The sequence below is a fragment of the Hermetia illucens genome, chromosome 2 (assembly GCF_905115235.1).
Source record: "Hermetia illucens chromosome 2, iHerIll2.2.curated.20191125, whole genome shotgun sequence".
In the NCBI taxonomy this organism is placed as follows: Eukaryota; Metazoa; Arthropoda; class Insecta; order Diptera; family Stratiomyidae; genus Hermetia; species Hermetia illucens.
Genome location: NC_051850.1, coordinates 64,285,804 through 64,357,892, shown reverse-complemented (window position 1 = coordinate 64,357,892; position 72,089 = coordinate 64,285,804). Strand labels below are relative to the sequence as shown.

General features: G+C 42.6%; 4 protein-coding genes across 4 annotated transcripts; all 4 read right to left on the bottom strand.

Annotated features, from left to right (window-relative positions):
- Window positions 1-1,576: 1,576 nt before the first annotated feature.
- Window positions 1,577-2,076, bottom strand: LOC119649536 (pupal cuticle protein G1A-like). Its single transcript, XM_038051723.1, has one exon. The coding sequence runs from the start codon at window positions 2,006-2,008 to the stop codon at window positions 1,640-1,642; it is 369 nt and encodes a 122-aa protein (XP_037907651.1). The 5' UTR covers window positions 2,009-2,076; the 3' UTR covers window positions 1,577-1,639.
- Window positions 2,077-13,119: 11,043 nt separating this feature from the next.
- Window positions 13,120-13,422, bottom strand: LOC119648442 (cuticle protein 12.5-like). The gene has a single exon (XM_038050196.1). It carries the CDS (start codon window positions 13,420-13,422, stop codon window positions 13,120-13,122), a length of 303 nt encoding a protein of 100 aa, XP_037906124.1.
- Window positions 13,423-23,623: 10,201 nt separating this feature from the next.
- On the bottom strand, window positions 23,624-23,917 carry LOC119648441 (cuticle protein 16.5-like). The gene has a single exon (XM_038050195.1). It carries the CDS (start codon window positions 23,915-23,917, stop codon window positions 23,624-23,626), a length of 294 nt encoding a protein of 97 aa, XP_037906123.1.
- An 11,401-nt stretch (window positions 23,918-35,318) lies between these two features.
- On the bottom strand, window positions 35,319-71,122 carry LOC119648366. The gene is made up of 7 exons (XM_038050092.1): window positions 70,464-71,122; window positions 36,800-37,132; window positions 36,613-36,741; window positions 36,208-36,548; window positions 35,831-36,154; window positions 35,622-35,757; window positions 35,319-35,558 (listed from the first exon to the last, which is right to left on the bottom strand). The coding sequence occupies exons 1-7, from the start codon at window positions 70,603-70,605 to the stop codon at window positions 35,398-35,400; spliced, it is 1,566 nt and encodes a 521-aa protein (XP_037906020.1). The 5' UTR covers window positions 70,606-71,122; the 3' UTR covers window positions 35,319-35,397.
- Between the last annotated feature and the right edge of the window lie 967 nt (window positions 71,123-72,089).

Here is a 72,089-nt window from a genome sequence, read left to right as displayed (position 1 = left end):
AGGGCCGGAAAGACGAATTGATCGGTTCATAAAGGATATATACATATATATGAAGCCGCTGCACTTCAGGCACCGTACCTAGCCATGTTGGTAGACATTGAAGGTCCTTTGAAGCGATTTGTAATGAAGAGAGAAGAAAATTGATCCACTATTAGTCAGCTACGGTAAGATCGATAGATGGCTTAGGGACTACTATAGTTTCTGGTAATGGTAATGATAGCAGAGCCCATTTTGAACTTTGCTAACAACCGGAAGCTACTAGGCTCTCTTGACTCAGCATTATAGGAACGATGAGAGCTACGCCGTGCTCGCACTCGAAACTATCCTGAATCAACCTCCATTCATTTGGAGATGAAACGGAAAGCAACTAACGTCATATATAATTTGCTATCATTGGTACTGGGAAAGGCGCCTACGATCAAGAATACATCTGGAAATCCCTAAGAAGTCATCAAATGGCTTCTGTGTCTATTGAACACACGGTTTTCATCTTTGTCTTTGAAAAGACATACTCTTAACAATTTCCAAACATAAAAAATGGTTCAGAAATGGCTGCAAAATAATCTGCACCAACGAGTTAATCATGGAAACCAGATAGAGATCAGAGGTGTTTTCGTAGGGCCTGAAAAATGACGACTATATTCTAAGCAAAGATAAAAGCCATTTTATTGACATCAAAAGAATGTTCACAACAAAAATGGCGAGTTCGCAACTTCTAAATCAATTCCGACAGTCAGTTAATGTTAATACCAACAGCAAATGAAATTATTATAATTGTGGAAAGTTGCCATCAATTACAACCGGATGACTCGAAAAAACATTCCTTATGTGGATGCCAGGGCACTTGAAAATCGCTAATAACAAGGACGTTGACTGAGTGACTCGCCGGGGGTATTGCTCCACATTGGTGGGATCAGAACCAGCATTTGGTATTCGGCCATCCATTGTCAATTTTAATCTAGAAAGTAAAGTCGCAAGGTTCAGCAGCCGAATGGAGAAATCTGAATTCCCACCCCTAGCCGAAAATCTATATAAAATAGTCTATAGCCTCCAAAGCAACATTTTGTTGATAGGGGACATGAAAATCTGATCATTAAAACAATGGTCGAGGCTATATATAGTCAATATAAGGAAACTGAGGGGAGTGCCTTGCGGCTCTATAAACTTTTCATTCATTACTAATTGAAATTCAGTTCACTGTTCATGTCGATACCAACCCCACCATTTCAAGAATTCCAAAAAAGATATTCACTAAATCGATCCCTGCTTTCCCCCTTCATACATCCAAAATACTATAAACTTTGAAATATATTGTATTCCAATATCCAAAAAGAGAAAGGACCAACCAGAAAACAAAGATAGAATGAAAAAATGCCAAATTTTAAATAAAAAAGAAACTTCAGAAAGCAAAAAGCGCAAAAAATACACATAAAAGTTCCCTGAATTATCCATGCGAAATCTTAATTTTCATTTCCTCTTATCAACACACCCGGGAATAGAGAATGAGATCATTAATAGTTGTTTACCTTTGAAGTACTTAAGAAGGGTACCCTATTTTGACAAGAAAACATTCAAATTCGATCGATCGTTTATTAAGCCAATATATCCATCCAGAAAAGTAATTGAAAAGAAATTAAATTTAAGCGGCGGCCTTCTTCTTCCAGGCTTCGACAGCAACGGCAGCTGGGGCTACGGCGGAGTAAGCGCTGACAGCGGGAACAACAGGAGCTGATACAACTGGAGCAGCATAGGCGGACCTGACGAAAGCTGGGGCAGCAACGGCTGGAGCAGAGTAGGCAACTGATCGGACCAAAGGAGCACCTACATATGGGGAGCTGTAGGCCGAAACGACTGGAGCACCAGCAGCATAGGTGCTAACAACGGGAGCAGCGGAGTAGGCGCTAACAACTGGAGCGTGGTAGGCGCTGACTACTGGACCAACAGCTGGGGCGATGTATCCAGCTGAAGCAGCACCGATGAGAGCAAGAGCCAAAACTACGAATTTCATCTTGATTGGTTGAAGTTTGAACTATCTTTCGGATGAATAGATCCTGAATGATGCCTTCTGCAAAAACCGCGACTGTATTTATACTCGAAATTGTGCCCAGAACCAGAGCAAGTATCTAACCACTACCTCCATATTTGGAACTAGCTCCGGTATGTTACTTATCTTATGCCATATTAAAATATTACTGTAGCAGATTTATGTAATTAATGATTTGCAAAAAAATCAATCGGCTCCAAGCTTCAATGCATAGGCCCCGCAATCTGTTCAATAATTCATCGCTCAATATTCGCCCGGACCATCGAAGCCTAATCTCAACCAGGTTCAAGTGCTTTGTCTTCTGGTTCCGTGATTTAAATCCATTCTTATCTTAGCTTGGTAAATCCAGTGCTGGACCAGCACTTCTTACACGCTGCCGGATGATCTTAAGACTCATAGACAAGCCCCTTCTCGATAACATCTTATTGTTGACAACTTGAATAATTGGTTCATAGCCAAGAGTCTCGAGTACAATAGTTATAGGATGTGAGCACTTGAGGAAACAAGTTTTTCGGCACTATGGTACCAGTTCATACCAGCATCAAGTACACAGTTAAACAAGTACCTCAAGTTCACGCAGCCGCTGTAATTTGTAGTTGAGTCACTCCGCTGATTCGAAGTTTTAAGATATTCCAAATTGTGGGTGTTTGACTCGCAGCTTACAGTGCATCCAGCTGGAATTCAAGTTCGTTCCTCATTTGCATAATTGACCATTATAGCTTGGCATTCTTGTGTCTATTTTGATTGCCTCCAGACATTGTTTTACCTTCAGAAATTCTAGACCAGAAACCAGTAACCTCTCAGTGAAAGCTTCAAAAGTGATTAATCTTTCGGTAATGGAAAAGAATACAATATGTGGAAGAAAATGAAAGTCCAATAACTGCCAACTCATCAATAAGCTAGAAAACTAATCATTATCAAATAATTGTAAAAACAATGATTCCACCCACAAGAAGCATGCCGTACAAAGGATGAAACTCCTTTGCTTCCTAGTCCCAGCTAAAATTCACTCCCTTTGCCCGCGTGCATAAATAGACAAGGATAATTGACTCCTCAACTTTTTTACTTTTTTGGGTAAACGTTTTGTACTTTAATGTAATGAAATATGCGATTTTAGTTTTCTTCAGCTCGACAGCTACAAACTGATCTTTTCGACGAGAGTCCCCTAGTTTCTCCCAAATCGCCCTCTTTAGATTAGTTTCGTGTCTTGCTCATCTTACCCTACGGAGAATTCCAGACTCAATTCCTCGCGATTTAGATAATTGTTTTAAAAGGAGGTTAGTACTCGTTCAAGGTAGTTTGTACTCTGACTCACAAAACATTTCTTATCACCCGCACTAATGAAACGTGATATGCATCACATCTGGGAAGATTTCAGAAGCGCGAACTGAAAATGAATTACTTTGGGAAGAATTAAAATAAACACGATGGCTTAATTAGCAAATTTTGTAAATAAATTGAGGAACAAAATTTAAAAAAACACACAGTTTGTCCAACCAGATCAGTGTTGAAATTATTTTGTGGAGTAAAGTGTTAGCTGCTCCCTTTAGTTTAATCTGAAGTTGTGCTTATTTTCTGCTCCGACTTCATCATCCCCTTGTTCTAGTGGAATAAAACATTGGCTAGTACTTTTTTGAACAAGAGTTAAGTTTTATAGCTACTCCGACTTGCTTTAAAATCCAGCAAGATGACGCAAGAGGTGTCCACTTGTTATTCGTTAGCATATTGCACTATTTTCTATCAAAAAATTGAACCTCATACTTAACCCTTCCTCACACACACCCAACTCTCCTTCGTTTCGCTCACAACTCCTCAGTTTCTGTTGCTACTAGTCCCATTTTAAATATGATACTATCGTTTTAGCAATTCGCTACTTTAAATTAGTGCTGAACCACCATTTGAAAGGAGAGTTCCCAAGAGCAAAAAAATCAAATTAAAATTGAAACGGCGCCGGCTTGATGCTCTGGAGGACGCCGTTTCGAGCACAGAGGGATGAATCGTGGTTGGCGGTGATTTTAATGCCAGGGCTCTTGAATGGAACATGCCTCAGTCAGACTCCAGAGGGAAACGGATTCTGGAAATGGCGGCGCGAACCGGGCTCGTAGTTTTAAACACCTGATCCACGCCAACGTTTCGGCGCCCAGGTTGTGAAGGAAGCATTCCTGACATCACTTTTGCGTCAGAATCTCTGGCAGCATCGGTGGACAAGTGGCGAGTCCTAAAAGACTTCTCGGCAAGTGATCATCAGTATATTTCGAAGTGGTTGACGCTACTTGCCGGCGAGCACCAACACGACGTTCCCCCTGCATGTCAAATGTCGCGAGGGTGAACATCGAGAAGTTCGTCGAAGCTCTTGGAGCAGGTAGGGCCGCGCTGGGGGGGGCACTACGGGAGGTGGTAGTGTCGCAGCTGACACCGTCGTAAATTCAGTGATGAACCTGATAACGACGGCGTGTGAGGCTTCCATGCCCCGGAGAGGCCCCAGGCGCGACAAGCCTTCTATATACTAGTGGACAGCAGAAATTACCGACCTAGGGAAGGAATGTCATAAGCTCCGCCGTTTGGCAGAACGTTTGTACGCCAACGAGGAGCCATGAATCTTGTTAATGATGTGAATGAGGACCCGTGCGGACATAGCTATAAGCTTGTTACTCGGAAAATCGGGGCTCTGCGGAAGCCCTGCATACTGAGCACCGACCAGATAGATCGCATTGTGCGGAGATTGTTCCCCATACACCCTGTACGGGTTGATGTAAATAACGCGGAAAGCGTCGTGGATTGCCCCCTTTTCACAATGAGAGAGCTCAAAGAAGCGGTTCTCACTATGAAAAACAGGAAGGCGCCAGGTCCTGATGGCATCCCGGGGGAAGATTACAAACTGGTCTTCTGCCAACGGCCAGAATTGCTGCTTCAAGTGTTCAACACGTGCTTGAAGGAGAGCATTTTTCCTTGTCGCTGGAAAGTAGCCAGACTCGCGTTGATCAGTAAGGGTAAAGGAGGTGTGGCGCGGCGGGATTCGCAGCATTGCGAATGCGAACAAATAGATGGCGCGGAACTCTCCACTTTTTAGAGCTCGCCACGGGAGTGGAGGACTAGCGATGAAAGTGTGCCATGAGTTGGGGGCAGAAAGAACCACATGGAGACGGATCGTTCTCTTCTGCCTCTAACCTTGCGATAGACGGTTGTCTTGCGGTGTAGCATTTATAAATATCCTTAAACTCTTTCGTTCCCATTAGTGGATTTTGATTTATAAATCATTCTGATCAAGCATTTACGGTCGTTTTTTATTCATTGTTTTAACAATTCTGTGCTCGATGCAAAATGTGGAATTGTTGCAGTGAGGACTAGTTCCGGAGTAAAAATAAATAACTAAACTTACATTGCCAATACAAAGTTAGCTAAAGAGACCCGGAGCCCCCGTCTGCATACCGACCGCTGTGTATGCTTCACACGGCCGGAAAAGTTGTCGAGAAGCTCATCAGGGGTAGACTCGCTGAAGCGATCCGTGCTGCCGGAGAGTTATCCGCAAGGCAGTTCGGGTTTAGAACAGGGAAATCTGCAGTGGATGCTGTCATGGAGGTCGTTGATGCATTTAATCCAGCCGTGGCACACAGCCGCCGATATCGACGGATAGTGCTCCTCAAAACGGTTGATGTCAGAAATGCCTTCAATTCCGTAAGATGGACAGATATGCTAGGCACACTAGAAAACTCCTTTCACGTGCCAAGCTATCTCTTGCGAATATTGAGGGATTATCTGAAAGACCGCTCCCTGCTTTATGAGACGCTAAAAGATCAGAGGAGGGTGGAAATCACGTCAGGAGTAGCACAGGGATCCATCTTAGGGCCGGACCTCTGGAACGCTCCCTACAATAGTCTGCTGAGACTCGATATGCCCGAGTCGCGCCTGGTCGGTTATGCAGACGACGTTGCGGCACATGTTGCCGGGCGCACTGTTGAACAGGCGCGAAGCAGACTTGGCATATTGATGCGACGGGAGGGCGGATGGATGACTGCTCACGGTTTCAACCTTGCGCTGGAAAAAACCGAAGTAGTCATCCTGACCACAAGGAGAATCCCGACCCTGCGTCCCATATTGATCGGCGAGTTGACTATAGAGTCAAAACCAACGGTTAAATACCTTGGTTTAATGCTCGACTCGAAGATGAGCTTCTTCGAGCAAATCAAAGCAGCCGCGGACAGGGCTGCAGCAGGAGTCGCGGCCTTGAGTCGGCTAATGGCGAATGTCGAGGGCCCTATATCAACTAGAAGACGTCTCCTCATGGGAGCAACCCAGTCGGTTCTTCTCTATGGTGCGGAGGTATGGGTTGATGCCCTTGACAAGGAGGTGCATCGTAAACGCCTCGCTCAAGTGGAGAGGCGGGGAGCTTTGCGAGTGGCGTCTGCTTATCGCACGGTCTCCGAACCGGCTATGATGGTGATTGCGAGAGGTGATCCCCGTTGCCCTCCTTGCCAAGGAGCGCAAAGCTATCTATCCCCGTAAGGGTAAAAACTTAAGAGAAGCGGTTGCCCGTGAAGAACGTCACGGCAAAATGAACCAAGGGGCAAGTAGACTGAACGGCTCATCGACAAATTAGACCCATGGTTGAACAGAACGTACGGTGGAATTGATTACTTCCATACCCAACTTCTAAGTGGTCATGGAGGTTTTCAGTCTTACCTGAACAGGATTGGGAAGGCGCGATCTCCTGACTGTGTGTTTTGCAATGGAGTGGTGGACGACGCTGAACACACATTTTTCTCTTGCGAGAGGTGGGACTGCCCCCGCGTGGCGGCTTTATGCAGACGCAGGGGAGCTCTCTCCAGACGACATTGTGCTGAAGGGCGCTGGCAGCTGGAATAGTATTGCGCATTATGTTCGGGCTCTTCTTATTACAAAGAAGATTGAACTCGACCGGCGGAGGGATCAAAAGGTAGGGGGTTCCCTGAACTAACAACAACTCCCTTCCTCCCCTCCCCTTCCGTTGGTGAAAGGAATTCCCTGATTTGAAGGCTCCCAAAACCGGGAGAGCGGGAGGATTAGCCCGAAGTAATGTGTCAAACGGTTCCAGGCTAGTTCTCTGATGACAGGGAGGTGTTTAGTTGGTAGTCCGCCAGCGTGCATTCACCTACCCTCCTAAAAAAAAAAACTATTTTGTATCAAAAAATTGAACCTCATACTTAACCCTTCCCCACACACACCCACCCCTCCGTTTCGCTCATAACTCCTCAGTTTCTGTTGCTACTACTTCCATTTTAAATATGATACTATCGTTTTAGCAATTCGCTACTTTAAATTAGTGCTTTCAACCACCATTTTAAAGGAGGAGACCATTCTCTCCGGGAGTCATACAAGATCGCACTGTTCCCAAGAACAAAAAAATCAAATTCAAATTGAAACAATTAAACCGAAAAATAACATGAACCAAATGTTCTTGTCACACCTGATTACGTTATCTCACCCAAGTTCGTCAGAAATCATCATCATCAACGGCGCAACAACCGGTATCCGGTCTAGGCCTGTCTTAATAAGGAACTTCAAACATCCCGGTTTTACACCGAGGTCCACCAATTCGATATCTCTGAAAGCTGTCTGGCGTCCTGACCTACGCCATCGCTCAATCTCAGTCAGGGTCTGCCTCGTCTTGTTTTTCTACCATAGATTTTGCCCTTAGAGACGTTCCCGGTGGGAAAATCCTCATCCATACGGATTAAGTGACCCGCCCACCGTAACCTATTCAGCCGGATTTTATCCACAACCGGACCGTCATGGTATCGCTCATAGATTTCGTCGTTATTTAGGCTACGGAATCGTCCATTCTCATGTAGGGGGTCAAAAATTCTTCTTGCTAAGAACCCAAGTCTCCGAGGAATACATGAGAACTGGCAAGATCATTGTCTTGTACAGTAAGAGCATTGACGCTATGGTGAACGTTTCGAGCGGAACTGTATTTGTACGCTGAAATAGGCTCTATTGGCTAACAACAACCGTGCGCGGATTTCATCATCGTAGCTGTAATCGGTGGTGATTTTCGACCCTAGATAGGAGAAATTATCAACGGTCTCAAAGTTGTAGTCCCCTATCTTTATTCTTCCTGTTTGACCAGTGCGATTTGATGTTGTTGGTTGGTCGGTTTTCGATGCTAACGTTGCCACCATATATTTTGTTTTGCCTTCATTGATGTGCAGCCTAAGATCTCGCGCCGCCTGCTCGATCTGGATGAAGGCAGTTACATGTCTCGGGTTGTTCTTCCCATGATGTCGATATCATCAGCATAGGCCAGTAGTTGGGTTATAAATGGTGCCCCCGAATTCGGCAAGCTCACGAAAAGGGCAATTCTGGAAAATTCACCGCAAGGTTGTCAGCCCAGCCGCCCTTCTTCAATGGTATGGTCATGTAATTCGTACTAATAAGAGTTCACTTGCCTAGATTGGTTTGAACATCGAAACTGATATGAAACGACCAAAAGGCCGGCTGAAGCAATGGTGGTTTGGTACGCTGGATAGCGATTTGGAAGCCTCGCGACTTCATCCAAATCACGCTTTTGACAGCACAAAATGGCACAACAAGCTGAACGGGACAACTGCTGAAGAAGAAAAAGTAAGGGCAATTCTTTGAAATAACTCATTATGATCCCGTGTATCATTATATCAGTATCACTTTCCTTTATAGAGTAAAAGCTCGGGTCATGTAATTGGCTTCACACCTAAGTTTCTTTATAAAACCAGTCAGCTAGCATACCATCAAAAATTGTCATTTTTGTACTTGCCTTGAAACTGTAGAGGTCTTTCTTTTAATTGGATGATTCTTGCAATATGGAATAAAAAGGACATAAGCAGGCGAAAGGTTCCGATGAAAAATTATATCAGACACCCCAAAGTCAGTCAGCACTGGACCGAAGCATCAACACTCGAAAACAGCTCGCAAGAATGCTAAATCCACGAAAAATGTCTATTATGGCTTCTGAGAAGGTCCTCCTCATCACACTTTCGATTTTCCAACTCAAGGCTCACTTGATATAAAAGCTAAGTTAGCGTGTTCTCAGCCTACTATGTCCCCGTACTACCTCTTCCAACATGACTATACCAGCGTGCACGCCTACTCCTAGTTCATTCCTTTTTTACTTGCTCCTTTTCAGAAGGGGAACCCTGACATGTTCCACATTTCAAGGCAGCTTCAACTTCGTGTGTAAATAGTCCCACAGGTCAGCTACAGACAGCACTTCAGCGACACCTATGAAAATAAATCCGTAGTCAAACACAAAGAACTTGGAAATACTTCAATACTTCAAAACATTCGAAACATAATAGGACTTACAATCCATAGTACAAGAATTCTGGTTACCTTTATCTTTTAATGGGTATAGGTATCAGTGACTGCTCCGGGGAGCCCAATTAACGCTATGGTTACCGCCTTGATTCTAAGAGCTCCTAAGACCATGACTGCTGTTATCAAAGCACAGAGACAGAGCTTTAGAGCCAGCTCGTAGCATTCATGAAGGAAAGAAGTTTCTACAATTAGAGATCCCCAAAGAATAGTTTACATGGTTTACTTAGTGTCCATAGCCTGGTTCTATTTAGAGCATTCGCATAGGAAGATCCTGAGGATTTCGCCATCTTCACCGCAGCTCCGGCAATGCAAATTGTAGGGTATGCCGAGTTTGGCGGCTAAGTCCCCTATAGCCCAGTGCCGGTGCAGGCTGCCGTAATCTTGAATTTGCACGCGTCTGGTACAAGAGCTCTCGCGATCGGGTTTTGTTATAAGCGAGCCAAAGGCTCCCTCACTTAGCGCAGGTGGTGTGCCTTCGCCATCTAAGGCTGCTAAGTAATGCGAGTTGATTCGGCGGTTGACAGGCGTCCAGTATCCCCAGTACTTCCGCTTCGAATGCACTGGCGTAACCTGGGAGATTACCAATTACCTCATGGAGAGCGGTTTCTGTGGATTCGCCTTTGAGTTAGGCCTGCTGAGACTAAGAAAAAGGCGATGTCCAGGACGCACTCTAGAGTCTTAAGTGCAAAAAACTTGAAGCCGATTGGTCGAAAGTCCTTCGTGGACTCATGGCGGCACTCACCCGCTTTCGGTAAATCTCGACAAACCACGGGACAACCCCTTCTTCCGCTTCTTCTGTAGTATGACTGGTATTATGCCATCTGAACCCGAAGATTTATAAGTGGAGAAGCTATTTATAGCCCAGTCCATCTTATCCTAGGTAATTACCGACGGCTGCATATCCTCCAAGCAAGGCTCTGAACTACAGTTCTTCTCGCTGGCGGGGAAGTGCGTCTGAACCAGCAGCTCGAAGCTTTCACCAGAAGTTTCCATCTAGGAGCCTTACGACAATTTAAGAAAGGATGGGCTCTCCTTGGATAGAATCTTACTGAGCCTCGCGGATTCGCTAGTGTTGTCGATGTTCCAACAATAGTCCAACTAAGGCCGAATCTTCGCAGTCTTGATGGCCGACTTGCACTTCTTCAGTCAGCCTTGCATAGTTGAAAATATTTTATGCCTGTAGCAGATATCAAAGATCTCTCTGCCCAGCTTCCTGAGGCTAAACAAATCTTCATTCCACCACGCTGGCAGTGTTTTCTTGCTGTATTTAGCAAGGCACGAGACTTTAAAGGCGCTTTCGGATGCCTTTTCTGGAGCGTCGACCTTTGATTCCAGTTCGTTTGCCTTGCCAACCTTACCAATTTACGCACTGGAGAGCTTGTTGTTGATAACTTGACCAAACTCCCTCCAGTCGATTCTCCTGAGGTCTTTGAAAGGTCTGGAGACCTCTGCGGCGAGATCTAGACTGAAAAGTATCCAACTATGATCTAAGAAGGATCTCTGATCAGACATTCTCCAGTTCTCCACCCTAAAACCTCCATTGAAAGACCTCCTCCCAACCACCAAGGTTTTCCGAGCTAGGAAAGTGAAAGGTTAGTGTAATGTCCCTGTTGTAGATTTGTATTTATAATAAAATCAAAAAATGGTTTACCTCTTTCGTTGATTTCCGAGCTGCCTGAAAGTAAATGCTTTGCATTGGCGTCCCAGTCTATCAACAGGTTGGCCTTCTTCGCTGTTATGGTGGTCGTCAAATGTTGCAGTTCTTCTGGGGGAGCTGGACGGCCGTGAAACATGTAAACCCAGAAAATATACACGTTCTCTGCCTCCGCCTGCTCCAGTTTAACCACGAGTAGATCGCTGGAACTCAGGTCGTGCAGGCTCTTTCACGCGATGATTGATGATCTAGATCTTCTCCGATCAGCATCTCTTGTGCTATGAATGAAGACAAGCAGATTACCCAGGGCGGGTGCTGCACATTTGTCAGTCCACGTAGGATCGTCCATCCTCACCCCGTCCAACAGCTCGTTGGCAGCGTCGACTGAATCCAGGTCGTCATCCGGTTTTGTGAAGCGGAACACTTTCACCTTTGCGTTCTTGACTCCAAACCGCATTTTGTAGTCTAGTCTAGTTTGTAGTTTCCCAGTGCTATTCCCAGTCTGCTGTTCGCCTGTGGTTCCTTTTCCTTGATAACTACCCATTAGTCCTTGGGAATCCTGGGGTTTTGAAGGTGCAGGGATTGCGCGAGCTTCTACTTATCCACGCAGGTCTTGGGCAACCAGATACAAACGACCAATCTCCTAGGAATCTCGTCGTAGGGGATGACTTTGAACTTTACGCCATGAATCCAATGTGCTCTCTTTTGGCATCCAGTAGACGCTCAATGGCCATCTCCAACAGTCTGGCCTCAACGCTTGTCCACACCACCGGCGTTAGTTTGCCGCTAACGGAATTGCCATACACCAGCCCCACACGTAAGCAACTCCTAGGCATGTCACTGAAGGATTCCAAAGTTCGTAGCTCGTCTGCTGAATGTTGCTGCTTACCTGCAGAGGTTGCTTAGTCTCCGAGTCCTTGCACACTCTGCTCCGCTTGTGTTTTTGTTTGACCTCGTCTTGGGATCAATTGCATTTGAGGACAGTGGGCTTCGCCTTCTGCTCATCTGCCAAACACTTTCTGTTACATTCTTCAATATTCGCCTGATATTTAACAAGGTCCTTTTCATCACACTCATCGACAGTTCCTGTAACTTTATTCTTCGCGTTCTTCCAGAGAATGGGCATGGCTTTCTGCACTGGCTCTTAAGCAAAACTCCAGTCTATCTTCGCTTCTTAATCGGTTTCCGGTGACCAACATTTTTATTATTTTTTGTTTTTGAGAGGTCCCCCGTCGTCGTCGGTTTCGGATTATGAGTACAATGACTGGTACTCGCTACACCCGACTCGATTGCCGTGGATTCTAAGCTGGAAACCACTAGTCCCTCTGCCATCTCGCTTCGTGAGATCGTGAGCCCTCGGCGTACGCTGTTCCACTTTGGCTTAGGGTCGTATTAGCACTTTCTCCAGTGCAGGGGAAGTAATGCCTGCTCATCCCGCGTGCCGGATCCATTTGCCCCTAACACATGACCAGCAGGGAAACATATCATCGTCAGTTGGATGAGCCTCCTCCCAAACCGGCCCTACACACTCTTGGCCTTACGAAGACGGTTTCCCGCTGCCGTCGTGAGGAGGTCGTGTACTTGCGAATTATATATTATAAGCAACTACATACCTAATTTTCTTGAATACCAGAATCCATCCCACTTGTCGCAAAAATATAATGAAACTCAACCCCCCAAAGTTCACAAATAGGTAAATTTGAATCCCTAAACATTAACACATTTCGATCCGACTCAAGCTAGAAGTGAGAACTGCACTAGTAGTTTGATTAAATACAAACAAGCAAGCCTGTTAGTTCCAAAATTAGCAGTGGATTAATCACATTTCTAGTAAAATGGGTAACCGGAATATGTGCCACCCCAAAACGATATATGAGCACATTGCTGAGCTGAAAAGGAAGATCTCTTTGCATCCTTAAAAACCTAACCACTACGACATTATGTGATAGGAGAACCTTTTTCTGATTGTTTCAATATTTTCAAAATTTCAATTTTGGAAGAGGATATTCATAGTAATGTGATAGTATCCAAACAAAGTTATTTTTTCCATGCCATAATCTTTATTTCAAAACATTTTCAACCAAACCTTAAACTAAGCAGCAGCCCTCTTTTTCAAGACATCGATAACTGGAGCAGCATAGCTTCCATGGAAGGTAGTAGCAATTGGAGCGGAGTAAGCCAGTGGAGCACCGGCAACGGCTGGAGCAGCGTAAACAGCTGATCTAAAAACTGGAGCAGCAGCAAATCCTGGAGCAGAGTAAGCAAGTGGAGCACCTACAACTGGAGCACCCACGACGGGAGCGCCTACAACGGGAGTCGAATAGGCTGTGTATGGGGTGATGTATCCAGCTGAAGCAGCGCCAATGAGGGCAAGAGCCAAAATAACGAATTTCATTTTGAATGTGAATGGAAGTGTGTTTCTCTGGATAAACGAATCCTGTATGATGTTAAAAGCATCGTTCGTGGGTATTTATATTATTCAAGTAACCGCTCAAAAGTTCAATTAGAACCAGTTTTCATGACCACTCGCCCAAACCCCTTTATTGTTGGTTGAAATTTTGAATTCATGAATTTTAATGTAAGAATTTCAAGTGCCCGGTAATCCGCAAGCATACGTACACATATTGATTGACTTGAACCAATTTCGTATACTTGATTCCAACCAAACTAATAATCATTGACACAGAAGGAAATGCTAATTTGCGATATCTCCTTTTCTTCTTTACTTGCCATATGGCATGGTATGTTACCAAAGTGTTTTTAGATGCGCCCTGCGCTCATACCTTCACAAAACAGGAACACAAAATCTAAACAATTAGATAGATGACTTCATTTTTAAATTCTTTAAATATACTACATATGTACATACATATATAGTATCTCAGATAATGTTTTCAATCTGCTTTCTCGTAATATTTTAGCCAATTATGAAAATCCTAAATAAACAAAATCTGCTAAGGGGGAAAAGCTTAATGAACCGGATGACCGAAGAATTAACTTAACACATCTTCTACATCACTGAGGTAGGGCTCTCCCTATACAGTTTATTTAATTGAGTCAATTACATGTCTGTGGTCAAAAAACGGTTCTAAGGTAAAAGCGAGGATTGTAATCTTCTCATACCACCTCTTACGTTGATCCTAACGCCCATAATCCTGCTTTCGAGTTCATATCAACCGACTCCACTCCCTGTCGTACGCAAGTCAAGTTTAATTTTCGTAAGGCAAATTTAAAAAGTTAACTCAGCCCTTGCGACATTAAAATGGGACCAAGTAATCAGTACCTTCTATACAACTCTACCAGATCTTCTGGCTGTTAACTCCTGTCCTCTCCTAAGTTCCTGCGCTCTTACCCTAACTGATTCACCACTGAAGTCCACGAAAAGCTTCGTCAAAAACTTAGTGGAAGGAAGAAGTTCCTGTCTTCTGGAAAGAACTTTTTTTTTTTTAAAAAAAGGTCCTCCGTCAAATTTACAATTCTTAAGTCCAACAAGGAATATCTGGCCAATGTTGAAGATTCACTCTAATCCAAAAACTTCAAACCATTCTGGTTCCACATTCGAAACTTCCACAGTTCCATCCAGCCATCTCGACCTTTCATCAAATCCTGTGGCTCTCCTGCTTAGGAAGATATGTCAGCGACTGGTTGTCCGTCCACTTTGGGCAACTCGTAGTGGAAAAGCAAGACAGCCTGCTGCGTATAACCTGCTTGACTTCACCAACTTAGTGGCCAAATGTCGGCAGGAAGTGTATGCTATCTACAGTGACTTTGCTTCAGTCTTCGACAAGGTAAATCCCATATCACTTGTATCATGGCTCCTCCTCTTTCTAATTGATCCTGCCGCGGCCCTTTTGATATCTGCAAATCCCTTTCCTTCTTTTCCTCCTCTAATGTGTCACAGGAGTCTATTCGAGGCCGTTTGTCCTTTTTATTCATTATCAACCCCTTCACCTTCCTTACTTAATGTTGTTTAGTCTACAATCTTAAGCTGTTTTCGCTATATCGCTTCTGGGCTGGGTCTCCCTTCAATCAAACCTATTACACTTTTCGGGAGATTCATTTTGAGCCCTCAACCCCCTATGTTTCGTTCAATATAAGAAATAAGATCAATTTCGGAAAGCACTAATCAAGTCCCTTCATTTGATAACGCACATAGCTACATTCTGTGAAAAAAAATTACACCGCCTTTTTGCATGTGTGGGGAGCCCCCTTAAACTCAACAGAAAATGTTTCCACTTCCTATCTGCAAAGGGATTCACAGACCACATCTTCTTACTAAATTTCCTGATAATAGTCTCAGGCGTTTCCGAATAAATCGGATGTAACAAACAGATAGGTGGACAGGCAGACATTGAATCAATTTTAATAAGATTTTGTTTCACACAAAACTTAAAAAGGGGATATCACAATAATAAAACAGAATTTTTAACGATCGATCCTAATGAAACGTGCACAGAACTGACCAATTTAAATATCTCAATGGTGAACTAGGTTATATAATTGCTTCACACACCCTTTGTGATCGACGTATTAACCGTTGCTTAGTGCAAAGTTCACCGCAGTGTTGTTCATCTTCTCTACGGTTCTGAGTGTTACCGACTATAAAAGACAATGAACGGCGTCTCCCGCTACTGAAGATTAGGATGCTATGTTGGACCAGCGGTATAACACGCCTTGATCACATCCAAAATGAGAATATTCACAATCGATATGAGGTTTCCCTGATCATGGAATAATAACGAGAAAGGCGTCTTCGAAGGTATGGTCCATAATTCACAGTAACGAGAATTCAGTTGCCAAGATCGGTCTGAACATCTCATTCGAATGGAAACTACTAAAAAGCTCATCGAAACAATAATGACTTAATATCCTGGATGGGGATTTGAAAGCCTCACAACTGCAGCCAGATCAGGTTTTTAGGAAAACAAAATGGTACAACCGGTCAGATGAGCCAACCCCGCTTTTAAACGAGACAAAAGCTAAAGAAAAAATACCATGTATACGATATTCTTCGCTATCTTGCTAGGTCGGATCTCCGTTGGTCCATACCAAAGAAGTTTTACTCCATAGGACCAAAGTTCATACTGTACAAGACAACAATGTTGCCAGTCCTTATGTATTTCTCGAAGACTTGGGTTCTAGCGAAAAAATTGGGAACTCTTAGTCGCGTTCGAGAGAAGAATCCTTCGACAAGTTTCTGGTCCCCTATAAGAGGATGGACGATTCCATTAGACGAAACGACGAAATTGAGCGATATCATAACCATCAGGTTATAGATAAAATCCGACTCAATAGGTTGCGGTAGGCGGGTCACTTAATGCGATTGGGTGAGAATGACCCCGCCCGGAAAATCCATAAGGGCAATATCTATGATAGAAAAAGGAGGCGTAACAAACCTGGTTTCAGGTGGAGTGATGGCGTAGGACAGGATGCCAGACAGCGTTCAGGGTTATCGGATTGGAGAACCTCGGCACAAAAGAGAAGTTCTTTACTAAAACAGGGCTAAACCGGATACCGATTTTCATAGCGTTGGTGATGATGAAGCCACTCAAAACTTGTATTTCGGAAACTAGCTCAGTGAGCTTCATTAATATCAAGCTATGAAAAAAAGGCATGGAGATGAGTTTCAGTACAGTTTCATAAAAGAATAATAGGGCAGTCCAACATAAAAGAAATGTATTTATTACATAAGGTGAATTGAAAATCTAAGGGAGATGTTTGGGATGAGGAGCCCAAATTATCATCGTATGGAATAGGAGACAATCCACAAAACAATAACTACGACAAGCGACGATTGGAAGTGTTTCGGAAGAATAATCTCTATTTTAAAGAGTCATACGGACACCCTTGGGAAGAAAAGATTTTTCCCTCGTGAAAAGGGTAATCTAGAAAGGATTAATCACCACCACCAGTTGAATAAGAAAAAGCGTAGCACCCTTTCAGTAGCGAAAGAATGTAGCTTCCAAGGAACTCGGACTATAATGGTCTATTATCCAACCAACCCATTATTTGCTAAAGAGGGAAGCAAACATAAAACCGTAACCTATGCTTACGACAAGAACTCTGTCTCGTTATTTACATAACATATTCGTCCCAAACTCAGATAAAAGAGAAGGGTTTGAGGCAACGTACTTTGTACTATCCTCAGTAAAAAAAAATGAAGTGCAGAATTAGGGAAAAAATAAATTAAGTATAGTTGGAGTTACTCCATTGTACGAAATCGCCCCTGATTCCCTTGGTGACAGGTCCACCGCAGACCAATCAAGAAAATGCTTTTAATCTCATCGAAAATAATCAAATTGAGTAAAAAACCTCAGGCACGACGCAGCAGGACAAGCCTCGGTCCTGTCGAGAAATTATCAAGTGTTATTGACAACTATCAGCATCAAAACATAAATAAATAAGCACTGGAAAGATGGAGGAACTCGCACTTCGAAAGGGATGCATTGATATTTGAGCAACATAACAGCGAAATGGCACTAAAAATGGCTTTAACTTCTCTATTTTGGCAGCCCATGCACTCAACATGGTGTTGGTATTACCATCTCTTAGGGTTTCCGTAACACCATTAAAGAAGTCCGGCCGACCCGATGCCGAGAAAGATAGTTTCTTGCGACTACTTGACACAAGCACTTGTAACGTTCCTACTGATGACTATATCATCATTGCGAACAATTTTAATAATCATGTGGGTGAAAAGACAGACGGCAACAGGTGATACGCGTAGAGTTGATTCTGTACACACTTACGACATTAAGTTAGAACATTATACAACTTATCAATTATATCTTTAAAAGACGCCGGCACCGTCACTGAAGCTGTTCTCTATAAGACCATCACAACTCAATATTACCGTTAATTGCTGTTTTGCAAATCAAGACACCGATAAAAAAGCATAAGGGATGCACCGGCCCACCGCGAAATAAATGATTCCGAATTCTCGAAAAAAAGAGAGGAAATGATCTCACCTACGTGATTGCCGACTATTACAAATGTTGCAATGACATCCACTGATAATAGTTTGAATTTGAAGCCGACTCAACCGCGGCTGTTCAGTAGCCTTGAACGGATTTACATCCAATCTGCCCAGGATGAGTTCATTGAGCAGTGGGTGAGTCTGAGAAGTCCAACTTCCCCCACCCAGTGAAACATCCGGAAAGGAAAGCGGAGGACAACCTGCAAAACGGCACTTGCAAACTGGGATCGGTAGGTACAATTTAGTGACGAAAACAAATGGAGCCCCCAAACAAGAGATGACAAAAAAGTGCCTAAAACAGCCAAACCAAATGAAGGCACCAGCAGGGGAAATGGGTTTTCTTTGCTCAGCAACGATGATGGATTCGGGAAAGAAACTATCATAATTCTTCACCAAAGTACAAGCTGCCACCTATATATCTTCGAGAAAAAACTCCAAAAAATCTTGTTACAGAAGGGGTAACATACATGAAACCAAAATTCAAACTTACGACGAAAACAATTTTAGAAAGGTGGTGGCCAAATTCGACGAGGTAAGAAAACTATTTTGTACCTACCCAAGGAAAAGTGCTAAACGTCTTTTGGTTGTACTGAATGGTATTCAATCAGGGGTAGAAGCGCGTGACATGCAAAAAGCATTGAAAGTTAAACGATTCAAGGTTAATTTGGTATACAATATACTTAACCGGGATGAAGTCCGACTACCCCTATACCGTGTTGTACTAGAATCAGACTAGAAAAGGCTAAAAAAGAGCGAGACACGAAGAACCTACAATTCCCTTCCTTCATCGCAAAATTCTGGTTGAAGAACCAGGAATGGCCCCGTTCAATGCCAGAACTGCCAGAAATTTAGCCATTCAAAAGCATATTGCAAATTACTGAGTGTTTGTGTAACCTGAGAGATTTGAAATTTACATAATACTGCCTGCCCGCCGTTAGTTATGCAACTGTTGTCACTGGTATTCTAATCAAATCCCCACCTTCTCGCTACATCTATCCGCTTAGCCGAATCTAGCGACGAAATATCCTTTTCAGCCGTATATTTCCCCCTCTAAGGTTTAAATTTACGGCACGGCCGGGGACTAAAATGCTAAGCACACCCACTGGAGATCAAGAATAAGATTTGACGACGGATTCGGACACAATGACTCAAAATAGGACTAAAATAAAATGTAAAAATTTTCGATATCTCCCTCCGTTTTTGAAATGTTGAAGGTTGAAGTTTTCGAATTGGCCCCTTGCCAAAACATGTATAGTACTTCGTCACCGTTGCGGTAACCACTGGTTTTGATGATGGATTTTCTTAAAATAAAACAAAATGAAACGAAAATAAAATGTTTCGACATCTCGGAATATTGATAACTTCTCAATATCTCGCTTAGTTTCTCGTCAAATTGAATTCAGTTCGTTCATTGCCATTTTATTGTACTTTGTTATTCCATTTTAATTAAACAAACAACTTAATAAATTCTTTTGTTAAAAATATAGCTCAAATTCTTGAAGGCAGCTTTGATTTTATTCAAAATCCTACTCATTCCTATTCATTTTCGTAGAAATTTACTGTACTCCCACGATATCATAGTATATAATCCCGTTGTAACACAACCCAAGAAAAATCTCAAAACTTTTAATACCGGAAGAACCCAGCTTCTGGTTTCCTCGCAATTTTTAGACAAATTTGGCTTTAAAAGAACATTTATTGCTCCTTTATATTCGAAATGCACCAAGTCGCTTCAAGGGAGGCAAATACCGATTTTCCTCTTCCGCAGAGAATGATGAAAGATCTATCTCATTCAATTTTACCGCCAGAATTTGCTCCTGCAAATTTCCGTCTACCACCCCTCAATAAACTTGCTTTATATCCAGCAGGAACTGCATAATCTCAGAACAAGATCACCTCTATATTTATCTAGGTACACCTTTCTGTAAAAGAACAGAGCCATATATTGGTGTAATAATGTACTTCTGAATGTACGGCCACAGTTCCCGCTTGCTTTTCGAGTTCACTCTCAAAAATAAACCAAGTTTATCTTCCTTACAATATAAGCCGAGCACGGTTATACTCATTTGCTCGGTAATAGTGCCTCTATTATGTATGTTTTCTTTTAGTCAGGAAGGTCTCATCAATCTGGACCGTTTTACCTTCGCCACCTAGTACCATGTTACTGTGCGAAGCGATTACTTCAGCTATTCCTCGACAATTGCTGTAGTAATCAACTATTGTATTTCGACTAAGCTCGGAGTCACCTCGATGATGACGCCAAGAGAGCAGATAGGCATCAGTATCCTGCATTTTGGTGACGAAACAAATTATTATTGCAACCACGTCGCGTACTTCAATGCGACAAGGAGTGCCTTCAAAGAATGTGCCAATGGCTGGGTTCCTATTTTAGGACCTTATGCCAGAATCCATCATCAAATCGCGGGTCCACGGAAACCGTAATCCCTCCAAACTAACAAATACGAGCACAAACTGGTTAAACTACAAGAAATACATCAACGCTCATCTCCACGTCATAGTTCCACTGAAAACTTGGCACGACATCGATAATGCTGCCGAGCAATTCCACCAATGCATCGTCGCATCAGTTCGACACTCTTTTCTACAGTTGAACATTAGTGGTGGGTTCAGGAAAATATCGTCGACAGAAATCCAACAACTGATAAGGAGTAAAGGAAATCTGAGGGGGAAATGGCAGGGACATCGATCCCCGGCACTGAAGCAAGAGCTCGCAAAAGCCACCAAGAAACTAAGAAATGTTCTGAAGACAGAAACAGGGAGTGACTTCCTGAAACCAAAAAGCTGAAGCGACTTGTACAGACTGAGCCACCATTAAGCCTTCCTAATGGAAACTGGGCAACAGCGATGCTGATCAAAAAGCAATGTTTGCGATTTATCCGCAGGGGGTTTTTCAACCAAATTCAGCAAGAAGTGATCTACTTTTGCCCTGATTACCGCTTGCTAGGCCAGTAAGCGGGTATTGTATAAGAACGAAAGACATCCTTAATTTGTTACTACAAAAAGTTAATTCGAAAAAGGCTTCTGGGCTGGACAACGTTACCGGTAAAATGGTCAAAGAGTTACCACCTATCACTATCAAGTGTCATACCCAATTATTCAATAGGATTATTCAGCTCAGTAACATCCCACGAAGCAGTAATACGTAGCTAGTTACAATGATCCCCAAGGCCCGCAAGGATTTATCACTAGCAAGCCCATATCGGCCAAACAGTTTGCTATCCATAGTGTCAAAGCTTTTCAAGAGTCTCCCCCTCGCAAAACTGTTACTGTTCCTTCATCACCATCATCAACGGCGCAACAACCAATGTGTTCCGCCGAGGTCTACCAATTCGATATTCCTAAAAGCTGTCTGACGTCTTGACCTATGCCATCGCTCCATCCGAGGCAGGATCTGCCTTTTTCTATCATTTGCCCTTATAAACTTTCTGGGCAGGATCATCCTCACCCCAGATTAGATAACCCGCCCACCGCAACCTAGTAAGCCGGATATTATCAACAACCAGATGGTCGTAGTGTCGACCAAAATTTCATCGTTATAGAGGCTGGGAATCGTTCATACTCATGTCGGGGGCCAGCAATTCTTCAGAGGATTCTTCTTTCGAACGCAGCCAAGAGTCCGCAATTTTTCTTGCTAAGAACCCAGGTGTTCTAAAAATATATAAGGACTGGCAAAATCATAGTCTTTTATAGTAAACGCTTTGACCCAATGGTGAGACGTTCCGAGCGAAACAGTTTTTGTAAGCTGAAATAGGCTGTATTGGCAGCCAACATCATCATAGCTGTTATCGGTTATGATTTTCGACCCTAGATATGAGATATTAGCAACGGTCTGCAAGATATAGTCTCCAAACTTTACTACCAATACGATTCGATGTAGTTCATTTTTGGCGCTGACGTTGCCTTCATTAATGTGCAGCCCAAGATCTGGCGCTCATCGCCGCCTACTCGATCTGGATGAAGGTAAACTGTACAGCTCACGTTGTTCTTCCCATAAGATGGTGCCTCTTATATTAATATCTGCACCGTAGATTACTTTTCCCAGGACCAGGTTCAGGAGTTTTTCTATCGCTTGCCGCATATTGCTGATTTGCATGGAAACCTGTGTGAAACCTGTTCTGCATCCTACAGCGGCTATCATATCGGATCGAGGAATGGCTGACCACCTGGAAGATCAAAGCCAATGAGTCAAAACATATAAAGTTCACACTCCGTCGAAAAGTCTGCCCTCAATCAACTTAAATGGAAACCACTTCTTTCCACTTCAAAATTTCCTTAGTTAGAAAAATTAAAAAAAAAGTACTAAATGCATAATTCGATATAAAATTAGCTCAATCATGAAGATCCGAGAGGGTTTTAGCCAATTTTTCCAAGAGCGAAAGTAATTTAACAAATTGTTCGTCGAAGGGTACCTGGCTGTTAACACAAGGGGGTGAGATTAAACCTGAAACTGAACTTGCTGGATTTTTTTCGAGGGTACATGTCGCCATTACTTATTTGTTGTGAGCTACGGTATTGCTGCTACTCGGTTCACAACGAAAGTGACATACGAGGATGATGAGTTTCTCAGCCAGGCAAGAATTACCTCCGAATTGGACCAAAAACGTACATGGTACCACTTGACTTGAGTGGCGAGTGTGGTAGTCAGTGCCGCGGCTTGAAGTTGCAACCACGGTCTCGATGTAGCTTTCAGTGGCACTTCCTTGTATTTAGCACACAGTCTGACAGGAACGGTACGGTCCTTGCGCTTTGATCGCACATATAAGGCCGCTCCGTAAGCCTATCTCTGAAGGCATGTAATTCGATTCCCTGTTTTGTGTTCCCAGAAAATAAATTTCTGCGAAAATTAACATCATCCAAATATAATAGATCCTCATGGAACCTGATCCAAAAGAAGTGTGATTCCGTGCCTGATAAAATATTTTTGCTTTGATCACCACTAGGCTCATTATTCCTGATAGGATCGAAGTGCTACGGTATGCCAAAGGACACTTTTCTCTTTGTCACTTTCCTGTCGCTTAGGTGGAGAGTTGGAATTTGCTATCTTCCTCATTCACCTTAATTTGGCGATACATTTTCTAAATTTCCGCTGTGAACACAAATTTAGGAAGTTGAAAAAGCAAACGAATGGTAAAGATATCGTCTTGGAGGAACGGTCCAGTGCGTAGAATCTCATTTAACGAGATATTCGTGGAGGACTTAACCGATGCGTCGAAGACCACTCGTAATTTGGTTGTGGTGCTATCAAGTCTCAAGGCGCAATGAAGTTATAGGACGTAGAACTCTGCTGACAATTCGGGATCGATTTCTTCCAAATATCCCAACTCGTGGTACGCTCTCATGAAATTTACAGGATAATTTACGTTTCAAGAAAAAAAAACTTTGTATTCTATCTCCTAGGGTCGCCCAAAAACCTAGAATGGCAATTTCACCATAAATCGTCCATACTGTGCTCTTACAATATTAGCAAGGCCCTCTTCATATCCTTCTGTTGTGTAAGGCTGGAGCCTATCTCCAACTCATTCACACAGTCCATTGAAACAAATCTATTTTCGACAATGCCATTTATTTTATTTTAGAATCCTTTCAAACAAAAGCCCAACTAAGCGGCTGCCTTCTTCTTCCAAACATCAACAACAGGAGCAGCGTAGCTAGCAACTGGGGCAGAATAGGCCAATGGGGCACCGGCAATGGCTGGAGCAGTGTAGACAGCTGATCTGAGAACTGGGGCAGCAGCGAATCCTGGAGCAGAGTAAGCAAGTGGAGCACCTACAACTGGAGCGCCCACAACAGGAGCACCTACAACTGAAGTCGAATAGGCGGTGTATGCTGCCGGGGCGATATAGCCAGCGGAAACAGCGCCAATGAGGGCAAGGGCCAGAACTACGTATTTCATTTTAAATTAAGATTGGAATATGGTTCTCGGGACAAGTGAATCCTGAATGATATCTGTGGAACTATTTGCTAACAATTTATATCTTTTATGGACCCCGCCAGCGACCGCATCTAACTGGAACCAGTTTCCGTAACACCTCTTACGATTTATCGAATTGTTCAATGTACAGCTCAAGTACTGGAATATTTATGCACTCATTTTAGGCAACGACCGGTAAAAATGCAAATTGATTGATTTGAGCCACTTTGAAGTACTCGATTATAAATAAATCATCGTTGACGGAGGTACTAGACCGAATACTGCCGGTTGAGTCTTTTAAATAAAACCAACAAAAGTAATGTGTAACACAAAGTGGTCAATGATGAAATCAAGCACGACTTGTTCCAGGACAAATTGTATTCGAGCGAAAGGAGTTAAGAATATACAAAAGAATCAAAGAGGAACTTGAGTGAATATGCAATCAGCCAAAAGCGACTAATGTTGATACAAAGTAAGACGGTTGTTTATGGAACGTTCCAAATCCAGAAAACTGATCTTTGTTAGATAATATTAATATCAGATATTCCTTAAATTTATAGAATGTGGTGAGACAAACTCCATTATCTGTTCAATTAAAAAAATTAAACTTCCAAGAAAATTTAAGGCAAATATATCTTCCTTCGACATGCAAACCTCACTTAAATTTTAATTAAGTTTCTTTACAAATTAACTGCTTTGGCATCAGACAGTTAATAGCATTCCCAACTTCTAGGACTATATTCAAGCGTAGGCTGATACCTAAGTTTTGATATAAACTGGAAAAAAATAAATATTTGTACTTGGGAATGGCTTTATTGTTTTTCAAAATATTCTCCACGAAGATCAATACACTTATGCATATATCATTCTTCTCTCGAACGCGGCCAAGAGTTCGCATTTTTTCTTGCTAAGAACCCAAGTCTCCGAGGAATACGTGAGGACTAACAAGATGACCCTATGGTGAAACGTTGTAGTCTCCTATCTTTATTATTCTCATCTGACGTTGCCACCATTTACTTCGTCTTGCCTTCATAGATGTGCAACCCATCGCGTCGTTTGCTCGATCTGGATGAAGGTAGACTGTACACCTCGGGTTGTTCTTCCCAAAATGTCAATATCGTCAGCGTAAACCAATAGGTGGATGGCCTTGAAGAGGATGCGAGAGGCACGCATTGGCATCTGCATCTTGAACCAATATTTCCAGGGCCAGGTTAAAGAGGACGCATTACAGGGCATCCGCTTATCTTAGACCGTTGTTGATGTTGAATGGTCTTGAGAGTGATCCTGCTGCTTTTACATGACTTTGCACATTGATCAGGGTCAGCCTAGTCAGCCTTATCAATATCGTGGGATACCGAATTCTCTCATGGCCGTGTAAAGTTTTACCCTGGCTATGCTATTATAGGCGACTTTAAAGTCAATGAAAAGATTATGTAACTGATGTCCATATTCCAACAGTTTTTCCATCGCTTGCCGCAGAGAGAAAATCTGACCTGTTTTTGATCTGCCTGGAGTGAAGCCTCTTTGGTATGGGCCAATGATCTTACAGATGGTGCTCAGTAACGTGATACCTCTATTAATGTTTCGCTGCATCATATCTTCCTTTGTATTATATGTACGGGACAGATAATGCCAGTCGTCAGGCATTAATTCGCTGTCCCACACGTTGATCACTTGGTGTAATTGGTCGCCTCCATATTTAACCAATTCGGCTAAAATCTCATCGGTTCCTGGCGTGTTATGATTTGTAAGCCGATGAATTGCACGGACTGTTTCTTCTATACTTCGTGGTGGCAGTATTTGTCCTTCTTCTTCAATTGGCGGGACCTCCAACTCGCCGATGTTCTGATTGTTCAGTAGTTCATCAAAGTACTCAGCCCATCGCTCCAATATGCCCATTCTGTCAAAAATCAGATTTCCTTCTTTGTCTCGACAGAATGAGCATCGAGGTGTGTAAGGCTTCATCCTATTGACATGCTGGTGAAAATTGGGCGCCTGGTACGGTTTCTCCCTCTACTTTTCGAGTTCACAGACCTGTTGGTTTTCCCAGGCTTCTTTTTCCATCTGTGAAGTCGCTTTTCCGCTCTGCGGAGTTCGCAATAAGTCTCCACGCGTGCCCGTGTACTTTGAGAATGTAACATTACTCGGCCAGGTATGTTTGTGGCCGTTTTTATGATAACGTTCTTCAGCTGATTGTGAAGATCATTTGTTGATGCTTCATCTCCAGGTTCTCTGTTGACTGCGGTTATTGCGGCATCCATTTCCCTCTTATAGGTGTTGCGAGGGACAATGTTGTGGATGGCTTTAATGTTGACTCCCACCTGATTGCCAGAGATGTTCTGGGTGGTGTTGTTATTCGAGTTCGAAGCACCATACCAACGAGATAGTAATCCGAGTCTATATTGACGTTATGACATTCATCAATGCTGAGAGGTTACGGCGTTCGATCAACATGTGGTCAATTTTATTGGAAAAGGTCTCGTCTGGAGAGGCCCAAGTTTGTTTGTGGACCCCTTTCCGCGCAAACCGTGTGACACTGCTAATTGAATAATCCACAGTCCATTATCATTTGTATTTTGATATAAGCTACAGGAGCCAACCTATACGGGCTCTATCCATACTTGGCTGTGAAAATCCCCAAGTATGATTTTGATATCATATCTGGGAAAAGCTTCGAGGATTCGTTCAACTGCCCCGTGGAAAATATCCTCCTCCAATTCTGCAGTCTTCTCTGGAGAGGCTTATATTTCTAAATTTGCTTCGCAAACGCAGAGTGCATAACCGTTCGCTTATGCTTTCAAAACCGATAAAAGGTTTCATTTTTTGGCTGACTAAGAAACCTACTCCGAGCAGATGGTTTACTGGATGGCCACTATAATATATGGTGTCGTGTCTCTTCTCCAGGAAACCGGTCCCTGTCCAACGCATTTACCGCAAAGCTGTTACATCAGGACAGAGTATCGGCTAGTTGCTTGGCAGCTCTATCTCTGTACAGGAAGCACACGTTCCATGAGAAAATGTGCAAATCGTAATTCCATTCTCGTTGTATTAGCAGTCCAGTCCGAGACTCCTGTTGTGGCTTCGTAACAAGTTGTTTTCCATGTAGCGTTGTCAGCCCTTCCCAACCGCCAACCTGGAGGACCAGTAGATTTTTAGGCGCGAGAGACCATCCCTCTTTGTCTGCAGTTTTTCCTTAAGAAAGGGCTCCCAGCGGTCACCACGTGGAGGTAGAGATAGGGTTTGGTAGTAGAGCTGTTGGTCTTCGTTCAGCAGGCGTTTCCCAGGTTTTATGCTCCATCGTGGGTACCAATCCACGTTTCACCCTGGCACCTATACTACAATTGACCATCAACCCGATTGGTTCCCTTGTTTTTCCGAACACTTCAGGATTGATGGCGACCATTTGCTTCGAAGTGCTTCAAACAACTCACGTGCCTATAGACGACACAAATAACACTCTTATAAACAAGTCGGAATATCGGAAGCTGGCGTTTCAAATATGAAGGTTTTGTGTTCATCATATGTAGCAAAAGTTTCTTCGCACATTTTTCCATTCGTATACGGCTAAAAACCCAAAATATTCCTTTATACTTTTTCAAACTACAAGATATACGTACATATTACAAACATAGATATGATGCTCACCCTAAACAAACAAATATTGCCTATTACCGAATACTGTATTCTATATGCATGTATGTAAATTAATCGTACATCTATTTTCGATTTACTTCGTCCAGAAAAATATACATATACACATATACAGTACGTATATTGAATAACGCTTGTTCAATATACAAATATATCTATCTAAATTAGGCACTACCCCAAAGCTCCATTTACATATATATATATATATAAATACATACATATGTCTATCTAAAGTAATTGACATAATGAAATGATTAAAAAACTAAAACGAAATGTTTCCTTGCAACCCCTCATTCGTAAGAGCTCACTTTGTAGTGGTATTGACAAATTAATATATTATGATGACGCCATATACGTTTTAGAATGCACGAATTTCACACAAAATATAAAAATTTCACCTTCTATAATTTTGTTAATAATAATTCGATTTCCTTCAAACTTTCCAAAGTTATGCTTTATGATACCCTTTATGCAAGTACCATAAGGGGGGTTTCCGGCTAAATTTCTAAAATATGGTAATATACTATTATCTCTCTACTCCATGGATCTCGCTTCCACATTACAACCAGAATGCCCAAAATACTTCTGCAAGTCTTTCTGCTTTTCGGCAGGATTAACTTTGCAATATGTTTGTTTGGTTCTGACAGGAAGAGTTTGGTGTGTTTAGCAGCATTAAGCTATATAGGAAGCTTGTCCCCAGTGTTTCATAGCACCAATTGCTGGCTCCGGTCCGATCATGCGAGAAATGGAACCCTCTTTTACTAAAGCATCAGAGATATCATTTCCCTCTTCACCGCATTGACCGGGTACCGGACTGCTCAAAGCTCTCAATGCAACTTGACTATCAAATCGCATAAACTTCAGCCTGAAAGACCGTTACATATTGTCCCAAAGGAAAAGCACTTCTGGTTTTTATTCGAGAGGCAAACTATGCTCTAGAACCCTGTTCTATTTCGGAGCCATCGGTGTGGAAGATGTCAGTATATTCCAGCACGAATTCTTCTGATTCGTCCCAGTTTTCTCTTCGTTTCAAGATAACTTCATATCTTCTACCAAACAGATGTATGGGGATGGGAGAATTAGAAGCCATTGCAAAAACTGGATTCAGTTCTAACAATAACTCTTACAGTGCTCTGTGCCCCCCCCCCCCCCACGTTCACTGTCTCCCCATATATCTAATCGAATCAACCTGTCAACTGCTCACATTGAGGTGCTCTGTAAAAACCAATCCAAGGGCTACAAATGGATAATGCATTTAGAGCTGCGTCGGATGTCGTACTCTTTCCACCGGCAACACTCAGACACACAGTTCTTTGCAGTGTTTCACCTTAAACCACCACACTACGGATACATAAGCGAACATTGGCCAAATGATAGCAACATATATTCACATTACTACCTGAGGCCTAAGTCCACATTTTGAGACGAAGGTCCGTCTACACAGGCCATAACCATCTTTACATCTACTCGCTTGTTCCAAAGAAGCTTCTCGTCTAAAATAACTCGCAGATATTTCACTTCTTCGGAGAGTTGAAGGGTATCCATCATCTCTGGAAGGCAAAGACCATTCAATTTCCTTCTTTCTGTAAATAATACCATTGTAATTTTATTTGGATTTATTACCAATGCCTGAGGCGGCAACTGTCAATCAAACCAAAGGCGCGTTGTTTGTTTCTACCCACCGTTTTGAGACCTCGGCCAACAACTAGCACAGCCACGTCACCAACATAAATTTGACCGTGTATTGTTAGATTTTGAAGTTGACATGGTAGTGAGCCGATCAACATACTCCACAGAAGTTACGAAAGCACACCTCCTTGAGGACAACTTTTCAGCCATTTTCGAGTAAATCGGATGTGAAAAACAGACAGACACACAGTCAGACAGACCAACAGAGCCTGTGAGGAATGGCCACAACGCGATAACCGGCATATAGCCGAAAGCAGTAAATGCCCCGAATTCAGAAAGGCGTTGACTACAATGAAAAAATGAGGTTTATTTATATGTTACCCCACACCCAATCTCACATTGTCTGAATTTGAGGGCATGTTGAACTCTTGGTCGTCGAGAGCCTAGGAGGCCTCTCAGACAGGCCTCGACAGTATGGGCTCCGTGAAACCAGATCAACCGTTAAGGCCATCAATTGGTTACTGGTTGCCCGAAAATGCATTTCATGGAAAAGATAGTATATAAGCAAATATTGCCTGGTAGTAACCCTGAATGTGAAAAATCCATTCAATTCGGCAAATTGGGGCCGTATACAGAAGTCAACTGATGCCGATATAACACCGATGATGACCTCAGGAGTACGTTGTTTCCGCGGATGTCATGCAAGGCTCCATGGTAGCCCACTACTGTAGAACACCATGTACAATGATGTTCGTAATCTTCTAGTTCTGGAGGAAGCCACGGTGGTTGCAAAGCATCTCGAAGATGTTGAGTTATACTCATGCGAAGCAATCAATGCTTTTAAGCGTTGCTTGGCTAGCGCTGGTCTGGCACTCGCGGAGGAAAGGACGGAAGCGGCCCTCATCCCCTCGCCCCCCCCCCCACAACCTCCCACCTTCCCAACAAATGTTAAACCAGCTTCAGAAAGTACTAACCGAGACCTTTCGTTAGATACCCTACAAGATTATATTTGGTGAAAAAAATTCACTACTGTTAGGTACTGTCATCGGAAAATTTTATCTGGAGAATGGTAGCTTGCTAGGAGAGGGATGCGATCAACTCCATAATCACTACAATCCAGGAAAAAGCTAAAAAGGCGTGGTTGCGAACGCTGCTGATAGAAGAATGGAGACCCAACTAGTGAGCTAACTCCGTCTCGTGACGTATTCGGCGTAGTTTTGAGTGGCTAAAAGTCCATCAATCTGACGCATCCAGGCCAGAGACTTTTGAAGGTTTCCAGCTCCTTAAAACAAACAAAAAGGCAAGCAGGCGGACGGACAGAAGGACAGTGAATCGATTTTAATAAGGTATTGTTTTAAACAAAACCTTAAGAAGAAGTAATTTGTGGAAACCATGTGTAGTATAAACCTGACTTACAGCAAATTGTACCATATGTAAGATATTAAACCTAATCATGTAAACAAAGTAAATTCAGGAATATTACAAACACACTGACTAGACTTGACTTCTATTTAAATTTTTTGTATTATAAAAATTAACTTTCTCTCCTACAATATTGTTTGCCTAAGGAAAGTTGTTTTGAGCAGTACTTTGACCGCGGCATAATGCAAAATTTTTTATGATCATAACTAAAATAAAAATTTTACAACATAAGGAAGATTTGTATACATAAGTGATGTTTAATAAAGTAAACCTTTAATGTTGTTCAAATAATCAAGACTTTACTATTTTAAAGATTGTGATGAATCTGCCCAAGCGCTCAACAATATTCATTTGCCACAAAGAGTCAGAGTAGTAGAAGCACCAAGTCAACACCGTCCCAATCCGAGGCATAGATAATGTTTCTGAAGCAAGAAAATTTCAAAATCTGCTGGTTTCTTGCCCTCCTAGTCATCTGTGAAACCCCACAAATCTCTTGGGTCTTTAACGTGAGTACCTGCCATGTAAACATAATGGCAAGGTCCTTTTCAGACACGGATTAATTTGGTGACTACAATCGAAGTCCCGCCGTGACTGGTACAACGATACAAGTTTATATTGAGTATAGGCTTAGCATTTCTACTAGAGTATGCCACGCCTATCAACATCCCTGCCGCAGCTAAGAGTTACGGTGCCTGAGTTGTCCAGCGCAAATTCACGGTTGAGCCCACAAGGAATTCTTTCCGCAATATGTGCACAACCACCATAAAACTCCCACAAGTGGCCAACTGCAAATGCCCGAGGACACATCCCCAAGAAATGCCCTGGGGCATTTACTCTTAGTGGGTCAACCCGATTCTAATGATACCTGATAACCTCCGATGGGGCTTCGTCGCAAGAACCACTTCAGATGAGCCCCCTAGCCGACTTGAGTCTAAACACCCTTCTCAAACTCAGAGCATTCGCCTACTGCGTTCACAACCAGTAAATTGATGCAAATACGGCGTTTCCTAGCGCCCCCACTTGGAGGTTCACATCTGATCATTTGGTGTTGAATCAGCAGACAGGGTTGCTACCTCATCTACCTCGTCGACAACTCTAACCACCAAAGAAAACGAGTGTGATTTTTTCATTTTTCAATGTATATAGCATATCAAATGAGAGGCTTCAATTAACATTTCTCGAGACTAGTTTTGCTTTTGATATTCACCAAGCCAGAGAGGAATGAGTCATATAAATATACATATAACCACCATCCCCATATTTTGCCATGTACAAGACAAATCTTATTCTCGATATTTAATCAATCCAAGAACTGCAAGAAGCCCCTATTTAAATTGTCTGTAGGTACATTGCCGGGCACTCTATACAACAACCAAATAAATTTAAAAAATATCAAAACCTAATTCATCTTTTAAATTACGATTAGAATAGGATCTTGTATCGCAATTCATGAAGGGCAGGCGAAAAAAGATTTTTTTGTTTCCAAATCTCCCGTTTGCGTTTGAATTAACTTAAATCCCATTTAAACATCACGTAGAATTAGAAAGTTAACAAAGAAACTGCTTCATTCCAGGAATATAAAAGAACCTTTCCGATTCTCAGCTTGTTTTCAGCTCCTTCATCATCATCTTCAACGGCGCAACAACCGGTATCCGGTCTAGGCCTGCCTTAATAAGGAACTCCAAACATCCCGGTTTTGCGCCAAGGTTCAACAATTCGATATCCCTAAAAGCTGTCTGGCGTCCTGACCTACGCCATCACTCCATGTTAGGCAGGGTCTGCCTCGTCTTCTTTTTCTACCATAGATATTGCCCTTATAGACTCTTCGGGTGGGATCATCCTCATCCATACGAATTAAGTGACCCGCCCACCGTAACCTATTGAGCCGAATTTTATCCACAACCGGACGGTCATGGTATCGCTCATAGATTTCGTCGTTATGTAGACTACGGAATCGTCCATCCTCATGTAGGGGGCCAAAAATTCTTCGGAGGATTCTTCTCTCGAACGCGGCCAAGAGTTCACAATCCTCGTTGCTAAGAACCTAAGGCTCCGAGGAATACATGGTTGGTTGGTTTTCGGTGCTGACGTTGCCACCATATATTTTGTTTTGCCTTCATTGATGTGCAGTCCAAGATCTCGCACCAATTGCCGCCTGCTCGATCTGAATGAAGGCAGTTTGTACGTCTCGGGTGGTTCTTCCCATGATGTCGATATCGTCAGTATAGGCCAGTAGTTGGGTGGACTTAAGGAGGATCGTACCTCTTGCATTTACCTCAGTATCACGGATCACTTTCTCGAGGGCCAGGTTAAAGAGGACGCATGATAGGGCATCCCCTTGTCTTAGACCGTTTTTGATGTCGAATAGTCTTGAGAGTGATCCTGCCGCTTTTATCTGGCCTGGCACATTGGTCAGGATCAGCCTAGTCAGTCTTATCAATTTCGTCGGGACACCGAATTCTCTCATGGCCGTGTAGAGTTTTACTCTGGCTATGCTATCATAGGCGGCTTTAAAGTCGATGAATAGATGGTACAACTGTTGTCCATATTCCTCTTCGGTATGAGCCAGTGATGTTCTGGGCGTATGGGGCTATCCGACCTAGCAAGATAGAGGAGAATATCTTATAGATGGTACTTAGCAACGTGATACCTCTATAATTGCTGCACTGTGTGATATCTCCCTTTTTATGTATGAGACAGATAATGCCTTGTTGCCAATCGTCAGGCATTGATTCGCTGCCCCATACCTTGAGCACAAATTGATGAACAACTTGGTGCAACTAGTCGTCTCCATATTTAACCAATTCGGCTGTAATTCCATTGGCTCCTGGCGACTTATGATTTTTAACCCGATCACTTGTAAGGACTATTTTTCTATACTTGGTGGTGGCAGTATTTGTCCGTCATCTTCAGTTGTCGGGACCTCCAACTCGCCGATGTTCTGGTTGTTCAGTAGCTCATTAAAGTACTCAACCCATCACTCCAATATGCCCATTCTGTCGGAAATCAGATTTTCCTCTTTGTCTCGGCAGGATGAGCATCGAGGTGTATAAGGCTTCATCCTGCTGACTTGTTGGTGCGGTTGCTCCCTGTACTTTTCTAGTTCACAGACTTGTTGGTTCTCCCAGACTTCCTTTTTCTGTTTGTGAAGTCGGTTCTCCGCTCGACGGAGTTCGTGATAACTCTCTGCGCGTGCCCGCGTTATTTGAGAATGCAACATTACTCGGTATGCGGCATTCTTCCGTTCCGTTGCTAGCTTACATTCATCGTCGAACCAGCCGTTCCGACTTTTTTTGTGGCTGGAACAAAGTATCTTTGTGGCCGTATCCATGATAACGTTCTTCAGATGGTTGTGAAGATCATTTGTTGATGCTTCATCTCCACGACCTCTATTGACTGCGGTTATTGCGGCATCCATTTCCCTCTTATAGGTGTCGCGGAGAGCTGTGTTGTGAATGGCTTCAGTATTCACTCTCACCTGATTGTCAGAGGGGACTGTAGGTGGTGTCATAACTCGAGCTCGCAGCACCATGCCAACGAGATAATTGTCCGAGTCTATATTGGCCACCCTATATGTTATCACATTCATCAAGGCTGAGAGGTGGCGGCGTTCAATCGACATGTGGTCAATTTGGTTGAAAGTGGTCTCGTCTGGAGAGGCCCACGTATGTTTGTGAACTGCTTTCCGCGCAAACCAGGTACTTCCAACAACCATTTCATGCGATACTGCTAACTGGATAATGCCCAATCCGTTATCATTGGGATCCCTATGTAAGCTATGGGAGCCGAAGTATCGCCTGAATACGGGCTCCTTCCCTACTTGGCTGTTGAAATCTCCAAATATTATTTTGATATCATACTTGGAACAGGCGTCGAAGGTCCGCTCAACTGCCTCGTAAAAGGTATCCTTCTCCGATTCTGCAGTCTAATCTGTAAGGGCAGGTTTCATTTTTTTTCTGACTAAGAAGCCTACTCCGAGCACATGGTTTGCTAGATGGCCGCTATAATATATGGTGTAGCGGCTCTTCTCCAGGAAACCGGTCCCTGTCCATCGCATCCCTTGCAAGGCTGTTACATCAGCCTTATATTGGGGCAGAGTATCGGCTAGCTGCTCAGCAGCATTCGGTCTGTACAGGGAGCGCACGTTCCCTGAGAAAATGGGCAAATCGTTAATCCGTTGTCGTTACCGGGTTCGTCGTTGTAAGATCCATCCTGTCGTAAAATCGGTTTTCCATGTAGGGTTGTCAGCCCTACCCAACTCCCAACCTGGGTAACCAGTTGGTACATTTTGTCCCGTTTTTTGACCCGCAGTTTTTCATAAAGAAAGAACTTCCAGCGATCACCACGTGCAGGTGGAGATAGGGTTTGGTAGTAGAGCTGTTGATGTTGGTTCAGCAGGCGTTTCCCAGGTTTTATGCTCCATCGTGGGTACCAATTCACGTTTCGCCCTGGGGCCTATGCTACCCTTTGATCGCCGTTTTCAGCTCTTTACAACTTTAAATTCAATTGCAATTATCCACATCAACGAAGGCGATATCGAAATCGTCGCCAATCCAACGAAAATCACCTTCTTCCCAAAAAATATTTCCCAGAAATGTTGCCATCCAAATGTGTCGCTATTTATCAATTTCATAACTATACAGTCACGGTTTCCAGCTGTTGACTTTATCAAAAAGAAAACTTGAATAACAATAAGCGCGCACTTTCTTGATGAATAAATAAATAACATGCATTCAAAATGAACAAACATAACAAGTGACTTATAAACTACATTGAAAGTGAGCTTGTTTGAGAGGTATTCCTGTAGGACCGTCCGTGTGTTCGCAGAAATTAAGCCCAATCCGCCGTAAGGGATGGCATTTGCTCTTTGGATTTCCCCACTTTCCCTTGAACCGAAACCATTTCGGCGGAAGTGATCTTTCTAAAAAATTAAATAAACATTAATTACATAATTTGCAACTTCAGTTTGTAAAAATTTGCTTACGTGATCGCAAATTTTCGTAAGTGATGTCTACAATCTTCCAAGTATACCAAGGAGTTCCGAATCCATTGACATCGTACAGACGCGGCACGCGAACAAATCGGTGCTTCCCAGGTGCTGTCCACAACCCATGGGATCCCTTAAAACGATTGTCGATCACATATTGGCGATTAGTGAACAGCCAAAAAATAAAAGTTGAAAATAATATTTACCATAGCCGCGAACAGGACTGGATGATTAGAAGAAGTTATCACTGTTTTGGGGAAATTAGGACGCTGAAGTATTCCTTTTCGGGTCTCCTGGCTCCGAAATTCAAAAGTCTCAGTCAACTGATTGTACGAATAATAAGCTCCTGCATCATGCGCTGAAACGTACATGGCGTCTGGATGCAGAGATCCTTTGAAAAATAGACTCATGTGCTCCCAATCACCCACGTGACTGCCAAAGTCTTTTTTTGATCCCATACACATACCAAATATTAGAGGAATGGGAATTCTGCCCAAGGGCCCAAGACTCATAGTGCACATTGTCTTTCCCTATCAAGACATCAAAAGTTAACTCCACTTAATGCAAACTTTCGGAACTTTACCTGACTGTATGGGTAAAACATCCAATAAGTCACATGGAAACTCGGAAACTTGGTCTGAGTTTTCTCAAAATCGACTTGATTGACTATGACCCGATCTTCGATGTCGTCCAGAGTGAACTTCACGTTATCTGCTAAATTTGCTATGAACTCACTAGTAATTTCCTTATTTGAATTATTTGCTGATTTCAGATCCGTCTCCCGTTTGATCCTAGCTTCCATATGGTGTGTTTTGTTAAGCTCGACAGGCACAGGACTATTAGAAAAGCTGACTTTGTCACCAGCTAGCGAAATCGGTATAAATTGCTGCTGATGTTGCGGGGGTTGGTGGACTTTTTTCTGATCTGGAATTGGAGGAAGCATATAATAATTTTTCAAGCCAAATCTAAAGGAAATCGGTGATAATACCATCTTTTTGTTTCTTCTCCACAACTGTCTTCATACCACTACAAACATTAACAACGGCATAGATTGGCACTCCAAACTTGTTTGGGTCTTTCCCGTAGAGAAAAGAGCTTTCATTGTGCAGCAAATCATCTAATCAGGAAAGATTACAATTTTTCTAAACTTTGAAAATATTTATTCAAGGTCATACCTATGTTACCGTTCGTCACTAAATACGATCTTTTTGAAGAAGATCCTAAAGGGAGTTGATCGAATAAGTCACTATTTGGTGAGAAACTATTCGAAGTCCTTCTCTGCCTGTTAGTGTCTGCTTCTTGGTCCTCTTCGTCTTGTGCTGTATATATTATCCGACTACTTATAGTATTGTGCAGTTCCCATTCGATATCGTCCTCAATTTGCGGATCGGTTGGCTGCTCGTGATGTACATGAACGTTATCTAGAAATTCATTGACATCGAGTGGTAAAAACTTTTCTCCTGGCGCAAGCCATACCAATGGCGCCCATTGCTTCACTAAGCTATCAACTGAAAAACAAATATGTATATTTTAGAAATATAGGAACAAAGAATACAAGATAGTAGAAAAGATACATAAATATGATAATAGAAATAATCGCATAATAGAGTACAAGAAAAGATAAAATCATGGACAGGTGAAGAAAGAAGGGAGGTCGTTGATAAAAAGTTGAAATAGAGGCCCAGTAAACAATATTGCGGAACCCTAAAGAAAAAGCGAAGAACAAGGATGAAGAAAGATCAAAAGTACCCTGTAGTAATGATTGGAATTGATCAGTTAAGTGAAGCGAAATGTTAGCAAATTACCATAGATGCGCGTTTTTTGCAGCAAATTAAGCAATTTAACAATAAGGTCGCTAAAGTCGAGTAAATTGAAGAGAGCAAACCAATATTTTACGATCCTCCCGCCTTAGGAAACCTTCAAATCCACCTTCCTGGCTCAATGTTGTTCGCAATAAGAACCACCCGAAACTCCCGCAGGAAATCCTAGGTTGGATCTCTGTCCCATCACGACGTGATCTCCATTCTCCCCTGACTATTCAGCGTCGCATGGAGCAGGGAGCAGTCTATAAACTAATCCCCCAATATCCGTAAGAGATAATCTGGTATGAGAAATGAATTTTCTAGTATGCTTAGCATGTCTTTCCATCCAACAGAATTAAAGGCATTTCTGATATCAAGCGACGGTCAAAGGGTAGTATAGGTCCCAGGGCGAAACGTGGATTGGTACCCATGATAGAGCATAAAATCTGAGAAACGCCATCTGAACCAACACCAACAGCTCTATTAGCAAACCCTTTCTCTTCCTCCAAATGGTAATCTTAATGGAATACTGCAGACGGAGAAGGAAGAAGGCGAGTCTCTCAAGCCTAAAAACAGGACAAATTGTACCAACTAGTCCTCCAGGTTGGGGGCTAGCTAAAGCTGACAGACCTACACAAACAAACCGTTACGAAGCAGCAAAAGGAGCCTCGCACTAGATTGATAATACAACGACGACCTCGGCAACGACAACGGAATAACAATTTGCGAATCTTCTCATGGAACGTGCGCTCCCTGTACAGAACGAATGCTGCTGAGCAGCTAGCCGATACCCTGTCCCAATATAAGGCTGATATAACAGCATTGCAGAAGATGCGTTGGAAAAGGAGAACACACAACACCATATATTATAGCGGTCATCCAGTAAACCATGTGCTCGGAGTAGGTTTCCTAGTCAGCCAAAAAATGAAACCTTTTGTTATCGGCTTTGAAAATATAAGCGATAGGCTATGCACTATGCACTTGCGAGACAAATTTAGAAACATAAGCCTCATAAACGTTCACGCCCCTACAGAGGGGACTGCAGAATCGGAGAACGATACGTTCTGCAAGGCAGTTGAGCGGACCCTCGAAGCCTGTCTCAAGTATGATATCAAAATCATACTTGGAGATTTCAACAGTCAAGTAGGAACGTAGCCCCGTGTTGAGGCGATACGTTGGCTCCCATAGCTTACATAGGGATACCAATGAAAACGGACTGCGGATTATTGAATTAGCAGTATCGCACGAAATGGTTGTTGGAAGTATCTGGTTTGCGCAGAAAGCGGTCCACAAACATACGTGGGCCTCTCCAAACGGGACCACTTTCAACCAAATTGATCACGTGCTGATGGAACGCCTCAGCCTTAATGAATGTCAGAACATATAGGGTCGCCAATATAGACCCGGATCACTATCTCCTTGGCATAGTTCCCCGGGCTCGAATTCCAACACCACCCAGAATCCGCTCTGACAATGAGGTGAAGTCACCAGGAGCCGATGGAATTACAGCCGAATTGGTTGAATATGGAGACCACCAATTACACCAAGTGGTAGTTGTAGGCGGTTTATCAACTGATACTCAAGGTATGAGACAACGAAACAATGCCTGACGACTGGCAAAAGGGGAATATTACGCAGTGCAGCAATTATAGAGGTATCACGTTGCTGAGTACCATCCATAAGATATTCTCCGCTATCTCGCTAGGTTGGATAGCCCCATACGCTCAGAACATCATTCGCCCATATCAAAGAGGCTCCACTCCAAGCAAATCACCAACAGATCAGATTTTCTCTCTGCGAAAGCAATCTAAAAACTGTTGGAATATGGACATCTTTTGCATCATCTTTTCATCGACTTTAAAGCCACCTATAACAGTATAGCCAGGATAAAACTCTACACGGCTGTGCGATAATTCGGTATCCCGACGAAATTATTAAGGATCACCATTCAACATCAGCAGCGGTCTAAGGCAAGGGGATGTCTTGTCATGCATCCTCTTCAAACAGGCCCTGGATAAAGTAATTCGCCCGTAAATGCGAGAGGCACCATCCCTAAGTCCACCCAACTACTGGCCTATGCTGACGATATTGACATTGGGAAGAACAATCCGAGATGTATAATCTACCTTCATCCAGATCGAGCAGGCGGCGTGAGATTTCGAGCTGCACATTAACGAAATCAAGACGAAATACATGGTGGCAATGTCGGCGACAAAAACTAAAGAACAAACAGCATCGAATCGCACGGGTTAAACGAAAACAATAATGATAGGAGAAATCTATGAGCGATAGCATGACCGTCCGGTTGTTGATAAAATCCAGCTCAACAGGTTGCGGTGCGCGGGTCACTTAATCCGCATGGATGAGAATGATCCAGACCGGGAAGGCTATAAGGACAATATCTATGGTAGAAAAAAAAGGCAGATCTTGCCTAAGATGGAGCGATGGCGTAGGTCAAGACGCCAGACAGCTTTTAGGGATATCGAATTGGTGGACCTCGGCGCAAAACCGGAATGTCTGGAGTTCCTTATTAGGGCCTAGACCGAATACCGGTTGTTGCGCCGTTGATGATAATGATGATGATATCAAGCATTACGAGGAGCACTGCTCGCCGAGATCACCGACTATGTGCCTCAGTTCAATTAACCACATCCACGGCCTTCATGACAGCATCCTATTTGGTCTACCCCTGCTTTTAAACCGAGCTGTCTTGAAAATAAGTTCCCGGCAACATGTCTCGTTACAGGAAGTCTACTCTTGGTGAACTCTTTGAACACTTTTCTGCTGCGTCAAGCATTAAGAGTGATGGGTATGCACACAGCAATTCCGGGACTCCTTTCCCTTTAGTAATCGACCCGACATTTTCTAGCGAGAAAAATTCCCCTTTTAGCGTTGAATGCGCCGAGTAATAGGTCTGGCGGATGGTGGGACACCAATTTCTATACCTCTCCTCGGATACCATCGAACTTGACATCTTCTTGCTTTTCATAAAGAGAACCGCCTGTTCCAGCTCTTTCATGGACAAAAGTGGGCAATCCTCTGCGCCTTATACGCTGTCGTCATTAACCAGCATAGGATCTGCAGAAAATAAGTCCCGTACAATCTGTCCATCTGTACGAAATTAAGTGAACAGGGTTTCTGCAAACCCCTGAATTATTCGGTGACGAGTTTATTACCGAAATCCCACTCATCTCGTGAACTAGGTTCTACGTGCGGCGAGCTTTTATTTTGTTTATTGCACTACGGAATCAGGTGTTTAAATAATGTGTCAAATGTCCACCAGTTCATAGAAAGTTTGTCATGGCTGGATGCCCTCCTGGATATGGAAACCCGGTAGACTTATTATCCATAAGAATCCATAACTGAATTAACTAAAGCACCACTAGCGCCTGAAAAATTCTCCAGCGTTGCTCTACCGGTTCTAATAACTTCGACAAATCTTTCTATGTTCACCTTCGCGACGTTCCATTCACAGGGAGAGTACCAGATAGGTAAGTACCGAGAGATAGCGTCAGACACTTCGAAGTTGTGATCACTTGCCGGAAAGTCTCCCAGAGCTCCCTTTCCGCCCACAAAGGACGCCAGAGATTCCGGTAAAGGTTTCGTCGGAAATGCTTCCTTTCCATCCTAGGCTCCACAATGTTAGCGTGGGTCCAGTGTTTAAAACTACGAGCTTTTTTCGCGCCGCCATGTCTAGGGTCCGTTTCTCTTTGGAACCGGATATGGGATGCCCGATTCAAATGGCTGGCATTAAAGTCCACCAACCAGGATCCGGTTCAATAAGTTGCGGTGGGTGGGTCACCTAATCCGTAGGGATGAGGATGATCCAGCCCGAAAAATCTATAGAGGCAATATCTATGGTGAAAAAAGAACACGAGGCAGACCCTGCCAGATATGAAACAATGGCGTAGGTCAGGACGCTAGGCAGCTTTTAGGGGTATCGAATTCGGCGCAAAACCGGGATGTCTGGAATTCTTTATTAAGGTAGGCCTAGACTGGATACCGGTTGTTGCGTCGTTGATGATGAAACGGGATCCGCCCTGAATCCCTGCAGAGAACGTAACTTCCTGTTTAGTTCCAGATCTCCGGTTATTGCCTAATTAGCTACAGCTGCGGCATGTTGGCTCTAACCATTTGTTACATTTGATGGAAGGGGTAGCCAAATTCATACGCTAGATACTACCCAATCAATTCCAATTTTTCCTCAAATACTGCTCGGTAACATTCCTCACAGCGAATTTATGGTTTCGCAGAATTGATGCATACCCGGATATTGGTTACCACTAGATAATCATATCTTTGGATGATTTCTTTCGCTTCGGTCTTTTCTGTGAGGCAGAGCATGTAGTCTCTAGAAACCAGAGCCTTCTCTCCAAATAGCCCCTTCACCGGCTCACTAAACTTCTCCTTATTTCTTCGAACTTAGTTCAACAAGGACTCCACCACAAAGAGACTTCTGGACTTCTGCTTCACTGTCGTCGGGCTTAACTTTATAGCGGATCTAGCTGATTACTTCCGCAAAAGTCTTACCTTCCGTCGGTTTAGTGAGAACAGTTGGAGGGGCTCCACCATTTTTATCTCCTTTGGAGTGTTCCTCTTGTCCCTCTTCGTCTTCTTCTTTTAAGCCCAGAAGACTACCTGGGTGAGATCTCCTTCAAATGTGTCTTTCTCTTCCCGTTTCCCCCAGTCCCAGTCAATTTGTAACAGACTATCTGCGGTCCGTTTCGCGCTTAAGGTCTTCACAGTGAGAACGTTTTCCTGCAAGCCGCATAGATAATATAAGCTTTTCCAATTTCGCTCTCATAAGGAAGGGCAGTCGGCTGCGCTCCCACTTGGCTTATATCCAAAACCCGCCCAGTTTCGGCGATGGTGTACGCACTTTTGTAGGAAAAATGGACTCTCATGCAGTTTGATAAGGATAAATTCGATAATGCGAGTCATGGAATTACTGGTCACATTACATTGAACGTCACAACAAGTATTTACGAGTATAACTCAACTCAAGAAAACAGATTTTTTGTTGCTAGAGATTTTAAGTCCGAACACACCCATTCATCATTATCATCAACTGCGCAGCAACCGGTATCCATTCTAGGTCTCAAGGAATCCCGGTTTTGCGCCAACGTCCACCAATTCGATATCCCTGAAAGCTGTTTGGCGTCCTGACCTACCCCATCACTCCATCTGAGGCAGGGTTTTGCCTCGTCTTCTTTTTCTACCATAGCAATTGTCCTTATAGACTCTTCAGGCTGGATCATCATCACCCACCCACCGCAACCTATTGTACTGGATTATATCCACAATAAGTCATCTATCCGCTTGTAGAGGGCCCACAATTTTTCTCTTGAACGCGGCCAAGAGTTCACAATTTTTGTAGTTAAGAAACCAAATCTCCGAGGAATACATAAGGATTAGCAAGATCATTGTCTTGTACTGTAAGAGCTGTGATTCTATGGTGAGACGTTTCACGCGGAACAGTTTGTAAACTGAATTAGGCTCTGTTGTCTGTCAACAATTGTGCGCAGGTTGTATCGTCGTAGTTATTATCGATACGAGAAATTATCAACAGTTTCAAAGTTGTATTCTACTAGGTTTATCGTTCTCAGTTAATCAGCACTGTTTGTTATTTTTTCTTTCGTTTTTGATGCTGACGTTATCGTCAGCCTTAATTAATGTGCAGCAGATTTCGACCTGATTGCCGCCTGCTCGATCTGGACGAAGGCAGTTTAGACATGTCTAGTTGTTCCTCTCGTAATGTCAATATCGTCAGCGTAGCCCAGTAGTTGGGCGAACTTGAAAAGGATGATGCCTCTCGCTTTTATCTCAGCATCATGAATAATTTTTTCCAGAGCCAGGTTAAAGAGGAGACATGATAGGGCATCCCTTTGTCGTAGACCATTGTTGACGTTGAATTGTCTCGAGAGTAATCCTGCTGCTTTTGTCTGGTATCGAACCTTGTTCAGGGTCAGCTTAGCCAGTCTTATCAAATTAGTCGAGATACCGTATTCTCTCTACCCTAGCTATGCATCATTGGGAGCCAACTGATCGTATGGGCCGGTGGTGTTCTGAGCACATAGGACAATCCGGCCTAGCAAGATAGCGGAGAATCTGGTATGATGGTATTCAGTAACTGATACCTCTATAATTGCTGCCCTGCGTGATATCCCCCTTTTTATGTCTGAAACAGATAATATCTTTTTGCCAATCATTAGGCATTCGCTGCCCCACACCTTGAGAATCAATTGTTGACGAGAAAGAGAATTTGGTGTATTTGGTCGCCTCCACATTTATCCAATTCGGTTGTAGTTCCATCGGCTTCTGGCGACTTATGATTTTTAAGCCGATGAATTGAACGGACTGTTTCTTCAATGCTTGGTGGTGACAGCGTTTGTCCGTCGTCTTCAGTTGTCGGGACCTCCAACTCATCGATATTCTGGTTGTTGAGCATATCAAAATACTCAACCCATCGCTTCAATATGCCCATATGGTTGGAAATCAGATTTCCCTCTTTGTTTCGACAGGATGAGCATCGAGGTGTATAACGACGCATGGAGTGGTTGCTTCCTGCATTTCTCGAGTTCACCGATTTTTGGTTCTCCCAGACTTCCTTTTACGACCTGTGAAATCACTTCTCCACTCGAGGGAGCTCGGGATGGGCCTAGGTGCCTGCCCAAGTTTTTTGAGAGTACAGCATTGCCCGGTATGCACAATTCTTCCGCGCCCTTGTTAGCTTACTTATACCATCAAACCAGTCTTTCCAAATTTTTTTACGACTGGGGCCAAGTATGTTTGCGGCCGCATCAATGATAACGTTCTTCAGGTGGTTGTGAAGATCATTTGTTGATGCTTCATCTTCAGAACCTCTATTAACTGCCGTTATTGCCGCATCCATTTCCCTCCCCTCCCGTATAAGTATTACGGTGGGTTTTGTTGTGAATTGCTCTCACCTAATTGTCAGAAGGGTTGCTAGGCGGTGTTGTTATTCGAGCCCAGAGCACCATGCCAACGAGGTAGTGATCCGCGTCTATATATTCGAATATTCCTCAAGCCTGAGATGCGGGGCAGTTTGATTAGCACATGGTTAAGAAGCCCACGTTTGTTTGTTGGCCGCGGTCCGCACAAACCAAGCACTTCCAACAACAATAGTTTGATAGCCATGTATTGGCAAGTACAAGGTCGTTAGTGTCCGCAAAATCGACTCAACACTCGCCATTCTCATTGCGCGCTCCGAATCTTTGTAGATTAAACGTCCAAGAGCAGGTGGAGAGAGTAAAGCTCTCAGTCCGAGGGCACACCTAAATCTTCAAAAATGAAACCAGGGAAGAAAGGAGCAGCCGAGATCAATCCACAAGAGATAAATGCTCCTGGCCTGAAAGGGAGAAGTATGCAGATAATTTGGGATTCCCCTTGCGAGAAACCAAGAGTCCCCGGTTAGAGGCGTCTTAGCTATAAAAGTTTCACTGGAGCAGAACTCGAGAAGCTGGCAGTCGAGATACTTCCCAGAAAACGACGATTTTCATAATGTCCGCCCAAATCAAAAGAAGATTGATATTTTTTCTAGGCGGTATCCCGAATTACTGATACCAAAGGATAGTATGACAACGATGTTCCATTTCGATAAGAAGTTTGAGACACATTGAAGTAACAAGATTTAGGTTCTACTAGATGAATACTAAACCCGTATGGAAATGCCATAACAGACGGAACATGCTCGGGTCGCTTAATAAAATCTGAACACTCTGCCAACGGATGAGCTGGTTAGGAAAGAAACGGGAGCGCTGCTATATGGGCCAGAGTCATTCTGTGCAGTTGGAATTGGATTTATGGCTACTACGCTAAAAAGTGAAGAGGAACGGCCGGAGGAACTGTACGGGGCGAACTTACCAGGAATAGAATAGTCTAAGGTACTTATGCGGGAATCGAACCCAAACGCTCGAAAGATCGTTTAAACCTAACCAAGAAGAGCCTCCAGATCACAGTATTATCACCTAGGGAAGCTAGGCATATTTATTTTATAATTAATTGGAGAACATGCTCTCAACACGATGGAGCCAGTAGCCACATGTAAAATCAGTCTATATATATATATATCAGTCGACTTCCCTATGTAGGCATATCTCAAAAGAAAAGTGTACATGGACAATGCGAGGAACATTAATCAAGCTAAAGAAACCATTGGCAATGAAATGACTGAAACTGAACCAGTCAGAGCCGCCATATCTATTATGTTTTTTAGAAAATAAATTGGACTTATTTACTAGAAGATGATCAGTTTTACTGCATCTGTCCGTATTGTATTTTTTTATTATTATATAATTCAAATATCCACGTTATATTGCGCTACCCAACACATTCAATTCGAATAGCCAAAGGCATCCACCGCACATATCAGGAAGTAAATGCGTATTTAGTCTTCTGTTAACTTACTATTGCCACGCAACAACCCATACGATATAAAGATACAACGCATCTTGAAGCGTATGACCTTCGCCTTGAATTATTTTTTGTACACCATTGAGTGGTCAGTGCATTGCACGAGCGCACGATAATTATTTATACAATGAACCGATATTATGCAGAGATTCATAATGAAACCTTTTCAACACGAATGGGCATTATGCAGGTAATTAATAGATTCCTAAGCCGACTGAATAGAAATCAAAATAACGCCAGCAATCTAAATGTTACCGATGTGGCTAGAAGACAGCAGCATGATTTCGATCAACTTAATTAACATGTTGGAAACCAGAAACCAAGCACATCAGGAATGTGTGAAATGAAAAATAAAAGAAAACATTTATGAGCACAACTTTCAGATATGTAAGTGGCCAGAAATGCAATTGCAATGATTTTTTCTTTGGCTGGATCATTCGCCATAAAATTTTATCTATCCGTGATATTTTAGGTCATGACCTTAGAAGCTTTTACGCAACGTCCAGCGCCCTATACACCGCTTCATACAGACATTTTTCTAGCATCTCAAAGCAAAGCTGATCTCGAGCCATTTGTCCAAAAATGAAATGATCCCCTGATGCAACACGGTCTCAGATTGAATCTGAATAAAACTGAATTTTTGACGACTGATCCCCATGAAAGAGCCAGAATTACAGTCAGCGGCAGTGACCTAACCAAACTTGAGCGATTTAAATATCTCGGATCAATGCTATCAGCCAATGGAAAGCTGCATTATGAAGTTGCTTCACGCATTAGCGCAACCTGGCTAAAATGCCGCTCCACAACTGGTGTTCGACGTATCAACGAACGTCCCAAACATAAAATTTACCGCAGTGTCTTGCGCCCTCTCTCCCTTTGTGGTTCTAAATGTTGGCTGGCTGTAAAAGGCAATGAACGATGTTTGCGGACGAGTTCTTGCTACCCGTCAACAGTCTATAATTAAAGTTCCCTCACCGGAACTCTCTTCAATTTGAATTCTCTCTCTTCTCTATTTAGTTGGATTTTCTCATTCTGACTATCGTTTGTTTACCTTTATATACATAGATACATTTTAATTCAGCCTTTATCCTGCTTCCTTTTTTAAGATTTTGTGTAAAACAAAACCTTATTAAAATTAATTCACTGTCTGTATGTCACACACACTTTTCTCCAAAACAGCTAAACCGATCCGACCGAAGGGCTCCCCATATATGTAAAGGGGGGTGTAAAATTTGTTTTCATCGAATATAGTCATGTGAGGTATCAAGGTCTTAATTAGTACTTTCCGAATCTGATATTAGTTTTGACGTGAATTGCAAAGTACATGAGTAAGGAGTGAAAATGTTCACACTTAAAGTGAGATAGGACTCATTTTCGGAAACTACCCAACCCAAAATTCCGAAAAAAATGATTAAGGTGCGCTTGTTTGTTGTTGTTAGTAGTCCTCGGATAAATTTAGGGAGTGTTTTCTAGTCAATTTCTAAAAGTGGGTAATATACTATTAGTAAGTTTACTTGAGTAGATATAGAAATGTAACATATTTTGAGGCCCAGATGAATAAGTGCACCTGATTTTTTTCGGACTTTTGGGTAGTTTCCGAAAATGAGTCCTGTCTTACTTTAAGTGTGCACATTTTGACTCTTTACTCGCGCACTTTACAGTTGACGTCAAAACTAATATCAGATTCGGAAAGTAGTAATTGAAGCCTCTCATTTTATAACCCAAATGACTATATTCGATGTACATCCCCCCTTTACATGTATGGGGAGCCCCGTTTAAACTGCATGTAAATGTATGTCACTCACTGTATGCGTGGGATTTCATAGTTCCCATATGTCCCCCAAATTTCGTTCGGATCGACTTGGCCGTTTTGGAGAAAAATGCATGTGACAGACAGACAAACAAACAGTGAATCGATTTTAATAAGGTTTCACTCTACGCAAAACTTTAAAACGTCACGTCATCACGTATAAAAAATATGCGGAGAGAACGCCAGCGTGGATAACTCGCTTTGTTCTGCATGGATAGATGAACTTAACATCTGAATGGATACGACCCATGCAACATATTCAACGCAGATGAAACTGGTCTATTCTATAAGTGTCTTCCTGATCGTACCCTGATATTCAATGACGAAAAATGTCATGCAGGGAAGCTAAGCAAGGATAGAGTAACTATCCTTCTAGCCTGTAAATTAAAACCGTTTGTAGTAGACAAACCTGCAAAATCACGCTGTTTCAAGGGAATAAAATCATTTCGTACAACTTATCGCTCGAACAAAAAATCATGAAGGACAACAGAAATATTCAAAGAATGACTGATGGTTAACAGTGATATGAAGAAGGAGAAACGCAAAATTTTACTGTTTTTTGACAACTATAGCGTTCACAACAACGTACCATCATTAGATGACATAAAATTAATACTTTTCCCCCAAGACGACACCAATATTACAGTCGTTGTACAAGGGCATCAGCCAAAATTTTAAAAACCTCTACCGCAGAGAAATTGCTGCACTTATGGTGGATAGATTTGAAAAAGGCGAAAAGACGATTGGTAAAACCTGGAAAAATGGCAGCCCTACTACTCTTTATAACCGCTTCAGAAAGTGTGGGTCTGCATATCAAGCGAGAAAAGGCAAAGCTCTCATCAAAGTTGCGACAAATTACGAATTTTACTTGGCCAAATTCTGGTAACTTCTACCTAACTGTGGTGGTTTAACCTTTGATGTAGACGATGAAACTGGTGTCTGTGGTGCCCTAAGCCAAACTAAATTTTCGAGATGAGGACGAAGAGGAAAATATTACATTAAACGAGGGAAGATCATCTATCCATACCCTACACCACTACATCTTCAGAACGGAGAAAAGCGATAAGTTCTTTTCAGCTCTCATTACCATCGAAAATTTACTGGACTGGATGTAAGTCACTGTTCTAAAAGCAAATAAGTCATAATTTTTTAAAATTAACAATATATAACTTTCCCTTTTTGTATTATTATACATTATGTACTTATGCATTCGTATTTGCATACCTACTATATAAACGTTAACAAAGTGTTTATGACCTCAGCAAAACAAATAAAATAAACTTTCAATTAAACTCTCGTTTATCTGAATTTCTCTTGAGTATCGAATTATCAATAGTATACTGTAAAACGATTATTATGAAATTTGAAGGTGTGACTCTTTCGTTTATGTGAAACAAAACCTTATTAGAATCAATTCAATGTCTGTCTGTTTGCCACACCCGGAAACGGCTGAACCAATGATCATCATCAACGGCGCAACAACCGGTATCTGGTCTAGGCCTGCCCTAATAAGGAACTCCAGACATCCCAGTTTTGCGCCGAGTTCCACCAATTCGATATCCCTGAAAGCTATCTGGCGTCCTGACCTACGCCATCGCTCCATCTTAGGCAGGGTCTGCCTCGTCTTCTTTTCCTACCATAGATATTGCCCTTATAGACTTTCCGGGTGGGATCATCGTCATCCATACGGATTAAGTGACCCGCCCACCGTAACCTATTGAGCCGGATTTTATCCACAACCGGACGGTCATGGTATCGCTCATAGATTTCGTCATTCTGTAGGCTACGGAATCGTCCATCCTCATGTAGGGGGCCAAAAATTCTTCGGAGGATTCTTCTCTCGAACGCGGCCAAGAGTTCGCAATTCTTCATGCTAAGAACCCAAGTCTCCGATGAATACATAAGGGCTGGCAAGATCATTGTCTTGTACAGTAAGAGCTTTGACCCTATGGTGAGACGTTTGGAGCGGAACAGTTTTTGTAAGCTGAAATAGGGTCTGTTGGCTGACAACAACCATGCGCGGATTTCATCATCGTAGCTGTTATCGGTTGTGATTTTCGGCCCTAGATAAAGTTGTATTCTCCTATCCTTATTCTTCCTGTTTGACCAGTGCGGTTTGATGTTATTGGTTGGTTCGTCTTCGGTGCTGACGTTGCCACCATATATTTTGTCTTGCTTTCATTGATGTGCAGCCCAAGATCTCGCACCAATTGCCGCCTGCTCGATCTGGATGAAGGCAGTTTGTACGTCTCGGGTGGTTCCTCCCATGATGTCGATATCGTCAGCATAGGCCAGTAGTTGGGTGGACGTAAAGAGGATCGTACCTCTTGCATTTATCTCAACATCACGGATCACTTTCTCCAGGGCCAGGTTAGAGAGGACGCATGATAGGACATCTCGTTGTCGTAGACCGTTGTTGATGTCGAATGGTCTTGAGAGTGATCCTGCTGCTTTTATCTGGCCTCGCACATTAATCAGGGTCAGCCTAGTCAGTCTTATTATTTTCGTCGGGATGCCGAATTCTCCCATAGCCGTGTAAAGTTTCACCCTGGCTATGCTATCATAGGCGGCCTTAAAGTCGACGAATAGATGGTGCAACTGTTGTCCATATTCCAACAGTTTTTCCATCGCTTGCCGCTGTCCCATACCTTGAGCACAAGTTGATGAACCACTTGGTGTAACTGGTCGCCTCCATATTTAAACAATTGCGGCATCCGTTTCCCTCTTGTAGGTGTTGCGAAAGGTTGTGCTATGTATGGCTTCAATGTTAACTCTCTCCTGATTGACAGAGGGGAATTAAGGTGGTATTTTTATTCGAGCCCGGAACACCATGCCAACTATATAATGATCCGAGTCTATATTGGCCCCCCTATATGTTCTCAAATTCATCAAGGGCGATTAACACGTGGTCAATTTAGATGAAAGTGGTCCCGTCTGGAGAGGCCCACGTGTGTTTGTGGACCGCTTTCCGCGCAAACCAGGTACTTCCAACAACCATTTCGTGTGACACTGCTGATTGAATAATCCGCAGTCCGTTACCATTTATATTTTGATGTAAGCTATGGGAGAGAACGTCGAATCCGCAAGTATGATTTTAATATTATATCTGAGACTGGCTTCGAGGGTTCGTTTTACTGCCTCGTAGAAGGTATCCCTCTCTGACTCTGCAGTCTCATTTGTAGGGGCGTGAACGTTAATGTCGCTTATATTTTTAAATCAGCCTCGCAAGCGCAGAGTGCATAGCCGTTCGCTTATGTTTTCAAAGCCGATAACAGCAGGTTTCATTTTTTGGTTGACTAAGAAACCTACTCCGAGCACATTTTACAGGATGAGCGCTATAATATATGGTGTCGTGACTCTTCTCCAGGAAACCAACGCATCTCCTGCAACGCTGTAACATTAGCCTTATATTGAGACAGGATATCGGCTAACTGCTTGGTGGCTCCATCTCTGTACAGCGAGCGCACGTTCCATGAGAAAATGCGCAAATCGTTACTCCGTTTATGTTGCCGGGTTCGTCGTTGTGTTGTCAGTCCAGTCCTTGACTCCTTTTGTGGCTTCGTAACAAGTTGTTTTCCATGTAGGGTTGTCAGCCCTACCCAGCTCCCAACCTAGAGGGCCAGTTGGTACAATTCGTCCCGTTTTCAGGCACCGGAGGCTCGCTTTCATCCTTCTCCGTCTGTGGTTTTTTTTTCGGTCACCACTTGGAGGTGGAGATAGGGTTTCGTAATAGAGCTGTTGGTGTTGATTTAGCAGGCGTTTCCCAGGTTTTATGCTCCATTGTGGGTACTAATCCACTTTCCGCCTCGGAACCTATACTACCATTTGACTACCCCAGGTGTGGTCTGTGAACCCCTTAACATAAGGCAAGTGGCACCATTTTGTGTTGGGTTTGAAAGGGGGCTCCCCATGCATGCGAAAGCTGGGTGAGCATTTTTTTCACAGAATATGGTCCAGTGGGGCATAAAATGAAAGGAATCGATTAGTACTTTTAGAAACTGAAATTTATTTCTAATATTGGATTAAACATATGGGAGTGAGGGCTCAAAATGTGTGCACTAAAAAGTGAAAGAGTTCTTGTTCTAAGAACCTATCCAGCCGAAAAACCTGAAAAAAATCACAATGGTGCACATATATGAAATCTAGACCTCAAAATACATCCTATTCCGACATTTCTTCAAATAAAGTTAATAATAGTATATTAATATATTGTTGAAATTTACCCGAAACTCCGCTTAATTTCACCCTAGAAGTACAAGATATTGGTATAAGGGATAATGCAAGCTATAACTTTGAGAATCAAATCCAAATATTATTAACAAAGTTAGTGGCGTTGAAACTTTTGCATTTCACGAAAATTTATTGCACTCTAAGAGGTGTAAGACGCCATCATATAAAGTGAAGTTATGTGAACAGCTGGGTCCATGGATACACTTTAACTTTCCTTTTTTAGCTTTTTTTAGTTATTTGTATACCAGTATGAATTACCTGAAACAGGTATATGTATGTGTTAATTAAGTTTGCGGGTAGTACCAGTGGTATTTACTTTAATTACATATTTGTACGCCTTTATGCACGGGGCAAAGTGGAAATACGTGAAAATGCGTCAGATCAATTTGAATAGGCAACGTTTATTTATTTACAGTTATCAAAATATCGATGTCTTTGGGGAGTTCTTCAGATAATATGAACACAAAACCTTTTACCCGAAGCGCCCAGCTTCCGGTATCCCGACTTATTTTGTGGAAAAACATTTTGAAAATTGAAATACTTTTTTCTAACAAAAGTTTGCACGTACGTTCAGATTCTTACAAAATAAATAAATAATGTAAAATTAGAACCTTTATGGTTTCAGATAAAAAAATTGGAGTCGCTACACGTGCCGCAGTTGAAAAACTTTAGTCTCGACCTTCGGCGAAATAATATTGCATTACTTTTTTAATTTTTGTCTTAAATTTTTCTCAAAGGTTGTTCGGAATATGACTAACATAATGTCCAATTTGATTGAATTCGAATCAGGTCTTCCCACTAAAAAAAATATCCCAAAAAAGTATATGAAAAAAGGGATTCTAATGTGGTTTCCCCTCTTAAATCTACTCAAGCCAAATTTTTATTGTCCCTCAAGAAGAAGGACAAAACACCTCAGTAGGGCTTCTAAGGAAACACTACTCCGGAAACTACCTCCTGAAAAGGTAGGTGAGGAGACCTTAAGGAGAATTTTTTTTATTATTAACATATAATGAATGTGAACAGAGCACTTTCAAAATCGGCTGAAAAAGTATATTTATTTTTGAATTGGTCAAGCTTTTTAATACCGAAAGCGTATCTTAGATAACAATTTAGATCAATATCACACACACATCACATTTGCCATATTGCAAACTTTTCCAACTGAATGCTTAGTTGACAAGTGAATATAAATTTACACATATGAAAATAGGTGAATAATAATCAGGGTGAAAGTTATAAAAGAATTTTGAGCCGGTAAACTCTAGCTCAGCTGTCGCTTACCGTCATGTAATATCTATCATTTTGGCCATGTTCATCAATAATGAATGGGCCAACAAAAGTATATGATACGTAATATTGCCAGATTTCGACACTATAAAACTGATTTTGATTTTAACTGGCAATGCGTACCGAAAAATCCGAAATAATTGAGCGGTAGTTGCGCAATGCTCATAGGTTCCCCAAGAAATCGTATCTTCCGTCCGCATTTATTATATTTTGATGATGGATTTTAAAAAATTTGATAGCATATCAAATGAAATAATGCCGAACAATGCCCCGAAATCAAGTGCTCATCAAAAATCACTTACCACGTTTCAAAAGATAAACCGAAACAATAATTAGCAACTTGGGGTATTTTCCCATCAGATTGATTTGTGCCCGCAAGAGGCCCGTGCAATGCAATCCCTGCATTACGGATTATATAAAGCACACATAATTTCTATAACTCCACGAAAAAGTACTTAACAATTTATGGCTCATTCATTACACTTACGTACTAGGGAGGGCTCTACACCAAGCGGTTGCAAACCAAAGAAAAGCCTTTCTAAGCATCGCATTGGCTGATATCCGCGAGGTGATGGCATTATTCACAAAGCCCTCTTTTATCCATCAAAGCAGAGATAGCTCTTCAACTTTTACTATCACAAAATCTTGAAATACTCAAACATCGTGATTTGGGAAGAATGCCAAATTGAAACTGCTGAAACCTCAGATGCAGCTGTTGGACGCATGACTAGATGAGCCTTTCTAAAGAAATTCGCCTCTTTCACTTTTATTTATGTTGATAATAAATCCAAGTGTTTTGTGTTATTTGTCTGCAAGTACCAGTTTGCAAATAAGTTGCCCGAATGCAAATGCCGTCATTGTGGATGGAAGTTGGCTGTGACTGGAACTAGTATTCGACGAGAGACACTTCTTTTCAGATACAAGATCCGAAATTAATTAGCTATCTCTTCATCCTCATTTCTAAATATCTACATCGTCTTGGCAGACTAAATTGGAATAGAAAATGGAAAGAACTCCATAAAAAGATCAGCGAGAATTAGTTTTCTTATATTTCGCCTCAATCCGCAATCAAATGACTAATAACTTTTCCTTTCTCCTGAAACTGGTTTTCCGCCTCAATCTTTTGTACGGTGGGGACTCAGCTGCGACTTTAATCAAAAGGAAATCAGCTTCTTTGTCCTCTGAATATTCCGTAAACTGCATTTCCAAGGTATGACTGATGCATTTATACATAGTTTCGCCTTACTTCTAACAAACCAATTACCAAGTTTTTTTGTGTTAATGCTCGTTACTAATTAAAAACATGCGATGAGTCAAGTGCAAATGAAAATTAACACGAAGATGATTCTTAGAATAATCTTTTAAGGAATGAGGAAACAGAGAAGGCCAGGGGAATCGGTAATTCCTTTTCTTTGAACATCTGATTATTCCTCTAAAAGTGAGCTCAGCAATGATGCAGTCTTTTTTCCGTTTTATATATAACATAGTATATAAAGTATAATTTAGTATTCATTTTTTCAGATGTTGCGAAGCTCTGACTCAGCAAAATTACAGTTGATTTAATAAATACATAAGTTCTTCACAGCATTCAAATGCAGTTGATCAATGCTACGAAAAATAAAACCGTAGGGGTAATTGGGGAACACAATTCTATTTATGGCGTAATACAATATTATTGACAAAGGAAAGTTCTTTAGTCTGTGCCAGCAAGATCAGCTCTGGATTGTTAATTTCCAATTTGCTAATCATTTTGGACATAGAGGTTTGGACAAGTTCGCGGCCGTAGCAGAAAACTCGAGGATCCTCCAAACAGTCTTCATACACATGCAACAATTCCAAAATCTTGATCCTCAGATTGAAGATTTCCTAAGATACAGTACATGTTCACCTCCTTTCCAGATTCAACAGTATACAGTCAGGTCAGGTCAGATAACCTGTTTGAGAGACAATTCTCTAAATTCTCGCTCTTCTAGACTAACTTAAGCAGCATGCGAACCGTATTAGCGGAAAAATAGGAAAGCTGCCTCTGAAAGTCGGGCCTCAGCCCACGATGTGGCTGTTGATTAGTTAGTGGGGCGCCGCAAGCCCAAGCACTGAGTCCTTCCTTAGGCCCATTGTACTATCTCCGGAGATCGCTATTCAACGGCCTCTCGCAAATCTGAGAATATTCTCCAGAAACAGAGACTACGCAGACGCTTCATTGAAGAAAACCTTAAAAAGGTATCTTCGTCTAGGGTTTGAAGAGGCCGGGCAGCTGCATACGAAGTACATTGCCGGACTCCTTTAGCGCTGGAATATGAATTTAAAACTCTGAACTACACACTTTTAGAGTGCTATGAAGAGACTTGTCCTATTTCCCGAGGCCAATGTGATAAAACGGTTCCTTTGTGGAACCGGGAACTGCAAAATCTCAGGAAATCAACCAGGCGACTTCTGAACCGCGCTTGCAAAAATAATAAAAACGAAGACTGATTAAATTTTAAGGAACTCACAGCGTGAATGTAAGAGGCTCGTTAGGTGTTCGAAACGAGACTCTATTAAACCGTACTGTGAGGAACTGGAAGGTGAAAGAGAGATTTCAAGGCTGCGCAGAGTCCTCAAAAGGGATGAGTCGGCCAAGTTGGACCCTCTTAGAAAACCCGACGGTACTTTCACGTGCTCCAAACTAGATTCAGTACAGATCCTTCTGGAAGTACACCAGCCGGGAGAATGGGTGAGAGAAGTGGCAGGAGGAAAGTTGACAGTTCTTGAAACTGGAACTGGAACACTGCGAAAACGGTTGTTACCCATGAAAAGGTGAGAGCTGCTATACTGTCCATTGAACAAAACACCTGGCATGGATGTCATCAATCCGGCAATGCTAAAGGAGGATATGGAACACTTAGAGCGACCTCTAAGAAATTTTTTTCGAGGATGTCTTGCTCTGGTCTACGTGCCTTCCTCTTGGCATAAGATTAAGGTAGTCTTCATACCGAAACGTGGGAAAGATGACTATTCTAATCCAAAGAACTTTAGACAGATCAGCTTGACTTCACTCTTGCTGAAAGGTTTGGAGAGACTGGTGGAGCGTCACATTCGTTGAAACGCAGTTAGGTCGCACCCACTTAATGAAAACCATCATGCTTACCAGCGTGGAAAGTTCTGGGAGTCTGCTCTTCATTCTTTGGCCACAAAGATAGAGGATGCAACTTTGAATGGTGAGTACGCGATGGGGGTGTTCGTAGACATTTAAGGGCTTTTGACTGTGCACCTTTTCAAAAACTTTCTGATGCCGCCAGAGAGCATGGTGTTGATGATGTCTTTAATTAAGTGGATCCATTCTATGCTAACCCAAAAATTGCTGTGCACTGAGGTGGGTGCCGATCGCTATCTGGCTGCAGAAGCAACGAAGGGCTGCCCCCAAGAACTCACTACTATGCGAACTACAAAAATTGCCAGCACACGCTCGAGCTTATGCTGATGACGTGGCTGTGCTTGCTGTTGATCGGAATATTGGAACGGTGTGTAGGGATATACAACGTGCCGTTGATTTGATAGACAGTTGGTGCCTCAGACATGGACTTTCAGTTAATGCAAATAAAACCACAATATTCATAAAAAGGGGAAAACAGGGTGGAATTTGCCTCCCTGAGATGAGGGGTACTACCCTTCAACTCTCCGAAGAAGTAAAATACCTGGGAGCCACTCTAGATAAAAACTTCTTTGGAACAAACATGTAGATGTAAAGATAAGACGAGCTCTCACAGTTTATGAGCTGTGCAGACGAACCTTTGCCTCGATGCCTCGATATGGGAACTCAGGCCTCATGTGGTAATGTGGATATACGTTGTCATCATTAGGCCCATGTTCATATATGCATCCGTAGTGTGGTGGGTTAAGGTGAAACAAGAAGTTTTTCACCATAAACTAGCCGCACTGCAAAGAACTGTGTATCTGGGTATCACTGGCGCCATGAGCGCGACCTCCCGGGTAGCTCTGAATGCACTACTCCATTTGCGGCCCCTGGATATATTTATTCAAGGTACTGCAATGAGAACAGCTCATAGACTAATTCGATTAGATCTATTTGGAAACAATGGATGTGGGGGCACAGAGCATTGGAAGAGTTACTCGGAGGACTGAATCCAGTTCTTGCAATGCTTTCCGATTCTCATGTCCCCATACATCTGTTTGGTAGAAGATATGAACTTACCCTGAAGCATTGAGAGAACTGAGAAGTCCCAGAGGAATGCGTGGCAGGATATACGAAAGTCTTCTACGCCGATAGCTCAAAAACAGAAGAGGTTCTGCAGCCGGAGTTTACCTCTCGAATAAAAACAGGAAGGGGGCTCCATCCACTAACGAAAATCCTGTGATACGTTAACGAATCCGGAATATTTGGTTAGACGGGCGAGTACAATGGGCCAACACGGCCTGAGTGCTCAGAAGTTGTAGCTTCTCCCCCACCACACACACATACACTCACACATTGACGTCTCTTCATCGGCCCCGGGTTCCTTCGCAAAGATTTTTGCCTGCCGGTAGAAGGTAAAATTTTTCCAATTGGCGGCGTGAATCCTTGCCATTTCCCCTTCAGAGTAGTCTTGACAATAGATGCCCGGATACTAAAAGCAGGTTCTGGTCCCACCATTGTGAAACCTCGGTGAACTCCGTCTTCCATGGCTAACCCGTCGGTGAAGATTTATCAAGCATTCTTCTCTTTTGGTGATTACGGCAGAGTATGTCTTTTGAAAGACGAATCTGGAAACTACATGATCGACGGGCATCAGAGCCACCCGATGTTTCCCATAGAATTTCTGAGTTTGCCGTTTCTTCATCGTTTTCTGTGTATCTCCCACTCTGTACACATAGATAACCCAACTGCCAGCTATGTTCTTTGACAAGGATTCGCTTCAGTTTTAAGATTTTCTCAAGAGAGTTGGTCTCCTCACAAAAGCGTCTCTACGATAATCATTTAGCCTACCTTATGCTCTTCTTTAGAGATTTTTGAGCTTCTTGAGCTCGCTTGAGGGGCACTCTTCAACGCTAGTAGTGATCATCTAGGTTGTTTTCGCAATTCCAGCAACGGATTTAATGCGCCTCCTAGGTTTGTAACTCGGGCGCGCAGTTCTGTTCTGCACGTCGCGCAATGTGTTTTACCTGGATTTCAAAATGGAGTGGAAGGAGCTGGATCCATGCCCAGTACGAAATTAATGCACCTGTGTTCCGAGAGCGTGATATCGTTTGATACTCCCCACACTCCGACAAAAGCCGCAATGTTAGGGGATGCCACCGTGATGTCGTAAACCCTTTCTTGACTACGTTGAAGAAAGTGGATTCATTACCCAAATTGAAGATCTGCAATTCGGTTCCTACCAGATAATCCAATAGTCTCAAATTTTTCGTGTTGATGTTTGACCGTTCCAAACTTACATGGTGGACGTTAACATCACATCCTGCTATTATTCCCATGGAATGGAATGTTAGTTAGTTCTGATGAATGTTCTACTGGGAACTTCGTCTACGTGATCAGGGAAATAAACAGAGTGCCATAGGATCTCCTTATCTCCCTGTTGACTTCTTATTATCAATTTGATCGTTGTGGTGTCGCCATCACATAGGTCGTTAATCAAGACAGCTTAGAGGTCTTTTGAAACCACCACGCATTCAACGACTGATAAGTGCAGTCACCGCTTTACAATGCTGCATTTGAAAAATATAGCAGCTCATCTACGATTAAGATGAAAATGCCGCGGGTACCACGCCCCCTACGCTAGTTTTAGGAGCCGATATTTGTAATGTAACAGTCCCAAGCTCGTAGTATAGCCGGCAACCCGTTTGTTCCCGAACTCTCTTAATATCCGATTCAGGAACGTCGATAGTGAGGAAATTTCCCGGCCTATCGGCTCTTTCTCCTGCTTTGCCTCCTAACAGCGTCTAGGAGGTGTTGAAGTTATTCTGGACACCAAGTTGTTTCAACCTTTCAACATTACGCTCCTTTTCAGAAAGCCAGAAAAAGCACTTTTTAAACGATGAAAACTTAGAAGCCCTCTTCAGGGTCAGTCACGCACCCTCCCGAGCATCGTTGAAGGAGAAGCAGTACTGTCTGAGCCACTTGTTCGTGCTTTCCTTGGGAAAGTTTATCCGTAACATTTTACGGAATACACCAACAAACTCAAAGAGTACTTTAGTCGTGTAGGACTGAGTTGACCAATGCTTTTGCACAGAAAAAGAACGGGTTCATGCGCAGAGACGTGTGCTATCAAAAACCGAGTCCAAGGATGCAATAATGGTATAGACACGATCCGCTGAGATGAAATTCAACTGTCATGCATGGCATCCCAAAGGCGAGCGGCTATCGTCCAGTTCATCACCTTCAAATATTTTAATAAAGCTATTAGAACGGAATCTGTCGTAAAGTTTGTGAACGTTATAAGCGTTACATCGATCGTCAGGCATGTCGGCCAATGGTGCCGCATGAGATCTAGCAGGTAGCTGTTGTCGAGCTTGGTAAACTGGACGCATATTCTAGCTCGAAGATAAAAGCGCATCTAATTTTGCTCGGACCAATCCTTCAACTCGTGATACGATATAGACTAGGTACCTTCGCCCCTGCACCATGTGCGGAGGAATCAACCCAACCCATAAGATCTTTCCTCATGGCTTCGTACCACCGCAAATCGTCACGGTGCGTCAAAAACACAGGCCCAAACGAGCCTGAAGGTCCTTATGTAGGGTATATGGGGGTAGAAACTGGCGAGGGAAAAACTCGCACAGTCATATTCTAATTCTGAAGTGCAATTTTCAAAAACTGAAATTCGCAAAGTTTAGAAAGACTACTCGTCACGTTGATGCAAACTACGGCACAATTCATGGCATTAGTCCAAGCGATGTTCCAGGAGATGATGCGTAAACAATCATAAATTCTACAAGCCCTAATCGGTAACAAATGAAAGAGTTGTAAATCTGTCATTAGAATGCAAATGACATCAGTCAACGCAAACTGCTGTGCATGTTCGATTGACAATTCTATGGACATTTTGCTGATCTCCGAACCGCATCTTACACAAAAGAACCACTTCCAGATGCAAAAAAACACATTCCACGTTACAAAGCACCCACACCACAATGCTAACAGCGGAACTGGTATTCTAATTAAATGCTGGGTTACAGTTCACTCTTCATGCTCATCTATCTGCCTAACCGAATCTAATGACGGAATCGTCTTTTCGGCTGTATATTGTTCTCCAAGGTTTAAAATTACGGCACAAAAGTTTACTGCCTTGGGAAGAAATTTTTCGCGACCGAGGACTATAATGCCAAGTACTGCCACTGGGGATCAAGAAGAATCGAAAGGTCCAAAGAACTTGACGTTATTTCTTCAGGACAGCCTACGAATTGGCCCACTAACCTGTACAAAACCCCTAATCTTATCGACAAACTGGTTGAAGTACAAGAAATACATCAGCGCTCATCTCCACGTCAGAGTTCCACCGTAAACTTGCCACGACATCGACAATGCTGTTGAGTAATTCAACTAAAGCATCGTCGCAGCACTTCGACACTCTTCTCCATCGCTGAACAGTAGTGCTGGGTTCAGCAAAATATCGTCGGCAGAAATCCAACAGCTGATAAGGAGTAAACGAAATTTAAGACGGGAGAGACAGGGACATCGATCCCGAAACTGCAGCTCACAAAAGCGATCAAGAAACTAAGAAATGCTCTGAAAGTAGAAACAGAAAGTGACTTCCAGCACTTCACTTCATTCCCTATTACAGCAACGACGAGGAGGAGGATAACTAGCAGCTGAAGCGACTTGTACAGACTGAGCCACCATTAAGGCTTGCTGATGGAAACTGGGCGGGGAGCGATGCCGATTAAGGAGCAATGTTTGTGACTTATTTGCAAGATGTTTTTCAACCAAATTTCTCAGGCGGTGATCCACTTTTGGCCAAGCTACTATGCCAGTAAGCAGTTTATGCATAAGAATGAGTACTGCAGAAAGTTAACCCAAAGAAAGCTCCTAGGCTTGACAACATTAAATCAAATATCACACATTTAATAGGATTATTCAACTAGGTTACTCCCCACGGAGCATCTCTGGTTACAATGATCCCTAAGACTGCCAAGCATTTAACGTTAGCAAGCTCTTATCGGCCGAATAATTTTCTATCCACTGTGTCAAAGCTTTTCAGAAACCTCATCCTGGCAAAACTGTCACCTTTATTTACCGACGAAAAGATAGTTTCCCAACACCAATTTGACTTCTCCAAAAGGCATAACACAACGGTGCAAGTTCATCGAATTGCCGCAGAAATTAGCCTAGCATTAGAGGAGAGGAAGTATTGTTCTGCGATGTTCTTGGACGTAACATAGGCATTTGATAGATTATGGCAAGAAGGTCTGGTTTACATAATTAAGAAACTGCTTCCCACTCATGTTCACAAGATTCTTGAATCCTATCTTAGTGGGCGAAAGTTTAGAATTCGGTACAAAAGTTTAACCACGCCTGGCCACAACATCTACATATCAGACAGGCCAGTTGGAAGTAATATAGTCTTATCAACTTTCGCGAATGATACTTCGTTTCTGCCCGAATCTCGATTAGTATCCTGAGTCCTACAGCGGCATTCAAATCGGACCGACGAATAGCGGTCTACCTGAAAGATCAAAGTCAGTAAGTCGAAATATAAAACATTCACGGTCCGTCGTGAAACCTGTCAACAATCAACTTAAATGGAACCCCAATTACCCAATCTAATGGTGTCAAATACCTGGGCTTGTATCTGGACAGACAGCTTACGTGGAAAATAAAAATAATAATCGTTGGGACAGCGATCCAATTGGATCAGGGCCTTGAACCGTTTCAGAGAACTTCATTTAAGATCGTAAGGTGCACTGCAGAATTACAATACCCTATAGGAGGCAATGTGGTCAACATTGCGCTCGCCCGAGATTATTATCCTGATTTGACTCAGTTACTCATTCACAGCTGAGTCGACTGGTATCCAACATCAAATCAGGGTACAAATTTCACTACCACCAGTGAACCAAGAAGCAATAGATCACCATTAAAGCAAGAAGTCTACACTGGCTTTTAAAGAAGCGCTCTATGCTTAAATTGGAGTACAAAGTCCTTTTGCACAAGACAGTCATAAAGCCTATCTGGACAATAAGAGTCCAGTTATGAGATCTTGTAAGAATCTCTAATATAGAGCTATTGCAACGCACGCAATCTAGAATTCTCCATTCAATTAAAGGGGCGCCTTGGCTTCACAGAAATTTTCAGATACCCAAACTCTTGCATAAGATTGGAGCCTACACCAACGAATACACGTGTAAACTAACAACTCATCCTAACAATTTCGCAAAGGACCTGTAGCGAAAGTCCAAAACTCGATGGTTCAAAAGGCTTCAAATATTTGAAGGAAGGATCCAACAATATTAATATTTGATGAAAACATAACGTTCCACTAGCTTCTAACAATCATACATACCTCGATCTTTAGAAAGAGACATGAAAACTACCCTAATTTTTAGATTCGATTACTCAACGTGGGTTTCATTTTCTGTATTTTCTTCTTGGAATAACGATTTGGGCATTTTCTCATGAAACCTGCGTTCCCTGTACAGTGATGGAGCTGCCAAGCAGCTGATGTAACAGCGTTGTAGGAGACTGGTTTCCTGGGGAACCACCATATATTATAGTGGCCATCCAGTAAGCCCTCCGCAAAACCTATAAGGGGAAAATGGATGCCGCAATAACCGCAGTCAACAGAGGACCTGGAGATGAAGCATCAACAAATGATCTTCACAAGCACCTGAAGAACGTTATCATTGATACGGCCACAAACATACTTGGCCCCAACCGTAAGAAAAGTCGGAACGGCTGATTTGACGTGGAATGTAAGCTAGCAACGGAACGGAAGAATGCTGTATATCGAGTAATGTTGTATTCTCAAGGAACGCGGGCCTGCGCGGACACTTATCACGAACTTCGCCGAGCGAGGCGACTTCACAGACGGAAAAAGGAAGCCTGGGAGAACCAACAAGGCTGTGCACTCGAAAAGTACAAGGGGCGACCACACTAGGCGCGCAAGTGTTACCAACCAGTCAGCAGGATGAAGCCTTATACACTTCGATGCTCATCCTGCCGAGCCAAAGAGGGAAATCTGATTTCCGACAGAATGGGGATGGGGTACCATCTATAAGATATTCTCCGCTATCTTGCTAGACCGGATAGCCCCACACGCCCAGAACATTATTGGCACATACCAAAGGGGCTTCACTTCAGGAAAATCAGCAACAGATCAAATTTTCTCTTTTTCATCGATTTTAAAACCGCCTATGACGACACAGCCATACACACCCGTAAGAGAATTCGGTATCCCGACGAAATTGATAAGACTGACCAGACTTACCCTGGCCAATGTATGAGGTCATTCGACATTAACAATGGTCTAAGACAAGGGGATGCCCTGTCATGTGTCCTTTTTAACCTCACCCTGGAGAACCCAACTACTGGCCTATGCTGACAATATTGACATAATAGGAAGAACCATCCAAGATGTACAGTCTACCTTCATCCAGAAAGAGCAGGCGACGCGAGGTCTCGGGCTGCACATTAATGAAGGCAGACAAAGTATATGGTGACTACGTCAGCACCAAAAAAAAAAGAACGAACAACATCGAATCGCACTGGTCAAAGGAAAACAATAAAAATAGGAGACTAAAACTTTGCGACCCTTAAAAATATCTCCTGTCTAGGGCCAAAAATCACAACCGATAACAGTTACGGCGATAAAATCCGCGCACGGTTGTTGGTTGCCAACAGAGCCTATTTCAGCTTACAAAAACTGTTTCGCTCGAAACGTCTCACCATAGGGTGAAAGCTCTTACTTTCCAAGACTATGATCTTGCCAGTCCTTATGGATTCCTCGGAGACTTGGGTTCTTAGCAAAAAAAAAATCCCGAACTCTTGGCCGCGTTTGAGAGAAGAATCCTCCGAAGAATTTTTGGCCCCCTACATGAGGATGGACGATTCCGTAGCCTACATAACGACGAAATCTATGAGCGATACCACGACCGTCTGGTTGTGGATAAAATCGGGCTCAACAGGTTGCGGTGGGTGGGTCACTTAATCCGTATGGATGAGGATGATCCAACCGGAAAGTCTATAAGGGCAATATCTATGGTAGGAAAAGGAGACGAGGCAGACCCTGCCTGAGATGGAGCGATGGCTTAGGTTAAGACGCCAGACAGCTTTAGTGATATCGAATAGGCGGACTTCGGCGCAAAACCGGGGTGTCTGGAGTACTTTACTATGATAGACCTAGACCTAAACCGGATATCGGTTGTTGCCCCGTTCATGGTGTTGACTCACCGGTCAACGGGGGATAGTGGATTCCGTTGACCCTACCCTTCCTTATGGTGTTAATTAGCCTACTGTTGGAGAAATTTTTTTTCGATTTTTTATACATATTTTGATAGAATAGTAACTCAGGAGTATCTGTTTTCGGTAATATATGTTATACTTTGTACAAGCGTCTTGTTATGGTACTATATGTATGTGAATAACATGTGTTTTACAATGTTTATCACTTATAATAGTGTTCATCATTATTCATATTCGTATTCATCATCATCATGCATAAAAATTGCAGGACGAGTCAGAAATGTTCACCTCTCGTCAAGGTGTGGCTAATACATATTCATCAACTTTAAATGCATTTTTCTCAAAACGTGTTTTTTGGTGGGCGATGTAAAAATTAAAAAAGAAACACTTGGACCAATTCACTTCAAATTTGACACACATACTTATTAATTATTTAACTATTGACGTATTTCAGGATGGAACTTCAGTAAATCCAAATAAAACTATAATCGTATCATTCACAAAATGGAGAAAACTGAAAGATCTTTATTTTACAAAGATAAGAGGACAACCAGTGAACTTTCCGAAGAAGTGGAATATCTGGAAATTATTCTAGATAAGAAGCTTTTTTGGAACAAACATGTATACAACGGTCTTTCAGGCTAAAGTGTAGATAATACTAAGAGCGGCAACCCAGGGATTGCAGAACGAGAACGACAGGAGAATCGCAATCTGTAACGATAACCAGAATATTATCCATGCGATTGTCCCCATTTTCGACGCACCGTTGAAATTTTAATCCATCCATTAACAGAAAGCCACCGGTTTGTGAACAGAAATATTTCGGTAGGCGACGGCGTCCAGTTTATTGGTCTATTACGGTCTGAGTGTTTAGGGGCTCAGCCTCTCCCGTTTCCCAGACACTCAGGCACAGATCTAGTACAAATGAAGTTCCTAGGAAAACCTTTTCGTACAACCTATTGTCCCTCTACGACTACATGGAAATAAGTCGGAATACCGGAACCTCGCGCTTCGGGTATAAAGGTCTTGTGTTCATCTTATATAAGAAATTTCAACAAACATTTTTCTATCCGTATATAGCTACAAATCCAACATATTCCTTCATATTTTTCCAAACTACGAGACACGTATATTACAGCCATAGATATTATCCTCACTCTAAATAAACATTTCCCAATACTGTACACATATATACACACATACAAATTGATCGTACCCATATTTCCGATTTACTTCGTGCGTAAAAGCATACATATGTACATATGAAGAACCTATATTGAATACCACTGGTTTAATGTACAAATATATCTATATGAATTAGACACTACCGGCAAAGTTCATTAGCACGCACATACTATAATACCTACATACACACATGTCTAGTTGGGGAATTGATATTCATATACAAATGACTAAAAAACTAAAACAAAATAATTCTTTGCGACCCAATTCATAAGAACTCATTTCGTTGAGGTATTGAAGAATTGATATTTGATCGTGACGTCATGCAGGTTGTAGAGTGCACGAAATTCACAAAAAAGTTTCACCCCCTATAACTTTGTTAATAATAGCTGCATTTTCTTCAAACCAAATTGTGCACTATATTATCCCTTACACCCATGCTAAATTTTGTACTTCTGGGATGAAAATAAGGGGGGTTGGCAGGTAAATTTCTAAAATGTGGAAATATACTATAATTAACTTTATTTGTATAGATATCGGAACCGGATATATTTTGAGGCCTAGATTTCGTAAAGATGCACCACTGTGATTTTTTTCAGATGTTTCGGTTGGATAGGTTCTGAGAACGAGACCTGTTACACTTTTTGGGTGTCATATTTTGAGCCCTCACAAATATGGAAACAATACTAATTGAGAACTTTCATTTGATACCCCACATGGCCACATTCTGTGAAAAAAAAGTTGCACCCTCCATTCACATGTATGAGGAGCCCCCCCTTAAACTTAACACAAAATGGCGCCACTTACTGCATGTAAAGGGAACACCAGATCACATGCTCCTACCAATTTTCGTGGCAATCGGTCCAGCCGTTTCCGAATAAATCGGGTGTGACAGGCAGACAGACAGACTTGTGAGGAGTGGCCAGATCTCCCATCAGGCGCGATCCCAGCTGGCAGATTAGGGCATACCTATTGATGTGTAAATATGTGTTCATGCACTTTTCTTTTCTGACTGTGCATGGGCCAGTGTTTGCTTATCTCTGGTGTGTGGACCAAAGTAGCAATGGGAAGGACACCCAGAAAATAAAACCAAGATGGACGAATTGAGAAGGAGTAAAGTTACGGTGCAGGGGCTCGGAACCCCAGTACCGGCGGCTTTTAGAAGTGAGCAAGCGGGCTGCCAGCCGTCGATATCCCTCGACCGCAGTGCCTCGGTGGTGGACAACTTGGCCACCGTTGCATCTAATACTACAAGTGTTTTAGATTTGGAGAAGGAGGTGGTTAAACAAATTGCAATTGCAAAGTCAAATTATGATGGGCTAAAAGTAGATAGCTGGCCAAAAAAGGCGATTTCGACACCCATCCGATTTGATCAAGAGGTAATCCAGCAGCAGGAAATAGATCCATTCAGGAGAAGCTCATCAATTTTGCGATCGCCTCCAATACCAAAGCCTGCAAAAGAGAAAGTGCCTGGGAACTCAGTAATTGAAAAAAGCGAAGAAGTCAGTAAAAGGAGTAATCTGGCCAAGACTCACCGAGAACAGAGCCCTGAGCCAAAAGAACTACCTTTCATGCAGCTTGGTATTAAAATCAAGGACAAGCACAACGTGCACCAAGCCATTAAGAACATGGTGAGAGCCATCAGGGTGCTTTATAGTAGGTCCCAGGAAAAGTAAGAAAGCCTAAGAAAAACCGGACATTCCAGCCCCAATAGTGTCACAGGCGACCCAAGTGACACCAAAGCACAAGGTCACCGATCTTCGATCAAGTAATCATGTACAATGATGTGCTTAACCTTCCGGTTCCGGAGGAGGCCACGGTGGTGTGTTACGCCGATGACATAGCACTGGTTGTGGTCGCAAAGCATCTCGAGGATGCTGAGTTGTACTCAAGCGAAGCAATTAGTGTTGTTAAGGCTTGGCTAGAGAGTGCTGGACTGGCACTCGCTGAGGAAAAGACGGAAGCGGCCCTCATCACTAAGCGCCGGAAAAGAAATTACGCCTGCATTAGAATCGGGAATCGTATCATCACTTCCAATCCGGCCACCAAATACTTGGGGGTGATGATAGACAGAAAACTTGATTTTAAGTAGCACATAGAGCATATTTGCAAAAAAAGCATCCACCACGAGTATGGCTCTGGCAAGAATGATGCCGAATGTAGGAGGACCGCGGCATACTTGCAGGCTGCTCATAGCCAGGGTGGTGAGTTATATCATGCTGTATGCAGTCCCAGTTTGGGGAAACGCGCTGCAGGTTTTAGGCAATGCATATAAACTGAGTACGATTTACAGAAGAACAGGTCTGCCTTTAGGACCGTCTCAGACGATGCAGTGTTCGTCATCTCGGGAATGATGCCAATTGACATCCTGGCAACCGAAATGATGAACATTTATAACACCAGGTCCATCTCTCCCTTATCGCAGGTGAAAAAAACCGAAAGAGAGAGATCCATAAGCGGATGGCAACAGCGATAGGACCAGTCAGAAAAGGGTCGTTGGACTTACAGATTGATCCCTTCCATCAGGGAGTGGCTGGAGAGAAAGCATGGGGAGATCAATTATTATCTCACCCAGTTTTTCACCGGCCATGGAGGATACCGTTAATACCTGTACAGGTTTAAATTGGACACCAGACATAATTGTCCAAACTGCGACGGGGTCCCAGAGGATCCAGCGCATGTATTCTTCCAATGTCCTAGGTTCGTGGAAGAAGGAAGGAATCTAGAGGGGACTCTAGATGAAGTGCTATTACTGAAAAAAGTTGTCCGGAGAATGGTAGCTTGCCAGGAAGACTAGGATGCGATCAATTCCATGATCGCAATAATCCAGGAGAAACTGCGAAAAGCAGAAGAAGTGAGAAAGGGGGAGGGAGTTGGGGGTGGTTTTAGTGGGTAAAAATCCCACACTCTGGCGTGCCCAGGCCAGAGTCTTTTGAAGATTTTCATCTCCTTTAAAAAAAAAAGACCGGTAGACAGACGGACAGACAGACATCGCCTCGATTCTAATAAGGTTTTGTTTCACACACAATCTTAAAAAGTGTAAAATTCTCGATGAATTCGGCGAGTGTTATGTAAATTTTTGACAAGCAAATCATTATCATTGAAATCTACATATTTTGATTCATGATTCATGATTATGTTGAAAGAGGCAGCTTTGACATACTATAACTTTTTACTAATGCCAGGATTCCCTCCGAATTTATATATATTGTGCTCTACCTTATGACCTATGTTATCTACTGTTCCTTCTTAGTAGAGTATAGTATCACTATCACTATTAATACTGTGCAAATGAGTCTACAGCCGCAAGAACAAAAAGGAATACAAGTATCCATGATGATCGATATTCAAACCCGGGGCAACGAGGGCATTGTTTTTTTTGCTTCCAGTAAATTTATAAAATCTAGTAATGTATTATAATTAACTTATTAACTTTATCTGAGCATGGGAATGGAGAGTATGTTAGAGTTTAGATACCATACGGAGGGGTCCCCATAATTTATGTTTTATTTACACAAAGCCTTAGAAATAAAATAAATTCGATTCAGAGAAGTTTATTTATAAAACTGCTCCCATGTTAGCATTTAGAATAGTTAAATTGATTTTCAATTTTAGGTAGCGCAGGACACGCATATCGATTATTAAATCCATGTTGTCCTGTCTTTATGAAATTACTTTGGCAAATCGATTTTCCTCGAAAGAGCCAATGTCAGGGTCAAGTTTTCCATCATTTTCCATCAATTCCTTTCTCTGCGTTACTTTTCTTTTATTGCTTCATGTCAATAAATTGTTTTTCATTCAATTTCCTAGTGACATTATTTTCGGTGCATATAACTATGGCCTGATACCACCAAAGTCAATGGAAAAAACACACACAAGCAAGTACAAATACAGGAAAATCCAAAAATGGAAAGATTCAAAGTAGATCTGATCAACAACTTTAATCGCTTAGTCTGATCAAATAATGTAATAAGTGAAAATGAGTGCGTATATTGGCGTATATACTAATAAAGATGCTGGTCAAAGACCTTTAACCAGCTTCGCTTGCCCTCAATTTCGCACTGCGGCAATCTCCAAATATCGACTCATCTCTTTACGTAAACAAATGATGATTTTCTTGCACAAAACAAGCGAATTATGTAAGCAATCGTGGAATCAGGCACCTTTCAAGTGAATCAATCAAACACATTCTGAATAGTCAATGGTCTTTCCTCATCTGCCTAATTTTCGTTGGCTTCACCCCAAGGCAGTAAGCCACCCCAGCAGATCTCGCCTGTCCCGGAGCGGCATTTGACTTGTCTCTTTGTACAACACTAAGTACAATCATTACTGAATGAATGGTCTTTCATTTGAGCAATTCCAATTACTTCTTTCCCGCTATGTCATCATACCTGCGCGCACTTCATTTACTTTCATTTTCAAAATTGGCCACCAAAAACCATTGCCACGGTTGCGCCGTCGCCAAACGCACATTGGGACCGCGCATAACTACGTAACTATCATTAAAGCAGCAAAAAACAACACAAAACCATTTACTACTATCGCATTGCGCGCATTGTTTAATTTTCCGATCATGATCGTCATTACGGCGGTAAAACTGCGAACCGCACCTGAGTAATTACGGGCGACAATTTCTTCGCCAAATACTGAAAGGTAAATATAATAGAAGAGTGGCAGATGCGAGTAGCGGTTTGTGCTCCATTTCGAAGATTTATACCCACCTAGCTTTTTGTCAGCTGAAGAAAACCGGTCGTTGGCCGCACGCACATGGTATCCGGATGCCGCCAAGAAGACGGTCAAGATAAAGGTCAAGACTATCCGAAGAAAGGCGTCCGTCTGCAGAATTCGCCGAAATCTGGTCATTTCGTTTTCGTTCACGGCCGGAGAAATTTAACCATTCATAATATATGTATATGTGCTCTGGCAATTAAAATATTTAACGGGCGGCGATCCGATACTCCGCGGTCACTCGAGAGGCTCGTCACAGCTGCTTTCTCTCACACTCGTCGGAGCTCCGCGCCGTTAGCAGCTCCTCACTGAACTATCCATTCTGTAACACTTCTTGAACCACTTGACGAGTAAATGATACAATCGACGACACAGATTGCTCCAAATCCGCTGGCGGTGCTAACCAGGCGTTGCGCGGAATCACTCAGTCATAACGAGATAAAGACATCTTAGAACTGTACCAGGGCATTCACTTAGGTACTCTATGCGTCGCTGATCCGCGCAAGGTATCATAAACCACGTTGAGAACAAGTCCGCGACCGAAGATTCCGCACTGCACCGCGGCCAGACTCCATTTATAACTGAAGCATTTCGCGATGGTTTTCCAGAGCTCCCAACGAGCAAACTACCAACAAGCCAACTCCAAGCCAAGACAACTGGGGAGCCCCAAGTAGAGTGCACTCCCCGTCTATGGAAAAGTGAACAGGTGAGCCCGCGCGAGGTGAGTAACGACCGTAAGAGTGAAATTAAGTCAGCGGGTAACGAGTGACTCGAGTGTGGATCAATAGGTTTCCGATCGGACGTTCTTGATTGATTTGGGGCTCCCCGGCCAGAGAGCAACAACCCACCCAGATCCATTCTGTCTTCATCTCAGCCTTTGTTCTTCGCTTACTGATCTTCCACCTTTCTTCAGATGCCACTCGGCAACAGAGGCTTACATAAAGGCCGTTAAGATAATTGACCGTAAAAATTGGGTCAGTCCATAACCACTTTAGGCTCGTGCATCGAGGAACATGCATATTCGGAGTGCCTGGTCTGCAGCAAACGAGCTACTTATCTAATGCAAATGCAAAAGTTCCCAAAGCAGAAGCTCTAGGCTTACGTAAAGTATTTGGTATCTTTTCTTGTCGTTCCTCAGGTGTATCTCGGCCGAAAAGTGTCTCTACCGGTTTCACCGAGTTTAGCGACATGTTCACGGATCAAATCACACACTTTCGAGTCGTCAGTGAGTGTTTCTTGCATTGCTCGATGCGCATTTACAACATTATACAAGGAATCAGCAAAAAATGGTTGCTTGCATTGGGCAATTAGAATGCGTTTGCGAATTGTTAATTGTTATACAATAGCCACTTGACCGTTACACCGAATATGTCTCGACCTGATTGGCAAAACCGCCGCGGTTGCTTTATTTCCGGAACAAACGCTTGGCTTTAGTTTGTTGGCCGACTTCCGGAAAACTTGTCGTTTTTTGCTGAATTTATAAGCGCGAGTGCGCCATCAACCATGACGAGAGTCAATTTCAGAAATGATTGTAACAAAATCCATTAATATTTTGGTGGTTTCAAATATAAATTCAAAATAATGGTTTCCGGGAAAACCAGTAGACTTCTGATATGGCC

Excerpts from the sequence above, each read along its gene's own strand:
- LOC119648441 (XM_038050195.1), bottom strand. The coding sequence starts at position 23,917 with ATGAAATACGTAGTTCTGGCCCTTGCCCTCATTGGCGCTGTTTCCGCT.
- LOC119649536 (XM_038051723.1), bottom strand. The coding sequence starts at position 2,008 with ATGAAATTCGTAGTTTTGGCTCTTGCTCTCATCGGTGCTGCTTCAGCT.
- LOC119648366 (XM_038050092.1), bottom strand. The coding sequence starts at position 70,605 with ATGACCAGATTTCGGCGAATTCTGCAGACGGACGCCTTTCTTCGGATA. Across the intron at positions 37,133-70,463 it reads TTCAGCTGACAAAAAGCTAG|TTGATAGCTTAGTGAAGCAA; the intron begins GTGGGTATAAAT and ends TTTGTTTTTCAG. Across the intron at positions 35,559-35,621 it reads TTACGAAAATTTGCGATCAC|AAAGATCACTTCCGCCGAAA; the intron begins GTAAGCAAATTT and ends TTAATTTTTTAG.
- LOC119648442 (XM_038050196.1), bottom strand. The coding sequence starts at position 13,422 with ATGAAATTCGTTATTTTGGCTCTTGCCCTCATTGGCGCTGCTTCAGCT.